Source organism: Spinacia oleracea, chromosome 4, assembly GCF_020520425.1.
Source record: "Spinacia oleracea cultivar Varoflay chromosome 4, BTI_SOV_V1, whole genome shotgun sequence".
In the NCBI taxonomy this organism is placed as follows: Eukaryota; Viridiplantae; Streptophyta; class Magnoliopsida; order Caryophyllales; family Amaranthaceae; genus Spinacia; species Spinacia oleracea.
Window position 1 is genome coordinate 104,791,197 of NC_079490.1, and position 72,089 is coordinate 104,863,285.

General features: G+C 38.8%; 1 long non-coding RNA gene across 1 annotated transcript; it reads left to right on the forward strand.

Moving 5' to 3' along the window:
* The first annotated feature begins 14,515 nt into the window (after positions 1–14,515).
* On the forward strand, positions 14,516–15,559 carry LOC130471258 (uncharacterized). The gene is made up of 2 exons (XR_008931911.1): positions 14,516–14,836; positions 15,209–15,559. It is a non-coding gene; the product is annotated as an uncharacterized lncRNA (long non-coding RNA).
* The last annotated feature ends 56,530 nt before the right edge of the window (positions 15,560–72,089 follow it).

The window sequence follows — 72,089 nt, forward strand, 5'->3', positions numbered from 1 at the left end:
TACCGGAATCGGAAAATAATTCCGGAAACGGAAATATTAAATATTTGTTCGAAACGGAAATTAATTCCGGAATCGGAAATATTAAATATTGTTCGTATCGGAAATGAATTCCGGAATCGGAAAATTTAATCGGAAGCGCATCGTACGAATAAGCATCGGACGAGGCCTGCCGGACGAGGCCCAGCACGAAGCCAGGCCATCGCCCAGCAAGCCAAGCGCGCCGCACAAACAGCCACGCCAGGCCCAGCGCAAGGCCAGGCCCAGCAGGCTGCGCAGCGCGCACAGCGCGCAGCGCGCGCGGGCGCTGCGTGGGCTGCTGCTCGCGCGCACGCATGGGGCCCATCGTGGCAGCCGTGCGTGTGTGTGCAAGTGTTTGTGTTCGTGCACGTTTCCTAAAACATGCAGAGTTCGGTTAATGATTAAATTCCTAATTCTATTTGATAAATTAATTAAAATTAGAGTTCTTGTAGGATTCTAGGTTTAATTAATTTGTATCTGAATAGGATTTCGATTCCCTTTCCATACCCCTATAAATATGAGGCTAGGGCTCACAATTTATAACAAGTTTCAAAGTATTCAAAGTGAGTTTTTTTTTGAGAGAAAAATTCAGCCACACATCTTGCTCAAAAGTGCCGAAAATTCTAGTACCTTAAGGGCGATTCTAGTTGGTCAATCTTAAGGCGGATCCGGACGTGCTGTGGACTATCTACGGAGGGACGACACTTGGAGTCCTAAAGACTTGTTCTTGTTCGGTTCGGGCGCAGCTAGGGAGGGCACGCAACAAAGAGTATGCATCTAAATTATGCTATATGATTATGTGTAAATAATATGTTGTCCTGGGTTAATGGTTGTTTCCGCATGATCTATGTAATGTCATATGTATCATAACCTAACATTTAGTAAGACTTGGAACATGGAAACATTCTTCCAGTTCCAAAACTAGCCCGGAGGGCAACGACAAATAGTAAGTTCCTATAGCTAATGCAGCAATCCGTGCTCCATTTCCCACTCGTAGGTCGACTTCACCCTTGCTTAACTTTCTACTTCTTCTTAGTCCCTGTGGATTGGAACATAAGTGTGAGCCACAACCTGTATCTAATACCCAAGAAGTTGAATTATCAAGTATACAATCTATAACGAAAATACCTGAAGATGGAACGACTGTTCCGTTCTTCTGATCTTCCTTTAGCTTTGGACATTCTCTTTTGTAATGGCCTATTCCATCACAATAAAGACAGCTTGATGTGGACTTGTCCTGCTTTGATTTAGCATTGCCCTTGGACTTTCCACCTTTCTTGAACGGTCTCCTTCTAGCCTTGAGTAAATCTTTGGCTTCACAGTCCAGTATTATTTCAGCCTTTCTGACAAGGTGAACAAATTCTGCAACTGTTTCTTCTCTTGGTTCACTTAGGTATAGTTGCTTGAAGCGACCAAACCCACTGTGTAGTGAATTGAGCAAGATAGAGACTGCCATTCTTTCGCTTATTGGTGTTCCTAGTAGACTTAGGCGATCAAAGTATGAACGCATGAGATCCACATGGAACCTCAGTGGGACGCCTACCCTCTGTTTAGTGCGAAGGAGCTGAACATGTGTTTCTTGGACCTCCATCCTATAACACCTGTTGGGAGAACTAACCTTTAGACCAGACATTGATTCAATCAACTCATGGACGTTCAGGTCCTTGTCCTCCGTGCTTCCACGACAGATATCCCTCAGATTCTTGATGAGCGTAAAAGGTTCATAGGCTACAAACCTTCTAGCCCAATCATCAGGGATATTGTTCAGCATGAGACTCATAACCTTTTTGAGATCCGCATCCCAGGCGTAAAATCTCTCAGGGGTCATGTCTCTGGCATAGTAGCTTGGCATGGGATGTGACAGTACATACTCAAGTCCATTGAGTTTGACTATTTCAACTAGCTTAGCTTCCCATTCAAGAAAATTTGCCAGGTTCAGCTTGACCATAAGCTCAGAACCTATGATGATGTTTTGATTGTTGTTTGCCATATTTAAAAACTACAATTGAAAAGAATAAACAAATAAATAACCATTCACAGTTTCTCTTAATAAACTTAAATTCTAGCATACATGCATAATTCAATGTTTATTAAGCATTTTATTCAAGTTATGTGTTCCGGCAGGTGTGAATAAAATGATTCCAAGATCCTAAAATCATTGAAGAACTAAGCACAGTTTGTCGACTTAATCCTAAAACATCTTAGGTAAGCAAAAGCCTTTTGCTAATAGTCTAGAAACTATTCTTGGTTGATAGGTACGTCTAAGAACTTATTAGGTAAACCTATCGATTTTGCCACGACATAAAAGGACTCCTTACTTATATCGTTGAGTTTCACCAAAACTAACATGTACTCACAATTATTTGTGTACCTTGCCCCTTTAGGACCAATAAGTAACACCTCGCTGAGCGAAAACTATTACTAGATTGATGTAAAGGATATCCAAGCAAGTGTATATTTTGGCATGCCACCTTTTAACTCAATTTTTAAGTTTGGAACTTAAGGCTCTTACTATGTTGGTTAGATTTTAAGTGAACTAAAATCCTTAATCATGCAACATAATCAAGCTTTTGATCTCATGCATTTTAAGACATATTTAAAAGCAATAAATAACTTAAAACATGCATAAGATAAATGTGATCTAGTATGGCCCGACTTCATCTTGAAGCTTTAACTTCAAAGTCCGTCTTGAAAATCTCCGTGGGAGGCACCATTTTCTTCAAATAGGATAAGCTATAATTAAAACTAATTACAACTATTTGATGGTACGCAGACCATATTTGAATTGAAAAACAACTTTGGTACTTTAGACCAATTACATTCAAATTAATGGTACGCAGACCATATTTTCTATCCTATTTGGGCCATACTAGTCACTTCATAACCTGCAAAACAGTACATATACAATATATACCATTCACCCATTCATTATCATAAATGGCCCACATAGCTGGTTAGTAAAACACATTATGCATCACGTAAACATTTGCAGCAATTAATCAAGGGCACCAATAATCTACCAATTATTCAGTCCTTATTAATTCTAATCAAGTTGTTTTAACCTTAAGGATTTGTAGACCTAATCAAGAGTTTATGACTAAAAGGGCTCCCACTTAAACCAATAAATTCATATGCTTTACTAATTTTAAACATAAAAATGTATTTCTAGTCTAACCGGAAACATACAAATTTAATTAAAATTTAAAGCTCATATAAATTTATAATTGAATCCAAAAGGTTTAATTTAATTTCAGTCGTATTTAAATTAATTCATGATTTTAATTTTAGTAAAATAATTAGAATAAATAAACTTTATTATAATTACAATATTCAAAATTAAAATCCAAGAAAATAATTTAAATTATTAATTTTAAAATTAATTAAAATTAATTAAAATTACGTAAACTGAAAATTTCAAATTAAAATTTCAAAACGATCTAATCGCAACGCAAACACCCTACGCAACGTACGCCCATGGGCCACACGCACACAGCCATCGCTGGCCATGTGCGTGCAGCCCATGCGCTGCGTCGCATCGCTGCTGCTGCTATCCTTCGCAAGGCACCACGCGAGCTGGTGCTCGCTGCGCGCGCGCTAGCGCTCGATGCACGCGAGCCATCGCTCGCTTCGTTCGCTCGCCAGCGCTCGCTTTATGCGAGCCAGCGCTCGCTGCGCGCGCTCGCCAGCGCTCGCTTTATGCGGGCCAGCGCTCGCTTTGTGCGAGCCAGCGCTCGCTGCGCGAGGCATCGACGCTGGGCGTAGCACTCGTGGCACGCGAGCTTGCGCTCGCTGCGCGCGAGGCTCCGCGCGCTTGTGCGAGGCAGTGCGCGTTGTGGCGCAGCTCGCTTGCTGCCCACACGCGACTGCTGTGCCTTGCATTCGCCCTCGCCCATTCGTCCATTGCTCATAGCCCACGACACAAGGCATGGCTGCTGCCTTGTGCTCGTGCACCATGGCCTTGCTCATTGCATTCGTGCCGCATGGGCGACGAGCTCCCTTGCTCGTCGTCACATGCCCGCACTATACAACACCCCTTAAGGGTAACACGTAGCGTCCATTGCTTTGTGCGTGCAAGTTATATGAACGAATCGCATAAAATTTAAAAAATTTATATTTAAAATTAATGACAAATTAATAAATAATATTAATTTCATAATTTTAGGGCGAAAAATCGAAAATTTATTATTCAATTGATTTCCGATTAACATGGATTCAAGTCTAGGTCATAAAAATTTAAAATTTATCATAAATTTACAATTTTTATGGTGGTTTTTAATCATAGGTATCTAACTAAATTATAATTAATTATGAAAATCAAATTAATTCTAAATTATTCTAATTTTCAACAAATTAATCATAATTACAAATTAGATTGCATAATTAACAAGGCTAGGCATTCAAACTTGTTAAACATATACAGTAGGTCAATAAAAAATTCAAGATTTATCAACAAGAATCGCAAATATTTAATTTAACATCTTAAATTTACGAAATTTTGCATTCGAAAAACTAAAACCTTCGAAAAGTCATAGTTAGACTTCGAATTTGAGAATTCTGGGTTCGGCCGAAAAATACTACTTTTGTCAAAATTTTAGAATGCCTTTTACATGCGGAATTGACACAAAAATCACTCGATTTGGATGAGTAACGAAGAAACTGCCGAAAAACTGCGTACGTATAATTAAATAAACGCAATTTGCAAATAATTAACAATTACGAAAATTAATCACCCCTTTTAATTCTTGCAAATTTGTAAAATTTAACCATGTTCATGCAATTTAGATTATGAAAATAATAAGAGGCTCGTGATACCACTGTTAGGTTATGATACATATGACAATTCATAAATCATGCGGAAAAACCATAAAGCCAGGAAAACATATTATTTACACATAATCATTTAGCATAGTTTAGATGCATACTCTTTGTTGCGTGCCTTCCCTAGCTGCGCCCGAACCGAACAAGAACAAGTCTTTAGGACTCCAAGTGTCGTCCCTCCGTAGATAGTCCACAGCACGTCCGGATCCGCCTTAAGATTGACCAACTAGGATCGCCCTTAAGGTACTATTATTTTCGGCACTTTATAGGCAAATGTGTGACTGAATTTTTCTCTCAAAAACTCACTTTGTATACTTGAATTAATCTCTGTAAATATGTGACCCTAGGCACCTATTTATAGAGTTATGGAAAAGGATTTGGAATCCTATTAGGATTCTAATTTATTTAATTATAACCCTACTAGGACTCTAATTAAATAATCATTATCTAATAGTTTTAGGATTTAATCATATTTCGAATCCCGATTGCTTTAGGATTCCCGCACAAGCGTTGCACGAGCACCGTACACCCGCGCAAGCCTTGCGGCCCACGCTAGGTGCACAGCGCTCGGCCCACTGCTGCTGTGCTCTAGCGCGCGCCCTAGGCCTTGGCTGGGCCTGGCCTTGCGCTGGGCCTGGTCGAGGCTTGGCATGCGATGGTGCGTTGTTGGCTCGCTGGGCGATGGCCTGGCTTCGTGCTGGGCCTTCGTCTAGCGGGCCTCGTCCGATGCTAATTCGTACGATACGCTTCCGATTAAATTCCCGATTCCAGAATTCATTTCCGATACGGACAATATTTAATATTTCCGATTCCGGAATCAATTTCCGTTTCGAACAAATATTTAATATTTCCGTTTCCGGAATTATTTTTCGATTCTGATAATATTTCCGATTCTGACAATATTTCCGTTTCCGGCAATATTTCCGATTCCGGCAATATTTCCATTTCCGATAATATTTTCCGATACGTACCATGTTTCCGTTTCCGGCAACATCTACGACTTGGATAATATTTATATTTCCGATACGATCCATATTTCCGTTTCCGGCAATATCATCGTTTCCGGAGTATTCATTTCTTGCCTGTGACGATCTTAGCTCCCACTGAAAACAAGATCCGTCGATTCTGAATATCCATAGATGGAGTATTTAATGCCATTAAATACTTGATCCGTTTACGTACTATTTGTGTGACCCTACGGGTTCAGTTAAGAGTAAGCTGTGGATTAATATCATTAATTCCACTTGAACTGAGGCGGCCTCTAGCTAGGCATTCAGCTCACTTGATCTCACTGAATTATTAACTTGTTAATTAATACTGAACCGCATTTATTAGACTTAACATTGAATGCATACTTGGACCAAGGGCATTATTTCCTTCATGAGCAGCCTCAACCAAGTGACGAGGTGGTAAGGGGTTCTTTCACCACACCAAGTAAAGCCAGGGATGTTATTTTTCCATCTGAATTCCAAAAAAAAAAACCAGCCAGAAAACCGAGGAGTAGTCCAAGGAGGGTTGCAAAGAGGGGTAACAAAGAGAAAAGAAAAAGAAAGTCTGGAGAGAAAGGAAGGGAGTGTGGTTTGGATTTTGATCCAGAAGAAGAAGGGTATGTATCTGATGTTCCGGTTCAGGAACATGATTTTGAAAACCTGATAAGTGATGATTTGTTTAGTGTTGGTCTTGATAAAGAGATTTTGGAGGGTGTTGATAGGGTGATAGTAGCTACGGATGAAGCTCAACAAAGGTATGCTAGGTTTAATCAAGATATCGAGGAGGAACCAATAATTGAAGATGAAGTTGAGTATGGCTCTGATGATAACAGAAGCATTCATGCTTCTGATGATGAGGGGATTGATGCCCCTGTATTCAACCCTGAAGTAGATTTCAAGACAGTAAAGTTGAGGGCAGGCTTGAAGTTTTCATCAGTGAAGGTGTTTAGGAAGGCGCTGAGGCATCACGTAGTGGACAACCATTATGACTTTTATTATCTTCACAACCAGAAGGCTAAGGTGAGTGTTTATTGTGTGAATAGATGTAAGTGCCCTTGGGATACAAAGAGGTCAAAGAGAGTGAAGTGTACTTGTGGGGAAATCCTTTGTAACTTTAAGATTTTAGCAACGAAGGTACGAGATGAAGACACTCTTCAGATTAGAACCACTAGGCTTAAGCATGACTGCTGCTATGCAAACTGGAATAGACAAGTCACTGGAGAGTATTTAGCACAGAGATACTTGCAAATGTTTAGAAATAACCCAACTTGGGCACTAGTGAAGGGTTTTGGAGGTAGGGTTTTGGGAGAAACGGGTGTTCTGTGTGGATACTACAAGTTGTGGACGGCTAGAGCAAGGGTGAAGTATTTGTTGTATGGGGATGGAGCCGAGCAGTATAAGAGAGTATGGGACTATGTGGAGAAAGTTAAGAAGCACATTGAAGGAAGCTACGCAATTTGGTGCACAGAAGCCATCGACAGACCTCCCCTCGTGTTTCAAAGAATGTCCATATGTCTAAAACCAGTTCTTGATGGTTTTGTGAGGGGACGATGCAGATCCATAATTGGTTTAGATGGTTTCCACTTGACCGGATTGTTCACTGGCATATGTTTGGTTGTTGTCGCTTCGGATGGAAACAACAACATCTATCCCCTAGCTTGGGCAGTGGTAGATACTGAGAGAACCGACACTTGGACTTGGTTCATTGATCTTCTTGGAGCCGCTTTGGGAACAACAGATGGTGAAGGTTGGACCTTTATGTCAGATAGGCAAAAGGTAAACACGTACTTAGTTCACTTCAGCTAATGGTAATATGTACTTAGTTGAATTTAATGACTACTGCGTCACTATTATATCATCTGCATCACTACTGCATCATCAATTGAAGAACCCTAATTTGGTTACAATTCAAGCCCTCCTCTTTTGACAGAACAGTAGAGAAAAACGGGAATGGAGGGAAGAATTGAAAATCCCACATTCAAGTTTGGTGGTTGAGGAGGCAATTATTGAGGAGAGGGAGTACGTTGAATCGAGAGAGGGGAGTTGAGAAGTATGAAGTAAGGAAATGATGTACGTAACTCTTGTTTTTTGTTTTACGTTATTACTCATTTTTTTGTTTTTTTTGTTTATTTTTTAAATAAAATTATGACATCATATTCCGGTGGTTTTTGCCGGAAAATGAATTTGGGTTGTAATTTAAAATGGAAGTATAAGTTTAAGGTTGTAACTGACAAAAGTAAAAGTTTGAGGTTGTAATTGACAAATAGGATACTTTATTAGGTTGTATTTGGCAAATTTTCCTTTAAAATATCAAAACCAAAAACGCAGACCTCCTTTCTTCGTTTTTTGTCTTTTTCGGTGCAGCCCTCATTCCCTTCCCTCTTCGATTTCGCAGCTCCGATCATATTCAATCATCATCGTCTATCATCTCGCCTTCCACCATCATCAACCGTCGATCATCAAGCATCATCAATCATCAGCACCGTCCATCATCTACCATCATCGATTATCAGCCGTTGACGGTGTACGGCGGAAATCCAAGCCACCAAGAACGAACCACCAAGGCAACAACCACGTGACAACCACGAGCTTTCATTAATTTCGTACTAATTTGAGAGCAAAATGGGTTCGGATGAACTAGTAGAAAGTCCGGCCGAACTTAATAGTAGTTTGGGCGAGCTTCATTCAGGAACTCTCAATTTTCGGTTCAGTCGAACTTAGTACGGGTTCGGTCGAGCTCAAATGCTCAGTTTTTTTCCTCTGTTTCTGGGATTTTATTGTTGTTTCTTTGTATTCCATTGACAAGGGGGATGAGGTAGGAGATGCGACATTGGTTGGTGTTCCGTTGCGTGAAGGTGGTGCTTGAGATGTTGGAGGTGGATGATATTGTTGGTGTTGTTGTTGCTGTGATCCTGGGCGAGAAAAGAGGAGGGAAATGAGGTGGTGAAGGATAAGGTAGTGGTGTGGTGTGGTGTAGGCTAAGAGGAGGTGGTGTGGAGGTGTTGGGCTTTAAGTTTGGGCCTTTGACTACACATAGTTCACAAATTCATGTTATGCTTCAAACTTCGGAAACGTTGACACCTACACACATAACCAAAACACGAGGGGAGAATAACATAATAATAACAAATAAAAGTAAATAAATAAATCAATAATAAATAATAATAATAATAATAATAATAGAGAATAATAGGAGTTAGAAACAACTAAATAGAAATTAATAGAAATAAAATAGAAAATTAAACCAAAAACTAAAATAATTAAACTATAAAATTATAAAACAAACCAAATAAACAAACTACGAAACTAAGACCTAAAACCTAACAAAAATAGCTAAAAACGCTAAACTAATCTATAATTAATTAAAATGAGAAATCGAGTAAAATAAAGACTAAAAATGCTAAAAATAGAATAAAACCGACTCAAATGATGCTTCAATCACTACCCTATGAGTGACATAAATGTCACTCATCAAAAACCTTATTTTATTTCCTAGTTGGTATGATCTAAGGGGAATCCGAACGTGGTATGGATTTTCTACAGAGAAACGACATTGAGCGTTCTAACTTGTTCTTGTTCGGTTCAGGAGCATCCATGTAAGGCACGCATCACAAAGTGAGTTCACTAAATTATATATGTTAAATAATTATGTGCATTTAATTTGGATTCTGGCATTTATGGTATATTCTGCATGACATTAGATTGTTCATAACCTAACATATAAGACTGAATGCCTTAGTTTTTTCCATAGAATAAGGACAAGCTAATTTACCTGTCGTGCTCCATCCCGAAAGAATGTCATATGCGGAAAAATCACTGATTGTCCAAAGCAATATAACCTTGATTTAAATTTTTTTGTTTCTTAGAGATGTCATAAGTCGAAAACTTTACCTCCAATAGTTGTTTTAATTCTTCAATAAGAGGTTTCAAGAACACATCCAAATTCCCTTTTGGGCTTTTTGGATATGGAATTATCAAACTTAGAAACATAAAAGGTCTCTTCATGCACAACTAGGGTGGAAGATTATACGGAGTCAAGATGACGGGCCAACAAGAATATTGCCTCCCAGTCTCCCCGAACGGTGAAAATCCGTCGGTACAAAGACCAAGTCGAAGATTTCGAGGCTCGGCGGCAAACGATTCATACTCTTTTTCTAGGTTCTTCCATGCATCTCCATCACTTGGATGAGACATTAGGCCATGAGCTCGAGGATTATCATTGTGCCACCTCATTTTCTACAACAGTAGATTTTGTTGCATATAGTCTCTGCAATCTCGGGCCGATTGGGAAATAAATCAGAACACTATAAGGAGAATTTTTTGTCATTTTCCCTTATCGTCTTATAACGACTTCCTTTACAAAAAAGAAATTCTTTGAGATCTTTTTGTTCCTTCCAAAATAACATGCAACCATTTGGACATACATGTATCCTTTGGTGAGGAAGCTTTAGCCCTACAAGTAGCTTCTTTGTCTTGGTAAAACTATCAGACATCTTGCTTTCATCCTGCAACATGTCTCTCATCAAGGAAGCAATGTCGTCTACGGCTTTGTGAGGAATATTATACTTACACTTGATGTTATCTATCCTTGCAGCAACTACTAACAAAGATAACTTAGAACCATCATATAATGGCTCCTGAGTTGCCTTCAACATGTTAAAGTAATTCTTGAAACTAGGATGTGGTTCCTCTTCAATATCTTCTAAATGACCTTCTTGTGCAAAAGCATCTTGCACCATACTTATATAAGGGTTAAATGAATCCTCGGTGGATGTGGAGCCACAAATTTGAGAGTTTTTCTGGAAGTGTAATTCCCCGTGATAAACCCGCTGGGAATAGTTAGGCTAAAAACAAGATTTATAGATATGCTCCTTTACAATGTCTATATCTTGATATGGAATATTTTGACACTTTGCAAATGACATTTCATCATACCATCTAAAACAACATTATCTTTGGTGGTAGCAAACACAATAAATTCACCGACCTTGTTAGCAAAAGGTTGGGTTAAGAAATTTTCCCTTTAACCTATTATTCATCCATTCTCGATTGTCCCTCGTAATAGAAACTACACAATATTTAAACATGAATGCGGAGTAATTGTTTGAAACATCAAGGAAAATATAATAGTTCATGCACCTTTGTATTTAACCGTATAATTGTCGATTATATTTTATACCTATTAGATACCTAATTTGAAGGAAATGTCAATTGTACTAGTAGACTAATATGAAAATATAATAGGTTTTTGCCCAATAAGAAAATTTATATAGATTGAGCAAATTCTTTTAGAGGAATTGGACTAAGACGACCAACAAGAACTTTAGAAATGAATTCAAGCAAACTACAGGAAACATTTTACAACTAGATTAAACATATTTTTCAGGACAAAAGCAAGTGTTTCCCTAAACTAATTAAAAGACTTGACATAATTTAGAGCCATGGCAACAGTTAGTGTCTAGGGTGTTCCAAATACTTTTAATAGTGAGAGACATTCATTTGATCCCTTTAGAATGCTTGTTTAATTTTCTAACTACAAATAACGTAGCACTGAATCAGATTCTCATACGAAGTCTGAAACAGAAAGCGTTCTTCCTTTTTTGGTAAATAGAAAATTATATTAACCAAAATGGGTAGGTTTATACACAAACAAAACGAACAAGCGCCTAAGCCAACAGGCAGGCAACACAACAACAAATAGTAAAGCCAAAACAAAATACATCCAAGCCACAAAAGAATCAAACACCCCTAACTGGTGTACATTATAATCTGAATGTTATGTAGGTAGTCTCCAAGCTTGAAAGCGTCTTTTAAGAATTATGAAAAAGTTAGTTGTAGAAGATTTTAAGTTTTGCATTCAACTGATCAGTGGAACTCTTGTAACTGATTATGTAACTTAATAGAAAGTTGTTGATTCGTTTTGGTTTAGTCTATCATAATCCAAAGTTGAAAGATTGTTTGGTAATAAATAAATGTTATAAAATATGAAAGCAAGAAACCAACAGTAATAGAAACTTAACTGACTAGCCTATAATGTCTTAGCTAAGCCCAAAGTTAAAGTGGGGAAAATTTAACTAAGGACCCTAAACATCAAATAGAAGAAACAAAGCTAAGTAGCCTCCTGTACAATCCCGGAAACTATTAGAGAATGCAACTGATTAGTTTAAATAAAGTAAACTATCAACAAATGCAACCACTAACTTCGAATAAAGTAAACTATCAGATAATGCAACTAATTAGTTCTCAAAAACAATCCTATAACGAACACAAGCTTGCTAATAAATATCATGGCCTTCTGTACCGAACCCCAGCCTCATGTACCGAACCTCAGCCTTCTGTACCAAACCCAGCCTCTTGTACCAAACCCCGGTAACAAAGCTGCCCCCATAGACCTTTTCAACAAGGCCTAAAGCTTGGAACCTACTCAGATGAAGGGTAGTGATATCATCATGTTTCTTCTTAAAGGTCTCTACACTTTTGTCTAAAATATTCCATTTGGCAGTACACTTTCATCTTAACTGCAAGGACAAAACTACCGAAGCGATGTATCAACTATGGCCTGGCTGTAACTATTTGTGAATCAAAGCGTTGCATTCAACTGTGTTTATTGTTTGTGGCTGCTGAATCTCAGTTAACATATTAAGTGCATAATGTCATGGAAATAATATTGTTGTACCATTATACTCTTACTTTCAGAGACTTATCCTTACAAGATAAGAAAGATTAGTCACACACTATAATTTTATATTCTTCCCTACAACAAACCCTTGAACCACAAAACATATATACTGGTAAATTAATGAGGTTGCTCAATGTGGAGGGAAGCAATCAACTGCAGGGGCGATAAGGAGGATGAGGTGCAGCCAATTCAGAGCAAGGGGTTTCATGGACCTCCAGAGCTACACCTTGTAGCGTGAAATTAGTTTCTCCATCCTTATATTGTACTCTTTGTTTTTCATGCAGAATCTGCACAACAGGTTAGCAGAGGCTAGACACTGGAATGAGGAGTTGATGAGACTTGGTAGGCAGGTCGTGGATTTTCATGGAGAAATGGTTCTGGTGGAAAATTACAGTGCACTTAACTATACATGTGTTAATTCATCTTTTCTTTGGTCATATTGTTGTATTTCATGTCTGATATAAGATCTCTTTGGTCATGATTGTTCTATTTAACGATCTCCTTTCTTCAATACGGTTTCAAAGTATGTTAAACTTTCTTCTATTTGTGACTGCATATAAATTAGAATTTGGTCAAATTTCAAATATTAGTGTGTTAAACTTTATTATATTTGTGATTCCATCCAGATCTATCAGCATCAACACAACAAACAGATGAGTTGCCTTGCTATGGCTCACCTCTTTACAATGCTTCTTCCCTTACTATGCTTTCAATGTATTTGGTGGACTTGATAATGAAGGTAGCTTGCAGAATTCTTAAAATATTTTTTTTCTTTTGCTCCTTTATGTGCCTTTTAGGTTTAGCTACTGAAACAGAAGAAAGGTCAAACAACTATGTGCATTTTATGTTTACTGCTTCAGGTAAGGGGTGTGTATTTAAGTATGTTTCGGTGGGGTCATATGAGAAGGTTGGATACAGTTCCCAGGGTTCTGGTGCAAAGCTTATCATGCCTTTCTTGGGCAACCAATTAAAGTCACCTAGTCCCCTCTTAATACCTGCACAGGTATGTCATTGGTTTTTCTGGATATCTAGAGAAAGTTGTCTCTCTATTCTCTCCTCTTCTATCCCCTTATCTAGCAACCTTTTAGTTCACTAGACATACTGGCGTATGCAGGATGCTGTCACATTGCTGTCACACCCCAGCCTCCTACCTAACCCCAACCAGTTACAAAGCTGCCCCCATAGACCACTTCAGGCAGGCCTAAATCTTGGAACCTACTAAAATTAAGGGTAGTGATATCATCAGGTTCCCAGCAACTCCCAGAATTGCTTCCTTAACCTTCTCATCTGGGCATACTAAACCCGGGCATACTGATAACACTTCTGAAGGAAATATGTCCTTCACCCAAGGTGCATTTGTCCAATACCAAGGTTTAGATTAATTACGAACAATTAATTCAGTGATATCAAGTGATCGGAACAGCTAGCTGGAGCAATGCTTCTGATCAGTGAGTTCTAATCCTAATTAGGCTCACAACTTACTCTTGACTGAACCTATAAGGTCACACCATTGGCATGTAACAGATCATCAGATTAAATGAATAGGAAATTCATTTAATAGCTTTTCGGGAAATTAGATCGGAAAACAAAATTATACGATTTAACATTGGATCGTGAAATCGTATATCGTATTGCGTATGTTCGTAAGCTAGGCTAGAAAAATAATCGTATTGTACGACATTAGATCGTCAAGTACGAAAGGATTTAATCGCAATACAAAAGCAACCCACAAGCCAGAGCGCAAAAGCGCAAGGCCCATGGGCGCAGCGTGCATGGCAATGCAGCGCTGGCCCATAGGCTTCGCTGCTGTGTGGCGCGCGAGGACAAAGCACAATGCAAGCAACAGCAGCTAGTGGCCCGCGACCCAGCTTGCTGTCACTACTAGAAATGATACCTACAACGATAAATGAATAATGACCAACCAAATAAAGTTATCGTTAAAATGTAAATTTGCTCAAAGTTGAGCACGGGTCATTTAATAATTTAAAATAAAAAATTGAACCACATTTTCTCAAAAACAAATCGTCGATAATGCTCAAACTAAGGTTCTGATGGCAGCCGATTCCAAAACCTAGGTCAGACCTTAAAACCCCTAAAAATATTTCAATTTTCTCTCCTCTTAAATTCCAGTTATTAATCAGTCGGTTGTTGTCAGCCGTTACCAATTTACCATAGACAGTTTTCATAAACCTTAGTATTAATCAGTCGGTTGTTGTCTTGTAAGGATTTGGCGACTCAACGACGATGGCAATAAGCCACTACGATAGCGGCACCAACACCACCATAGCGACGACACAACTATTTGATACTCTTGCAATAAGGACCAACATAAGTAACTCTAATTTTTACACTATCATCCTTATTTATATTTATTTGAATCACGTTTTTTATTCTTTGAAATTTCAATTAATATATCTACTTATGTTAATGTTATGGATAATTGGTGAATTACAATTCAATTACTCTTTCCAATAGTTTGATTATCTATGAAAGAAATTGTGATACTTTTTGTTAACGTAAATGAAGCACGGAGTATTAATCTGTCTATAATTTATTTTGTTTCAATTTCATAATTCGTGGTCGTGTGTGTAGATTGCTATAGCATATTCGTACTAGTTAAGTTGTTGGATGATCAATATGCGTAGTACCTTTGAGTTTTGTCATCACACAAAGCCTCAATCCTAATATAGTTTCATGTTTTCAGGTTGGTGAGTGAGCATGTGTGGTATGTGTACAAGATAGGCAGAGGCATGCCGATGTGTGTACAAGATACTATGACGGCAAGAAACTTAATGGGTGTGTGTATGTGTGAGGCTTGCAGGGGCAGCAGAAACAACCATCAGTTGTTCGACTAACCATGTGTGCGCGGGCAGAGGTACCATTATGCGAGATTGTGCGGGTCTATAAGGGTGTGAGTGAAAGACTAATATAGGTTGTGCTCACAGAGCATGCCAGAGTCAGATCTCTTTCCGCATCCGTAAAGATTAATATGTCAAAGTAAATTTATACCCTTTTATATTTTCCCTGTTAATAATTTTATTTAGGGATTGATTGATCGTGCTATTGTTAGGTTATGATACATATGAATAAACATAAATCATGCGGAAAAAACCATAAAGCCAGGAAACATATTATTAACACATAATCATTTAGCATAATTCAGATGCATACACTTTGTAGCGTGCCCTCCCTAGCTGCGCCCGAACCGAACAAGAACAAGTCTTTAGGACTCCAAGTGTCGTCCCTCCGTAGATATTCCACGACACGTCCGGATCCGCCTTAAGCTTGACCAACTAGAATCGCCCTTAAGGTACTATAAATTTCGGCTAATAGGGCAAGAGTGTATGGCTGATTTTTGTGAAAATCTTACCTTTGAATACTTGAATCTTACGTGTATAAATTTGTGACCCTAGGAACATATTTATAGAGTTATGGAAAAGGACTTCGAATCCTATTAGAATACCAATTTAGTTTAATTAGAATCCTATTAGGACTCTTATTAAATAAAATCTATCTACTAGGATTAGGATTTAATCATAAAACAAATTCTAATAGCTTTAGGATTTGTATTGCACACAACCGTACACGAGCACGAGCACGAGCACCACCCGCGCAAGCCTTGCGCCCCACGCGAGTCTGCACTCGCTCGCAGCCCAATGTCGCAACCCACTTGATTGCTCCGCGCGCGCCAAGCCTTGGGCTGGGCCTGGCGAGGCTTGGCTGTGTGTGATGTGTGTGGCTTTGCTGGGCGATGGCCCGGCTTCGTGCTGGGCCTTCGTCTGGCAGGCCTCGTCTGATGCTAATTCGTACGATACGCTTCCGATTAAATTCTCGATTCCGGAATTCATTTCCGATACGAACAATATTTAATATTTTCGATTCCGGAATTAATTTCCTTTTCGAACAAATATTTAATATTTCCGTTTCCAGAATTATTTTCCGATTTCGATAATATTTCCGATTCTGACAATATTTCCGTTTCCGGCAATATTTTCGATTCCGGCAATGTTTCCATTTCCGATAATATTTTCCGATACGTACCATGTTTCCGTTTCCGGCAACATCTACGACTTGGGTAATATTTATATTTCCGATACGATCCATATTTCCGTTTCCGGCAATATCATCGTTTCCGGAGTATTCATTTGCCTTTGACGATCTCAGCTCCCACTGAAACCAAGATCCGTCGATTCCGAATATCCATAGATGGAGTATTTAATGCCATTAAATACTTGATCCGTTTACGTACTATTTGTGTGACCCTACGGGTTCAGTCAAGAGTAAGATGTGGATTAATATCATTAATTCCACTTGAACTGAAGCGGCCTCTAGCTAGGCATTCAGCTCACTTGATCTCACTGAATTATTAACTTGTTAATTAATACTGAACCGCATTTATTAGACTTATCATTAAATGCATACTTGGACCAAGGGCATTATTTCCTTCAGTCTCCCACTTTTCCTTAGGGACAAGTGTGCATTTCCTAATTCCTTTGCCGCTCGATGCTTGCTCTTGAACATAAGGTAAGAGTTGTCATCCTTATTATGTCCAGAGGTGTTTCTCGGTTTCAGAATTCAACTGATCAAATAAACAGATAATCATAGCCTATGATTCATCTGAGCACGGCCACGCATTTTACAGTTTCTAGCTCTCCGAGTGGCCTTGTACAACTTTTAAGCATCACATCCCGATTTATGGGAGGACAATCCCAATCTTGCGATCTTGAGATTAGACTTCGTTTGATAGGTGATTACCTGAGCGTTGCCTTTATAGCCTCCTTTTACGGTGCGACGGTTGGTCAACGTCAAAGTAAGCAGTTCTCAAACAAGTAATCTCAAATCACTCAGGTATTGAGGATTTAGTGTCTAATAATTTTAATGAAATTTACTTATGACAGATTTTCATCTCTTATAGTAAAGTTTCATAGGTCTGTCCGATACTAGTCTTCCCAAAGTAAGTATCTATGCAAATGATTACGACATTGCCATGTCCACATAGTTCAAGAAACAGAACTACTAGTCATCTTGCATTCTAGTCGTCTAATGTTTTCTATGCGTCCATCTTTATAGAAAACTCCGACCAGGGACCATTTTCAACTTTTGACATTCAAGTTCACTTGATAGACATTTCTTAGTCACAGGACTGGTCCTGACAGTCTATCTTGAATATATCGTCAAATTGAAGGGACTCATCATTTAATAAACCACAAATTAAATGGAAAAATGAATTCTATTCATTTATTGTGAATGATTAACCAATAATGTTTTACAAAGTATTAAACTCTAAAACTTTAAAACATTAAACAAGGACATCAAAGCCATTCTCCAATATGCTTGATTCCCATAGTTGCAGTGTGCGAGTTGTGCTTCGCCTGCGGCAGAGGTTTAGTCAATGGATCTGATATGTTGTCATCAGTTCCAGTCTTGCTTATCTCGACTTCTTTTCTTTCAACGAACTCTTGTAGAAGGTGAAATCTACGAAGTACATGCTTGACTCTTTGGTGGTGTCTAGGCTCCTTTGCCTGTGCAATAGCTCCGTTATTATCACAATATAGGGCTATTGGTCCTTTAATGGAGGGGACTACACCAAGTTCACCTATGAACTGAAGGAAATAATGCCCTTGGTCCAAGTATGCATTCTATGTTAAGTCTAATAAATGCGGTTCAGTATTAATTAACAAGTTAATAATTCAGTGAGATCAAGTGAGCTGAATGCCTAGCTAGAGGCCGCTTCAGTTCAAGTGGAATTAATGATATTAATCCACAGCTTACTCTTGACTGAACCCGTAGGGTCACACAAATAGTACGTAAACGGATCAAGTATTTAATGGCATTAGATACTCCATCTATGGATATTCGGAATCGACGGATCTTGGTTTCAGTGGGAGCTGAGATCGTCACAGGCAAGAAATGAATACTCCGGAAACGATGATATTGCCGGAAACGGAAATATGGATCGTATCGAAAATATAAATATTATCCAAGTCGTAGATGTTGCCGGAAACGGAAACATGGTACGTATCGGAAAATATTATCGGAAATGGAAATATTGCCAGAATCGGAAATATTGCCGGAAACAGAAATATTGTCAGAATCGGAAATATTATCGGAATCGGAAAATAATTCCGGAAACGGAAATATTAATTCGAAACGGAAATTAATTCCGGAATTGGAAATATTAAATATTGTTCGTATCGGAAATGAATTCCGGAATCGGGAATTTAATCGGAAGCGTATCGTACGAATTAGCATCGGACGAGGCCCGCTAGACGAAGGCCCAGCACGAAGCCAGGCCGTCGCCCAGCGAGCCAACGCACACCAGCGCACGCCAAAGCCTCGACCAGGCCCAGCGCAAGGCCAGGCCCAGCCAAGGCCTTGGGCGCGCGCGCGGAGCATTGCAGTGGGCCGAGCGCTGTGCGCCTAGCGTGGGCCGCAAGGCTTGCGCGGGTGTACGGTGCTCGTGCATTGCTTGTACGGGAATCCTGAAGCAATCAGAATTCGAAGTGTGATTAAATCCTAAAACTATTAGATAATGATTATTTAATTAGAGTCCTAGTAGGGTTATAATTAAATAAATTAGTATCCTAATAGGATTCCAAAACCCTTTCCATAACTCTATAAATAAGTGCCTAGGGTCACATATTTTAATAGATTATTCAAGTATTCAAAGTGAGTTTTTGAGAGAAAATTCAGACACATTTCTTACCTAAGAGTGCCGAAAATCTTTAGTACCTTAAGGGCGATTCTAGTTGGTCAATCTTAAGGCGGATCCGGACGTGCTGTGGACTATCTACGGAGGGACGACACTTGGAGTCCTAAAGACTTGTTCTTGTTCGGTTCGGGCGCAGCTAGGGAAGGCACGCAACAAAGAGTATGCATCTAAACTATGCTATATGATTATGTGTAAATAATATGTATTCCTGGCTAAATGGTTTTTCCGCATGATTTATGAATTGTCATATGTATCATAACCTAACAGTGGTATCACGAGCCTCTTATTATTTTCATAATCTAAATTGCATGAACATGGTTAAATATTACAAATTTGCAAGAATTAAAAGGGGTGATTAATTTTCGTAATTGTTAATTAATTGCAAATTGCGTTTATTTAATTATACGTACGAAGTTTTTCGGCAGTTTCTTCGTTACTCATCCAAATCAAGTGATTTTTGTGTCAATTCCGCATGTAAAAGGCATTCTAAAATTTTGACAAAAATAGTGTTTTTCTGCCGAACCCAGAATTCTCAAATTCGAAGCCTAACTATGACTTTTCGAAGGTTTTAGTTTTTCGAATGCAAAATTTCGTAAATTTAAGATGTTAAATTAAATATTTGCGATTCTTGTTGATAAATCTTGAATTTTTGATTGACCTACTGTATATGTTTAACAAGTTTGAATGCCTAGCCTTGTTAATTATGCAATCTAATTTGTAATTATGATTAATTTGTTGAAAATTAGAATAATTTAGAATTAATTTGATTTTCATAATTAATTATAATTTAATTAGAAAGCTATGATTAAAAACCACCATAAAAATTGTAAATTTATGATAAATTTTAAATTTTTATTACGTAGGCTTGAATCCATAATAATCGGAAATCAATTGAATAATAAATTTTCGATTTTTCGCCCTAAAATTATGAAATTAATATTATTTATTAATTTGTCATTAATTTTAAATATAAATTTTAAATTTTTATGCGATTCGTTCATATAACTTGCACGCACAAAGCAATGGACGCTTCGTGTTACCCTTAAGGGGTGTTGTATAGTGCGGGCATGCGACGACGAGCAAGGGAGCTCGTCGCCCGTGCGGCACGAATGCAATGAGCAGGGGCATGGTGCACGAGCACAAGGCAGCAGCCCTGCCTTGTGTCGTGGGCCACGAGCTATGAATGAATGGGCATGGGCGAAGGCAAGGCATGGCAGTCGGGTGTGGGCAGCAAGCGAGCTGCGCCACAACACGCACTGCCTCGCGCAAGCGCGCGCAGCCTCGCGCGCAGCGAGCGCAAGCTCGCGTGCCACGAGCGCTGCGCCCAGCGTTGATCACGCGCAATTGCTCGCGCACAGAGAGCGATGGCTCGCGTGCATCAAGCGCTGGAGCGCGCGCAGCAAGCGCTGGCGAGCGCGCACAGCGAGCGATGGCTCGCGTGCGTCGAGCGCTGGCGCGCGCGCAGCGAGCACCTCTTGTGCGATGGCTTGCGATGGAAGATGCAGCAGCTATGCGACAAGCGCATGGGCTGCGCGCACATGGCCAGCGATGGCTGTGTGCGTGTGGCCCATGGGCGTGCGATGCGTAGGGTGTTTGCGTTGCGATTAGATCGTTTTGAATGTTTAATTTGAAAATTTTTCAGTTTACGTAATTTTAATTAATTTTAAAATTAATAATTTAAATTATTTTCTTGGATTTTAATTTTGAATATTGTAATTATAATAAATTTTATTTATTCTAATTATTTTACTAAAATTAAAATCATGAATTAATTTAAATACGACTGAAATTAAATTAAACTTTTTGGATTCAATTTTAAATTCATATGAGCTTTAAATTTTAATTAAATTTGTATGTTTCCGGTTAGACTAGAAATACATTTTATGTTTAAAATTAGTAAAGCATACGAATTTATTGGTTTAAGTGGGAGTCATTTTAGTCATAAACTCTTGATTAGGTCTACAAATCCTTAAGGTTAAAACAACTTGATTAGAATTAATAAGGACTGAATAATTGGTAGATTATTGGTGCCCTTGATTAATTGCTGCAAATGTTTACGTGATGCATAATGTGTTTTACTAACCAGCTATGTGGGCCATTCATGATAATGAATGGGTGAATGGTATATATTGTATATGTACTGTTTTGCAGGTTATGAAGTGACTAGTATGGCCCAAATAGGATAGAAAATATGGTCTGCGCACCATTAATTTGAATGTAATTGGTCTAAAGTACCAAAGTTATTTTTCAATTCAAATATGGTCTGCGTACCATCAAATAGTTGTAATTAGTTATAGCTTATCCTATTTGAAGAAAATGGTGCCTCCCACGGAGATTTTCAAGACGGACTTTGAAGTCAAAGCTTCAAGATGAAGTCGGGCCATACTAGATCACATTTATCTTATGCATGCTTTAAGTTATTTATTGCTTTAAATATGTCCTAATTATGCATAAGATTGTGGCTTGATTATGTTGCATGATTAAGGATTTTAGTTCACTTAAAATCTAACCAACATAGTAAGAGCCTTAAGTTCCAAACTTAAAAATTGAGTTAAAAGGTGCCATGCCAAAATATACACTTGCTTGGATATCCTTTACATCAATCTAGTAATAGTTTTCGCTCAGCGAGGTGTTACTTATTGGTCCTAAAGGGGCAAGGTACACAAATAATTGTGAGTACATGTTAGTTTTGGTGAAACTCAACGATATAAGTAAGGAGTCCTTTTATGTCGTGGCAAAATCGATAGGTTTACCTAATAAGTTCTTAGACGTACCTATCAACCAAGAATAGTTTCTAGACTATTAGCAAAAGGCTTTTGCTTACCTAAGATGTTCTAGGATTAAGTCGACAAACTGTGCTTAGTTCTTCAATGATTTTAGGATCTTGGAATCATTTTATTCACACCTGCCGGAACACATAACTTGAATAAAATGCTTAATAAACATTGAATTATGCATGTATGCTAGAATTTAAGTTTATTAAGAGAAACTGTGAATGGTTATTTATTTGTTTATTCTTTTCAATTGTAGTTTTTAATATGGCAAACAACAATCAAAACATCATCATAGGTTCTGAGCTTATGGTCAAGCTGAACCTGGCAAATTTTCTTGAATGGGAAGCTAAGCTAGTTGAAATAGTCAAACTCAATGGACTTGAGTATATACTGTCACATCCCATGCCAAGCTACTATGCCAGAGACATGACCCCTGAGAGATTTTACGCCTGGGATGCGGATCTCAAAAAGGTTATGAGTCTCATGCTGAACAATATCCCTGATGATTGGGCTAAAAGGTTTGTAGCTTATGAACCTTTTACGCTCATCAAGAATCTGAGGGATATCTGTCGTGGAAGCACGGAGGACAGGGACCTGAACGTCCATGAGTTGATTGAATCAATGTCTGGTCTAAAGGTTAGTTCTCCCAACAGGTGTTATAGGATGGAGGTCCAAGAAACACATGTTCAGCTCCTTCGCACTAAACAGAGGGTAGGCGTCCCACTGAGGTTCCATGTGGATCTTATGCGTTCATACTTTGATCGCCTAAGTCTATTAGGAACACCAATAAGCGAAAGGATGGCAGTCTCTATCTTGCTCAATTCACTACACAGTGGGTTTGGTCGCTTCAAGCAACTATACCTAAGTGAACCAAGAGAAGAAACAGTTGCAGAATTTGTTCACCTTGTCAGAAAGGCTGAAATAATACTGGACTGTGAAGCCAAAGATTTACTCAAGGCTAGAAGGAGACCGTTCAAGAAAGGTGGAAAGTCCAAGGGCAATGCTAAATCAAAGCAGGACAAGTCCACATCAAGCTGTCTTTATTGTGATGGAATAGGCCATTACAAAAGAGAATGTCCAAAGCTAAAGGAAGATCAGAAGAACGGAACAGTCGTTCCATCTTCAGGTATTTTCGTTATAGACTGTATACTTACTAATTCAACTTCTTGGGTATTAGATACAGGTTGTGGCTCACACTTATGTTCCAATCCACAGGGACTAAGAAGAAGTAGAAAGTTAAGCAAGGGTGAAGTCGACCTACGAGTAGGAAATGGAGCACGGATTGCTGCATTAGCTGTAGGAACTTACTATTTGTCGTTGCCCTCTGGGCTAGTTTTGGAACTGGAAGAATGTTTCCATGTTCCAAGTCTTACTAAAAACATCATTTCAGTTTCTTGCTTAGATGCTAAGGGATTTTCTTTTTTAATAAAAGACAATAGTTGTTCGTTTTATTTTAAAGAGATGTTTTATGGATCTGCTAGATTAGTCAATGGACTTTATTTATTAGATCACGACAAACAAGTATATAACATAAATACCAAAAAGGCCAAAAAGGATGATTCAGATCTCACCTATCTGTGGCATTGTCGATTAGGCCATATAAACTTGAAACGCTTAGAAAGACTTCAAAAGGAAGGAATTCTAGAACCATTTGACTTAGAGGATTATGGTAAATGCGAATCATGTTTACTTGGAAAAATGACAAAGCAACCTTTCTCTAAAGTTGGAGAAAGAGCAAATGAACTATTGGGTTTAATCCATACAGATGTATGTGGACCAATGAGTACAAATGCTAGAGGTGGTTTCAGCTACTTTATCACTTTCACTGATGACTTCAGTAGATATGGTTATGTCTACCTAATGAAGCATAAGTCTGAATCCTTTGACAAATTCAAGGAATTTCAGAGTGAAGTAGAGAATCAATTAGGCAAGAAGATTGAGGCACTGCGGTCTGATAGAGGCGGTGAATATCTGAGCTATGAATTTGATGACCATCTGAAAGAATGTGGAATTCTATCAGAATTGACTCCTCCTGGAACACCACAATGGAACGGTGTGTCGGAACGGAGGAACAGAACCTTGCTAGACATGGTCAGGTCAATGATGGGTCAGGCCGAACTTCCATTAGAATTTTGGGGACATGCACTAAATACAGCTGCACTCACTATAAATAGAGCTCCGTCTAAAGCTGTCGAAAAGACTCCATACGAATTATGGTTTGGAAAGCCTCCAAATGTGTCTTTTCTTAAGATTTGGGGATGTGAAGTATACGTCAAACGATTAATTTCAGACAAAATTCATCCAAAATCTGACAAATGTATCCTTGTGGGCTATCCAAAGGAAACAAAGGGGTATTACTTCTACAATACATCTGAGAAGAAGGTGTTTGTTGCTCGAGATGGTGTCTTTTTGGAGAAAAATCACATTTCCAAAATGACAAGTGGGAGAAAAGTAGACCTCGAAGAAATTCGAGTCGAACAACAAACTCTAGAGAATGCTCAAGATGACATTCAGGATGAAACTCAGAGATCTTTAGAAGAATCTGGTGAGAATCATGGTCAATCTAGAAATGTTACCCCGCGTAGATCGCAAAGATATAGATCTCAACCGGAAAGGTACTTAGGTATTTTGACGAACGAGAGCTATGATGTTCTATTACTTGAAAGTGATGAACCTGCGACTTACAAACAAGCTATGACGAGCCCTAGCTCCAAGCAATGGCAAGAAGCCATGCAATCTGAATTAGACTCCATGTCTGAAAACCAAGTATGGGATTTGGTTGATTTCCCAGATGGCTACCAAGCCATTGGAAGCAAATGGGTTTTCAAACTGAAAAAGGACAAGGATGGGAAACTTGAAGTTTTCAAAGCTAGATTGGTTGCAAAAGGTTACAGGTAAGTCCACGGTGTGGATTACGATGAAATCTTTTCACCAGTTGCAATGCTAAAGTCTATTCGGATAATGTTAGCAATCGCTGCATATTACGATTACGAAATATGGCAGATGGATGTCAAAACTACTTTCTTAAACGGCGTTTTAACAGAAACTGTGTTTATGACACAACCTGAAGGTTTTGAGGATCCAAAGAATGCTAAAAAGGTATGCAAGCTAAAGAAGTCAATCTACGGATTGAAGCAGGCATCCAGGAGCTGGAATATACGTTTTGATGAAGCAGTCAGTGACTTTGGTTTCATCAAGAACGCAGACGAATCTTGTGTATACAAGAAGGTCAGTGGGAGCGAAATTGCTTTCCTAGTATTATATGTCGACGACATATTACTTATCGGAAATGACATTCCTATGTTAAACTCTGTCAAGATTTGGCTTGGGAAATTTTTTTCGATGAAGGATCTAGGAGAAGCACAGTACATATTGGGCATCAAGATTTACAGAGATAGATCTAAAAGGATGATTGGACTTAGTCAAAGCACTTATATCAATAAGGTGCTTGATAGGTTCAAGATGGCAGACTCCAAGCGAGGCTACCTACCCATGTCTCATGGAATGACTCTAAGCAAGACTCAGTGCCCAAAAACACTTGATGAGCGTAGACGAATGAATGGGATTCCATATGCATCATTGATTGGTTCAATAATGTATGCTATGATATGTACACGCCCGGATGTTGCGTACGCACTCAGTGCTACGAGCAGATACCAGTCAGACCCAGGAGAGGCGCATTGGACTGCTGCCAAGAACATTCTGAAGTACCTGAAAAGGCACAAAGATGACTTCCTGGTCTATGGTGGAGATGATGAATTAATTGTTAAAGGCTATACGGACGCAAGTTTCCAAACCGACAAAGATGATTTCAGATCACAGTCTGGGTTTGTCTTCTGCCTCAACGGAGGAGCAGTAAGCTGGAAAAGTGCTAAGCAAAGCACCATTGCGGATTCTACAACTGAAGCGGAGTACATTGCTGCACATGAAGCAGCAAAAGAAGCTATATGGCTAAGGAAGTTCATAGGAGAACTTGGTGTAGTCCCCTCCATTAAAGGACCAATAGCCCTGTATTGTGACAATAACGGAGCTATTGCACAGGCAAAGGAGCCTAGACACCATCAGAGAGTCAAGCATGTACTTCGTAGATTTCACCTTCTACGAGAGTTCGTTGAAAGAAAAGAAGTCGAGATAAGCAAAATTGGAACTGATGACAACATATCAGATCCATTGACTAAACCTCTGCCGCAGGCGAAGCACAACTCGCACACTGCAGCTATGGGAATCAAGCATATTGGAGAATAACTTTGATGTCTCTGTTTAATGTTTTAAAGTTTTAGAGTTTAAATCTTTGTAAAACATTATTGGTTAATCATTCACAATAAATGAAAAGAATTCATTTTTCCATTTAATTTGTGGTTTATTAAATGATGAGTCCCTTCAATTTGAGGATATATTCAAGATAGACTGTCAGGACCAGTCCTGTGACTAAGAAATGTCTATCAAGTGAACTTGAATGTCAAAGGTTGAAAATGGTCCCTAGTCGGAGTTTTCTATAAAATTGGACGCATAGAAAACGTTAGACGATTAGAATGCAAGATGACTAGTAGTTCTGTTTCTTGAACTATGTGGACATGGCAATGTCATAATCATTTGCGTAGATACTTACTTTGGGAAGACTAGTATCGGACAAGACCTATGAGACTTTACTGTAAGAGATGAAAATCTGTCATAAGTAAATTTCATTAAAATTATTAGACACTAAATCCTCAATACCTGAGTGATTTGAGATTACTTGTTTGAGAACTGGTTGCTTTGACGTTGACCAACCGTCGCACCGTAAAAGGAGGCTATAAAGGCAACGCTCAGGTAATCACCTATCAAACGAAGTCTAATCTCAAGATCGCAAGATTGGGATTGTCCTCCCATAAATCGGGATGAGATGCTTAAAAGTTGTACAAGGCCACTCGGAGAGCTAGAAACTGTGAAATGCATGGCCGTGCTCGGATGAATCATAGGCTATGATTATCTGTTTAATTGATCAGTTGAACTCTGAAACCGAGAAACACCTCTGGACATAATAAGGATGACAACTCTTACCTTATGTTCAAGAGCAAGCATCGAGCGACAAAGGAATTAGGAAATGCACACTTGTCCCTAAGGACAAGTGGGAGACTGAAGGAAATAATGCCCTTGGTCCAAGTATGCATTCTATGTTAAGTCTAATAAATGCGGTTCAGTATTAATTAACAAGTTAATAATTCAGTGAGATCAAGTGAGCTGAATGCCTAGCTAGAGGTCGCTTCAGTTCAAGTGGAATTAATGATATTAATCCACAGCTTACTCTTGACTGAACCTGTAGGGTCACACAAATAGTACGTAAACGGATCAAGTATTTAATGGCATTAGATACTCCATCTATGGATATTCGGAATCGACGGATCTTGGTTTCAGTGGGAGCTGAGATCGTCACAGGCAAGAAATGAATACTCCGGAAACGATGATATTGCCGAAAACGGAAATATGGATCGTATCGGAAATATAAATATTATCCAAGTCGTAGATGTTGCCGGAAACGGAAACATGGTACGTATCGGAAAATATTATCGGAAATGGAAATATTGCCAGAATCGGAAATATTGCCGGAAACGGAAATAATGTCAGAATCGGAAATATTATCGGAATCGGAAAATAATTCCGGAAACAGAAATATTAATTCGAAACGGAAATTAATTCCGGAATCGGAAATATTAAATATTGTTCGTATCGGAAATGAATTCCGGAATCGGGAATTTAATCGGAAGCGTATCGTACGAATTAGCATCGGACGAGGCCCGCTAGACGAAGGCCCAACACGAAGCCAGGCCGTCGCCCAGCGAGCCAACGCACACCAGCGCACGCCAAAGCCTCGACCAGGCCCAGCGCAAGGCCAGGCCCAGCCAAGGCCTTGGGCGCGCGCGCGGAGCACAGCAGTGGGCCGAGCGTTGTGCGCCTAGCGTGGGCCGCAAGGCTTGCGCGGGTGTACGGTGCTCGTGCATTGCTTGTACGGGAATCCTGAAGCAATCAGAATTCGAAGTGTGATTAAATCCTAAAACTATTAGATAATGATTATTTAATTAGAGTCCTAGTAGGGTTATAATTAAATAAATTAGTATCCTAATAGGATTCCAAAACCCTTTCCATAACTCTATAAATAAGTGCCTAGGGTCACATATTTTAATAGATTATTCAAGTATTCAAAGTGAGTTTTTGAGAGAAAATTCAGACACATTTCTTACCTAAGAGTGCCGAAAATCTTTAGTACCTTAAGGGCGATTCTAGTTGGTCAATCTTAAGGCGGATCCGGACGTGCTGTGGACTATCTACGGAGGGACGACACTTGGAGTCCTAAAGACTTGTTCTTGTTCGGTTCGGGCGCAGCTAGGGAAGGCACGCAACAAAGAGTATGCATCTAAACTATGCTATATGATTATGTGTAAATAATATGTATTCCTGGCTAAATGGTTTTTCCGCATGATTTATGAATTGTCATATGTATCATAACCTAACATGAACTTCCTTAGCTATATAGCTTCCTTTGCTGCTTCATGTGCAACAATGTACTCCGCTTCAATTGTAGAATCCGCAATGGTGCTTTGCTTAGCACTTTTCCAGCTTACTGCACCTCCGTTGAGGTAGAAGACAAACCCAGACTGTGATCTGAAATCATCTTTGTCGGTTTGGAAACTTGCGTCCGTATAGCCTTTAACAATTTCATCATCTCCACCATAGACCAGGAATTCATCTTTGTGCCTTTTCAGGTACTTCAGAATATTCTTGGCAGCAGTCCAATGTGCTCTCCTGGGTCTGACTGGTATCTGCTCGTAGCATTGAGTGCGTACGCAACATCCGGGCGTGTACATATCATAACATACATTATTGAACTAATCAATGATGCATATGGAATCCCACTCATTCGTCTACGCTCATCAAGTGTTTTTGGGCACTGAGTCTTGCTTAGAGTCATTCCATGAGACATGGGTAGGTAGCCTCGCTTGGAGTCTGCCATCTTGAACCTTTTAAGCACCTTATTGATATAAGTGCTTTGACTAAGTCCAGTCATCTTTTTAGATCTATCTCTGTAAATCTTGATGTCCAATATGTACTGTGGTTCTCCTAGATTCTTCATCGAAAAACATTTCCCAAGCCAAATCTTGACAGAGTTCAACATAGGAATGTCATTTCCGATAAGTAATATGTCGTCGACATATAGTACTAGAAAAGCAATTTTGCTCCCACTGACCTTCTTGTATACACAAGATTCGTCTGCGTTCTTGATGAAACCAAAGTCACTGACTGCTTCATCAAAATGTATATTCCAGCTCCTTGATGCCTGCTTCAATCCGTAGATTGATTTCTTTAGCTTGCATACCTTTTCAGCATTCTTTGGATCCTCAAAACCCTCAGGCTGTGTCAAAAACACAGTTTCTGTTAAAACGCCGTTTAAGAAAGCGGTTTTGACATCCATCTGCCATATTTCGTAATCGTAATATGCAGCGATTGCTAACATTATCCGAATAGACTTTAGCATTGCAACTGGTGAAAAGGTTTCATCGTAATCCACACCGTGGACTTGCCTGTAACCTTTTGCAACCAATCTAGCTTTGAAAACTTCAAGTTTCCCATCCTTGTCCTTTTTCAGTTTGAAAACCCATTTGCTTCCTATGGCTTGGTAGCCATCTGGCAAATCGACCAAATCCCATACTTGGTTTTCAGACATGGAGTTTAATTCAGATTGCATGGCTTCATGCCATTTCTTAGAGCTAGGGCTCGTCATAGCTTGTTTGTAAGTCGCAGGTTCATCACTTTCAAGTAATAGAACGTCATAGCTCTCGTTCGTCAAAATACCTAAGTACCTTTCCGGTTGAGATCTATATCTCTGCGATCTACGCGGGGTTACATTTCTAGATTGACCATGATTCTCACCAGATACTTCTAAAGATCTCTGAGTTTCATCCTGAATGTCATCTTGAGCATTCTCTAGAGTTTGTTGTTCGACTCGAATTTCTTCGAGGTCTACTTTTCTCCCACTTGTCATTTTGGAAATGTGATTCTTTTCCAAAAAGATACCATCTCGAGCAACAAACACCTTGTTCTCAGATGTATTGTAGAAGTAATACCCCTTTGTTTCCTTTGGTTAGCCCACAAGGATACATTTGTCAGATTTTGGATGAAGTTTGTCTGAAATTAATCGTTTAGCGTATACTTCACATCCCCAAATCTTAAGAAAAGACACATTTGGAGGCTTTCCAAACCATAACTCATATGGAGTCTTTTCAACAGCTTTAGACGGAGCTCTATTTATAGTGAGTGCAGCTGTATTTAGTGCATGTCCCCAAAATTCTATTGGAAGTTCGGCCTGACCCATCATTGATCTAACCATGTCTAGCAAGGTTTTGTTCCTCCGTTCCGACACACCGTTCCATTGTGGTGTTCCAGGAGGAGTCAATTCTGATAGAATTCCACATTCTTTCAGATGGTCATCAAATTCATAGCTCAGTTATTCACCGCCTCTATCAGACCGCAATGCCTTAATCTTCTTGCCTAATTGATTCTGTACTTCACTCTGAAATTCCTTGAATTTGTCAAAGGATTCAGACTTATGCTTCATTAGGTAGACATAACCATATCTACTGAAGTCATCAGTGAAAGTGATAAAGTAGCTGAAACCACCCCTAGCATTTGTACTCATTGGTCCACATACATCTGTATGGATTAAACCCAATAGTTTAGTTGCTCTTTCTCCAACTTTAGAGAAAGGTTGCTTTGTCATTTTGCCAAGTAAACATGATTCGCACTTACCATAATCCTCTAAGTTAAATGGTTCTAGAATTCCTTCCTTTTGAAGTCTTTCCATGAGTTTCAAGTTAATATGGCCTAATCGACAATGCCACAGATAGGTGAGATCTGAATCATCCTTTTTGGCCTTTTTGGTATTTATGTTATAAACTTGTTTGTCGTGATCTAATAAATAAAGTCCATTGACTAATCTAGCAGATCCATAAAACATCTCTTTAAAATAAAACGAACCATTATTGTCTTTTATTAAAAAGGAAAATCCCTTAGCATCAAAGCAAGAAACAGAAATGATGTTTTTAGTAAGACTTGGAACATGGAAACACTCTTCCAGTTCCAATACTAGCCCAGAGGGCAACGACAAATAATAAGTTCCTACAGCTAATGCAGCAATCCGTGCTCCATTTCCCACTCGTAGGTCGACTTCACCCTTGCTTAAACTTCTACTCCTTCTTAGTCCCTGTGGATTGGACATAAGTGTGAGCCACAACCTGTATCTAATACCCAAGAAGTTGAATTAGCAAGTATACAGTCTATAACGAAAATACCTGAAGATGGAACGACTGTTCCGTTCTTCTGATCTTCCTTTAGCTTCAAGCAATCTCTCTTCCAATGCCCCTTCTTCTTGCAATAGAAGCATTCAGATTCAGAAGTGGGTTGACTGACCTTCCTCTTTTTAGACTTGGCGCCAGTTTGCTTAGTTGGGCTGGCCTTCTGGCCACCTTTCTTAGCATTCCTCTTCTTTCCAGATTTCTTGAACTTGCCCCCACGCACCATAAGCACATCTTGCTTATCACTTTTGAGCGCCTTTTCAGCGGTCTTCAGCATTTCGTGAAGCTCAATGAGCGTTTTGTCCAGACTATTCATACTGTAGTTCAGCTTGAACTGATCATACCCGTTATGAAGAGAATGGAGGATGGTGTCTACATCCATTTCCTGAGAGAATTGCTGATCCAGCCAACTTATATTCTTAATGAGTCCAATCATTTTGAGAACATGTGGACTTACGGGCTCGCCTTTCTTAAGCTTGGTCTCAAGAATTTGCCTATGAGTCTCGAATCTTTCGACACGAGCCAGATCTTGAAACATGTTCTTTAACTCACTGATGATCGTGAAAGCATCTGAGTTGATGAACGTTTTCTGTAGATCTGAACTCATGGTTGCAAGCATTAGACATTTCACATCCTTGTTGGCATCAATCCAACGATTGAGGGCTGCCTGAGTGACCCCTTCGCCTCCGGCTTCGGGCATCGCCTCCTCCAGGACATACTCCTTTTCTTCCTGCATAAGAACTATTTGCAAGTTCCTTTGCCAGTCAAGGAAGTTTTTCCCGTTCAACTTCTCCTTTTCGAGAATTGATCGAATGTTGAATGAATTGTTGTTTGCCATAATTAAAACTACAATTGAAAAAGAATAAACAAATAAATAATCATTCACAGTTTCTCTTAATAAACTTAAATTCTAGCATACATGCATAATTTAATGTTCATGAAGCATTTTATTCAAGTTATGTGTTCCGGAAGGTGTGAATAAAATGATTCCAAGATCCTTAAACCCGTTGAAGAATTAAGCACATTATGTATTTAGACTCAATTCTAAAATATTTTAGGTAAACAAAAGCCTTTTGCTAATAGTCTAGAAACTACTCTTGGTTGATAGGTACGTCTAAGAACTTATTAGGTAAACCTATCGATTTTGCCACGACATAAAAGGACTCCTTACTTATATCGTTGAGTTTCACCAAAACTAACATGTACTCACAATTATTTGTGTACATTACCCCTTTATGATCAATAAGTAACACCTCGCTGAGCATAATCTATTACTAGATTGATGTAAAGGTTATCCAAGTAAGTGTTATTTTGGCATGGCACATTTTAACTCAATTTTTAAGTTTGGAACTTAAGGCTCTTACTATGTTGGTTAGATTTTAAGTGAACTAAAATCCTTAATCATGCAACATAATCAAGCTTCAATCTCATGCATATTTAAGACATATTTAAAAGCAATAAATAACTTAAAGCATGCATAAGATAAATGTGATCTAGTATGGCCCGACTTCATCTTGAAGCTTCAACTTCAAAGTCCGTCTTGAAAATGGTTGGAAACTTCGTCTTGAATTTCACCGTGGGAGGCGCCATTTTCTTCAAAAAGGATCAGCTATGATTAAACTAATTACAACTATTTGATGGTAAGCATACCATATTTGAATTGAAAAACAAATTTGGTGCGTTAGACCAATTACATTCAAATTAATGGTACGCAGACCACATTTTCTATCCTATTTGGGCCATACTAGTCACTTCATAACCTGCAAAACAGTACATATACAATATATACCATTCACCCATTCATTATCATGAATGGCCCACATAGACTTTGTTAGTAAAAACACATTGTATGCATCACATAAATATTTGCAGCAATTAATCAAGGGCACCAATAATCTACCAATTATTCAGTCCTTATTAATTCTAATCAAGTTGTTTAACCTTAAAGGATTTGTAGACCTAATCAAGAGTTTATGACTACAATTTCTCCCACTTAAACCAATAACTTTATATACTTTACTAATATTAAACATAAAAATGTATTTCTAGTCTAACCGAAAACATACAAGTTTAATTAAAATTTAAATCTCATATAAAATTATAATTGAATCCATTTATTTAATTTATTTTTCAGTAGAATTAAATGAATTTAAATTAATTCAAGGTTTAATTTTAGTAAAATAATTAGTATAAATAAAAATTTATAATAATTATAATATTCAAAATTAAAATCCGACAAAACAATTTAAATTATTAATTTTAAAATTATTTTAAAATTATTTCCGAACTGAAAATCTCAAATTAAAATTCAAAACGATTCAATCGTAACACGACGAGCACTTGAGCTTGCGCCCAAGTCCCATCGTGTGCACGACTGGTCGCTACACAAGGCACGCATAGCTCCACGCAACACGCAGCCACAGGCCACACGCACACGCAGCCATCGCTGGCCACGCTGCGCGCAGCCTCGTGTTGTGTCGCGTCTGCTGCTGCTTTCCCTCGCGAGGCCTCGCTCGCTGCACGCGATCCAGCGCTCGCTGGCGCGAGGTAGTGCGCGTTGTGGCGCAGCTCGCTTGCTGCCCACACGCGACTGCTCGCTTGCCTTGCCCCTTGCCCACGCCCATCGCATAGCACACACGGCCAGCTCCTTATTTTGCTTCGCGCGCGCCATGCTATGCTGCTCGTTGCATTCGTACCGCACGGGAGACGAGCTCCCTTGCTCGTCGTCGCGTGCCCGCACTATACAACACCCCTTAAGGGTAACACGTAGATTCCTTTGCTTTGTGCGTGCAACATTTATGAGCGTTTTCATAAAAATTTAAAATTTTTTAATTTAAAATTAACGACAAATTAATAAATCATATTAATTTCATAATTTTAGGGCGAAAAATCGAAAATTTATTAATCAATTAATTTCCGATTAACATGGATTCAAATCTAGGTCATAAAAATTTAAATTTAACATAAATTAACAATTTTTATGGTGGATTTTAATGATGGATACCTAATTAAATTATTAATTAATTATGAAAAACAAATCAATTCAAAATTATTCGAATTTCAACAAATTAATCATAATTACAAATTAGGTTGTATAATTAACAAGTCTAGGTATTCATAATTGTTAAACATATACTGTAGGTCAATCAAAAACTCAAGAATTATCAACAAGAATCGCAAATATTCAATTTAACATCTTAAATTTACAAACTTTTGCGTTCGAAAAAACTTAAACCTCCGAAAAGTCATAGTTAGGCTTCGAATTTGGGAATTCTAGGTTCGGCCGAAATATACTAGTTTTGTCAAAATTTTAGAATGCCTTTTACATACGAATATTCTGCCGAAAAACTGCGTACATATAATTAAATAAACACAATTTGCAATTAATTACGAAAACTAATCACCCCTTTAATTCCTTGCAAATTTGTAAAATTTAACCATGTTCATGCAATTTAGAATATGAAAATAATAAGAGGCTCGTGATACCACTGTTAGGTTATGATACATATGAATAAACATAAATCATGCGGAAAAAACCATAAAGCCAGGAAATATATTATTAACACATAATCATTTAGCATAATTCAGATGCATACACTTTGTAGCGTGCCCTCCCTAGCTGCGCCCGAACCGAACAAGAACAAGTCTTTAGGACTCCAAGTGTCGTCCCTCCGTAGATAGTCCACGGCACGTCCAGATCCGCCTTAAGCTTGACCAACTAGAATCGCCCTTAAGGTACTATAAATTTCGGCTAATAGGGCAAGAGTGTATGGCTGATTTTTACGAAAATCTTACCTTTAAATACTTGAATCTTACGTGTATAAATTTGTGACCCTAGGCACATATTTATAGAGTTATGGAAAAGGACTTAGAATCCTATTAGAATACCAATTTAGTTTAATTAGAATCCTATTAGGACTCTTATTAAATAAAATCTATCTACTAGGATTAGGATTTAATCATAGAACAAATTCTAATAGCTTTAGGATTGGTATTGCACACAACCGTACACGAGCACGAGCACGAGCACCACCCGCGAAAGCCTTGCGGCCCACGCGAGTCTGCACTCGCTCGCAGCCCAATGTCGCAGCCCACTTGATTGCTCCGCGCGCGCCAAGGCCTTGCTGGGCCTGGCCTTGCGCTGGGCCTGGCGAGGCTTGGCTTTGTGTGATGCGTGTGGCTTTGCTGGGCGATGGCCCGGCTTCATGCTGGGCCTTCGTCTGGCAGGCCTCGTCCGATGCAAATTCGTACGATACACTTCCGATTAAATTCTCGATTCCGGAATTCATTTCCGATACGAACAATATTTAATATTTTCGATTCCGGATTAATTTCTGTTTCGAACAAATATTTAATATTTCCGTTTCCGGAATTATTTTCTGATTTCGATAATATTTCCGATTCTGACAATATTTCCGTTTCCGGCAATATTTCCGATTCCGGAAATATTTCCATTTCCGATAATATTTTCCGATACGTACCATGTTTCCGTTTCCGGCAACATCTACGACTTGGATAATATTTATATTTCCGATACGATCCATATTTTCGTTTCCGGCAATATCATCGTTTCCGGAGTATTCATTTACTTGCCTTTGACGATCTCAGCTCCCACTGAAACCAAGATCCGTCGATTCCCAATATCCATAGATGGAGTATTTAATGCCATTAAATACTTGATCCGTTTAAGTATTATTTGTGTGACCCTACGGGATCAGTCAAGAGTAAGTTGTGGATTAATATCATTAATTCCACTTGAACTGAAGCGGCCTCTAGCTAGGCATTCAGCTCACTTGATCTCACTGAATTATTAACTTGTTAATTAATACTGAACTGCATTTATTAGACTTATCATTAAATGCATACTTGGACCAAGGTCATTGTTTCCTTCAGCTATGTGCCGAATTTGCGAGGTGTTTTATTTTCCAGTCTACTCAGGTTTAAGTTGTTTGAATGCTTAGTCGTTGCATGCTACTTAAATTGAGGTTCTTGAACAGTTCCTTATAATCCCAAATAAGAGTTTCGATTTTTATCTGACACTTCCTTCATTATCCCAAATAATAGAGTTATTAGGAGTTTGCTGATCGCACATTTAGTTTTGATCAATTTTATCCTTGCTAAATCACTATGTGCAAGACTGAAAACTATCCAATACATAAGAATAATTATATTTGAACAACATAGTGCAAAGTATTTGTCGAGTATGTTGATTATCTCTCACCCAACCATATAAATCCTTCATAGAAATTATTAAATTTCCTCAAACTCATATTGCCAGAGGCCAAAGGGCACGCCTTAGAAAGTTAGTACACTTATTAGTGTATGTCTGCACCCTATGGAGTTTAAGTGGTATAATCAATAGTCATTCAGAATTTCAGATGGTCTACTCTCAACAAGTAATCTACTCATTAATCAAGGTAATAAACTTTGTTCATACTATCTTGAATTCTTAATCATGATCTAGCTGGATACCCCTCCCTCGTTGAGCCTTCAAAAATTGTATTTGTGTGCCTGCTGAAAGCTAACTTTCCAACGACTTGGTTCGATTTTTCCTTTTTTACTGGATTAATCCTAATAGGTTGATGTTTTCAGGTTGGTGAGTGAGCGTGTGTGGTATGTGTATAAAATTGCATCATGGTCTAGCTATGATACTGGCTTGTGCAAGATTATTTGTGGGAACTTGAAATCCTAGGTACATACCAACTTTAACTACTGTTACTCGGTAATTATATATCATAAATTATGGTGGCTACTTATTTAAAATCATCTTTGTTTTAATTGTCATTGCAGCAAACAAAAATCTCTGGTTAATATTTCATGATGACTGAAAATGAGAGGTGAGCTAAAAATTATGATACACTACGAAGAGTATCTCTGACTTGAGAGTAATGGAAGACTACTATGGTTTTTTGACTGGTTTGGTTGTTTTTTGAGTTCGATTTTTCATTTTTTACTGCAGTGCTGATGCAGTGTTACATCAGCTAGTCTGGGGGTTCAGAGCTGAGGTGGGCTTGTTCTGGTCAGCAGTAGAGAGGTTGATTTGGTGCTACTTATGGAAATTTCGGGTTTAGCTGAAACTTGTCTTAATCTCATTTGCAACCCTACCAGAAGAAAAAGGTTCTTTAAAAACAAGGTGACATTTTACATTTATCTTTGGTTGATGTGTTCTGAATCGATTTTACTCACAAGAAAGGGACTAAGCTCCCTCTGAGATGCCTGATGACACAAAAGTAGGTATGTTCATAGAATACATGATTTTATAATTTCTTTAATGATAATAAATTAGTTATTGTTTATCTTCCCTGACCCTTTTTTACATGCCAAACTGTAGTTATGTTGTTGATGAACCTTTATTCTTATGGCCTTTTATCTTATTTCCTTAACCAACTTTCAATTTCAAAATCTATCTGATATGTTGGTTTGGTTGTCTAGAAGAATCGGAGTCGCTTTCGCTTTATAATATGGGGCAATCACTGTTCTAAACACCTTAAGAACTTGCTAACTACTAGACAAACCCCCTAAAAACTTGTTAGGTGCTAGTTAAACCTGTTGACTACACTACCAGCTTATTGTTAAATAAGGTATTAGGTGTTTAAACAAGCTAGAGGTATCATTAATGCCCGGCTACTGCTGCTCATGTTGTCAGGTAATGGTAGCGGCTCATGTGCTCTGCCACTGCTACTTTGCTACTTTGGCTCATAGAAACGTATATATGTCAAACCATTCGCAAATGTATTTTTCATGTTACTAATGTAATTTATTTTTGTTTTTCTAGGTAGTACAACAGGTTTTTAAATCAAAATCTCGAGATCAGGTTGTAGTTTTTGGAGGAGGAATAAAGCTTAAAGATTTAAAGGGACCACAACCTAGTAGAGTAGAACTTCAAACTAAATTGAATGTTGCCAACCAATGAAGTTCTTGCAAATCGCATGGAGGAAGTACAAGCTGAGAACAATGAAATGAAGGAACGTGTCAACTTGGTTGAGTTTAAAAAGAAAATGTTTCAAGATGTATTGGTTCAACTTAATGTTACTACTCCAATTTCACAAGCTGGATCAGAAATGCAAAAATAGGTCGAAGCTGCTACACATCAGTTTTAGATATTCGGAGGAAATTTTCTTAATTTTTGTTTAAAAACAAGGAATTATTGAGATTTAACTCTTAGTATAGAACAAGTTTGGTTGGTTGGTTTGGTTGTTTTGAGACTCATATTGAAATTGTTTATTATAAAACTTTTCTTATTGATTATGTTTATTATAAATTTAGTGTATTATTCTATATAATTTTTTATGATTTTGAATAAATTGCAGGTTATAAATATTGTTTATATTAGCAACAAAATATATTTATTTTATAGTAACATTAACGTCGAAATATTTTGTCGTCGTTGGACAATAATTAAAATTATTGGGTCAATTTGATTCTCTTTTTACGTCAACTTTGTTGGTTGTTATTTGTTGTTTGTTCGACGTTATTGAATACATAATAACGATGAACAATCATTTTGTTGTTAATAAATAACGACGAACAATCATTTTGTCGTAGATAAATAACGACGAACAATACCATTCCTCGTGTAAAATTCACGACGAACGTTGACGTTAATCCTAATAACGTCGGAAGCTATTACGACAAAACTGGCGACGAACTTTGTTCGTCGTTAAAGGTTTTAACGACGACCTTTTGGACTTGTAACGACGACAAAGTTTGTCGTTATAAACCATTTTTCTAGTAGTATGTGTGCGCGTCTAATGCCCTTCGTGGGCTTGCTGGCCGGCCAATGGCCTTAGGCCTTGGTCGGTTGGCCTGATTATTGTCTAGATTATTTTAATAACCTAAGTACATGTTTTTCCAATATACAATTAAGATTTTACACACAACCCTTGGAGGAAAGAGAAACCATAAGTCTCTCTTTGCCTCCATGAATGTGTTCTTCCCAAAAGCAAAAACATCTTGAGTGACTTCTAAGCCATCGATCTCAAGACAGATTTGAACGTGTCGGTGAACCAAGTAGAGGAATGACATCTGGAGTTCTTGTTCGTGTTCGTGATTCGTTGAACTAGGGAAAACACGCTACAAACATAAGTATTGCTTAATCTGTACTTTATACATGCTTATGTCTTTGGGGTTATTCCGCTATCATGTTATGTATTTCACTGTAAACCCCTACAGTGGTATCATGAGCAACATGTATTTAAAGTAATTATTGGCATGTTATTATGTTTGTGATGATTGTCGTATTTTTCTGATTTTTTCGTGAATTTTTCGAATTTCTCTGGATTATTGGATAAGTCGTAGAAAGTATTATGAATTCGTAAAATGTCAGAAATTCGATTTTTCTGACCCTAATTTGATTGAAAACGGAATTTTATGATCAACACATGAGAACAGAATCGCAAAAGCAGGCCCAGAAGTTCGAGTTTTTGGGCGTTTTTGTTAATTAATGATTTAAATCGTTAAATTTGAAAACTTTTTCAATTAATTGCTCGATCTAATGCACTCGGAATTAATTGAAAATTTTCCCTACTGTTCTTGGGAATATTTTGGACTTATGGTAAATTTTCCGTCCATGAATATTAAGTATGAACCCTAATTTTATTTTTTCCTAATTTGTTGAAATTTAAATCGAAAATTATTTTTAATAATTGGTTAGATCTGAAAGTTTATTTAGTTGAGAAGGGGAATATGATTTCATGTTTAAATGGAAGATTCAAAATTTCATGGATTAAAATTTTGATTGGATTCGTTAATTTTAATCATCACCTAAACCAAATTTGATAAAAATATAATTTTTAAATGTTTAGAACGATTTAAAGTTTTGGATTTGATTATCAAAATCATTCAAATTTGATTTTCATCGTACGTTATATTTGAATTATTTTTATCCAAGATTTATTAATTTCTCAAATTGGATTGTTTGAAATTTAATAAAATCACTCAAAACGTTATTTTTCGTAATTAAGACGATTAATTTTGTCAAATTTATAAAAAATAACATCATGCAAAATAATGTTTCGTGAAATTAAATATATTTTTTGTAGTTGGCTCGTATTGCACGAGCCAAAGGCACGGGGCAAGGGGTGTGCAGCGTGTGTGGCTCGGCTTTGCCCATGCATGCTGCACTCCGCAGCTTGGCGCAACGGCGCGAGGCACCCAGCGAGCGAGCTGGCGAGCCAGCGCGCATTGGCCACAACAGCAAGCAAGGCAGCAGTAGCAGTTCACGCTGCATGGCTGTGCGGGGAGAGGGGCACTGCTCCTCGGCCTCGTGTGGCACACAATGCACAAGCTAGCATTGGGCTGGGTGCAAGCCTCGCCCGTGTTGCACAAACTTTTGCTAATTTGCTTCAGGTTTTAGTCAAGGCCTAATTTAGGGCTTTGGGCTTAATTTTGCATGAAGGGGCTAACGGTGGACTTTTTATTTATTTTATTTTATTTAACTTGGGTTGGGCCGTGAGTTTAAATATTTCAAATTAAAGGTTCAAAATTAAATATTGGTTTAAGTGGGAGCCGTTTAAATGAAATTATTTAAAATAATTAATTCTAATTATTTTTCGTAGGGCACCATTATTTTAATTAAATTAATTTTTGTAGAATGATTTTAAGGGTTAATAATTTGGAATTGATTAATCTTTTAGGACGCGGTTACATGAACGTGATTTTTTTATTAAATCATGTAAATACTTGCATATTTACTTGGGCCATTTTTTTTAGGACACGAATGGGTGAATGCATAGATATTATTTTGTGTATTGCAGGTATTGAAAGTGACTAGTATGGCCAATCTAGGATAGTTAAATACGGTCTGCGTACCGTTCTATCTTAAAATGTAAAGTTTTAAATATGCTCTGCTTACCATTGAAGTTTTGAAGTAATAATTAGGTTATTATTATTTCAAGTTCTTCTAGATTATTTAAAATTTTAAGTTAGCTTTTGAATGGAGTTCAACACGATGCCAAGCTAACAAGGTGAAGGGAAGATTGGATGTTTCAAGACCAAGTTTTTGGGCCATACTAGTTCACCAAAGTTATTTATGCTTCTATATATATTGTTGAATGTATATTATGCATGAATGGTTGTTTGTATATTGATTATGATTTAGTTCACTAAGTAATCAAACCAACATAGAAACAACTAGGTCCAAAGTAATATTGAGTTTATAATTGCCTTCCAAATCAAGCACTTACAAAATCTAAGGACCTGAGATAGTAAGTTCCCGCCAAAGCGAGGTTCTATTTTAGTATACATAGATGGCAAGGCATCCGAAAGGAGCACGTTGATTGTGGTTGCAACTCAAGCAATATTGGTACATATTGTGGCAAAGGAATAAATTATGGTATTAGTTTATTAACCAAGAGTAATGTGGAATTACTAGCATAGGTTTGCTTACCTAAAATCTTAAAAGACTTAAGACAAGCCAAAGCATGCTTAAGGATTTAAGACTTTTGGGGTCTTGGATTTGTTTCATTCATTATGGACCATGTTTTATTGCATGAATGAAATGTTTAATAGCTTAATGATTTCATGAATGCTTTTATTTCAAGTTATTTAAGTATGATAAATGTTGTATTTTCTAGTTCATTTTGTAGAATTGTAAATCTTCAACCTTATTGTGTTCGGATAATAGAACTGTAATATTTCCTCGATCGGTTGGTAACTAATTTTGAGAGCAATTCTCAAAGGAAAGGAGACTAGGAGCGTATTTTGGATGCTATTTTTCTTATAGTGATCTTCATGGTTGTTTTCAAGATAAAACTTGAATGGTAGACCAATTGGACCTCATATATTCAAAATACTGGGTAGTTTTGGAATAATGAAGTATTGAGTTAAAGGCTCATGTATAACCAATGGTTAACAACCAATTGTCTTTTGATTCAATAATGAACTAGACTCGTTGGATATGGTCATTCAAAGTGAACAAAAGAAAGGGAATTTGTAGACATAACAAAGTAAGAAGATCAAGCAAAGAGTAAAATCTTTTGGGCTACAAGAAAACGTGCTAGAAAGGATAAGAAACGGGAACAAAAGAAATGAATTCAGAAATTCTATTTCTACCTTGAAGTTTATATTAAAGATAAACGACTTAGCAAATAAACTGATATGGTATTAGATTACCTCTTGAGGTTCTCAATTTCATTAGGAACTCAAATTGCGGGAGCTAAGTCTGGTTATTGACCTACAAGTGGGAAATGAAGAAAAGTCGTGCTACATTAGCTGTAGGGTCATCATGTTTGTTTTAAAGTCCTTCTAAAGGCTGGAACATAATGGCATTATGTTCCATTAATCATCATAAATAAATTTATGCTTGGACACATAAAGACTCACATTATATTCAAAGTAAAAAAAACAATTGTTGAACGTTTGTTTAAATGAAATGGTCATTTATGGGTTGAGTCATATGATTGATGAATAAACAAACAAATCTCTTCACATTCGAAATTCGGAAGGATCAAATCAAAAAATTTTGATTTGTGTTCCACATATATTTGGCAATGTCATACGACCATATCAACAAGAAAACATTCTAAGATTCCATGGCATGGATTTTTGAAAGTTGGTTAATTTTAGACACATGGGTCTTGCTTGTTGAACATGACATCGAAATGGACTATTGTTAGAAGAGTCTAGAAAATTATGTTCATGGGCCAAAGATGAATTTTATGACTTACCTATTTCACAAGTTTTTGAGAAAATATGGCTATATTTACTCAAAGTGAAATATGTGAAATGCTTTAATGTAATTCATAAAAGGGTATAGAATCAACTTGGCAAGAATTTCGGAACATCTACGCTGGTTCAAGGTGATGTTTGCATGAGCCAAGAATGATTATCAAGATTGTTTATATGGCAATCAAAGCTCCATAAGAATATGGTATGTCCAAATGGAGGAATCGAAATCTATTCGATCAATGATAATCACGACTACTTTCCTTTATAGTTTCTAATTACACTCTCAAGTGACTATCACACTAAACAAATTTGTGAATTAAAGCTAAAGATGAGATGTCATAAGGATTGAACTTCGGTTCAGTACATCTATTCAGAATTTATATCTAAGGTTGTCAAACTAAGTGGGAATTAGTGTTTACATCAAAAAACTCAAGAATAGATATATGTTTCTTTATGAGCAACTCATAGAAACAAAGGTATTGATTCTACCACAAATCTGAGAACATATGGTTGTTTCTCTAGATAATGTCTTTTAGGAAACCATCATATTCCCAAAAAGGAAACTGGGAGAAAAATGACCTCGAAGTGACCTCAAAAGAACTTCGAGTCAAGCAACAAAAAAATTTCGGGTACTTAGGAGTCTTTGGGAAAGATTTGTACTTAGAAGCCTTTGGAAGAGCTTCAGGAAGACTTTGGAAGTGCTTCAAGAGAATCCTAATACTCAAAGGACTTGAGTAATGTCTTTACAGACACTAACTTTTTATGTTCAATACCTAGGTAAATCGTATAAGGAATAGAATTTAACCAAGATAGATACATAGATATCTTGAGGAATAAAGACTTTGGAAAATCTTCAAGTACATACGACTTACAGGTTAGCCACGACGAAACATTATAAAATGGTTTGAGGCCATCAGAAACATTATTATGGTTCGAGGCCATATAAAATGGTTTGAGGCCATTTTATCCGAAATATATTCATCTTAAAGAATCAAATCTATGATTTGGTTGATTTGCATAAAGGGTTCACACCCTTGGTGGCAAACATGTTTTCAAAACATACAAAGATAATATTGTATACACATACAAAATAAAATCTAGATTGGTGGTTAAAGATTATAAACAACTTCACGGAGTTTATAATGTTGAAATCTTTTCACCAAGTCAGAAAGCTTGAACTATTCTGGATAAATCTAGCAATCATTGCATATGGCAATATTGCAATTTAAAAATGAAAAACCTTCCTCAATTGGACTTGTAGAAAGGAATTATGTATATCACACAATGTAAAAGTTTTGGATGCTAGATAAAAGAGCAAGCTTAAGAAATCTATTCGTAGATTAAAGCATGCAAGTGAGAATCGCACCATATTTTTCAACAAAGCTATTGAGAAATCATAGCTTTACGAAAATATGGATCATCTTGTAGATGAGGAGTTTAGTGGAGCTAAGTCAAGTGCATTGGTTATATATATATGAGATACATATCTCTCTATTGAAAATGACATTAAAATTCTAAATGGTTAGATTTGAAAGTATTTGTCAATATTAGAACCATGGCGAAGCTTAGAACATACTGGGTTAAAGATCTATTGGATAGGATCTAAAGCGTAGTTTGGATTTTGTAAAAGTAATTACTAAATCAAACACAATTGAAGACTCAAAAGAGACTCCTAGCCCATATGAGTAAATCTAAGTAATGAATGTTATAACTAAAGTGTAAAGCTAGGCTGTTATTACTAAAGTTAAGCATGAAGGACTTGAAGAAGGACCTTCACTTTATATCACATGGCAATGCCAAGATTTCAGCAAAATTCGGTATCTCGTGAAACTGAATAAGCTAAAGTTAAATGGATAGATTTTAAAATGCGAATGGTTTTTGCATTACAATCAATCATATACGTTGTGATATATAGATCGCCAAGATAACTCATAAATGTTGGATTATGACGAGTTTATACCAATCTCTATTGATCTATATCAAAGATCATTAGAATAATATCAAGAACATCCATCACATTTGGACATGTAGGATGACCACTTGATAAGAGGAAGTGAAGATGAACTAAAGTTTTGATGCTACATGCATAGCCTAAACAAAAGTTGGATCTTGTTGTTAGGAAAACCACAAACATACAGGGGCAATTAGGCATCGTGATTAATAGGTGGTAACATAGGTTCAAAACCCTATGTGGTGCATGGGAAACTGAATCAATGATTAGTTTCCAAGTCCTCAGTTAAAATATGTATCTCCCACATCTCTGTGAACTGGTTGGAGTATTCCAAGAGGGAAGCATCATTTGCAATTCTACATAACTGAAATGAATTCATTATTGCCTAAGAAGCAATAAAAGAGAATTGTTTCTAGTTGGAATTCTTCAATGAACTCAGGTTGATCACAAGTCTTCTCTCGGGATGATTTTCTATTTTGAATATGAGAATCATTCTAAAAGTAATGAAAGACTAGATCATTCTATAAACATATTCAAAGATCTTTTCATCTTACATCGAAAGGCTTTCAATAGAAAGGATGCTAATGTAGGGGGTTTGTTTTTTGCGTATGTATTGCAATTCCCTACAAGGGGGGCGGTTTTTAGAAACCATCGTATTTTTGTACCTCGAAGGAGTCGCCACCAAACATTGCTTAGGGTCTTGTTTGGAAAGACCGCAAATGACTCTATTAGGATAAGACTTGAATCTTCGAAACAGATGGGTGAGATCCGGGCACGAGAACGAGATGCTTATTCCGCGAGCTTTATAAATTATTCGAGTACGTGACATAGCATTTTCGAAAATACCCCAGTTTAGACTATGTGGGTTTGAAATTTAGAGCAAATAGAATCTCTACTTTGTATGGTGGTCACTTTGATTTAAAGGTAATTTAAGGGAACCTAAGATCGGTTTGTCCAAGAAATTATCTTTGTTAAGCGTGATGTAACCTTGTATTTTGTTGTATTTAGCATGTATGGTGATAAAAGCAATAAAGCAAATAAAGCAACATCACAATAGTAAATAAGTGCGGAATTAGTAAATACAATACCCCCTAGAGATGGACTAGGGAGTAGGTCCACATTGCCTATAAGGACTAGGAAAGTAAAGATGCGGAATTGAAAGTGCGATATTAAAATTGCGGAATTGAAGGTGCGATATTGAAATTGCAGAATTGAAAGGTGCATAATTGAAATTGCAATATTGAAAGGTGCATAATTGAAATTGAGATATTGAAATTTGTACTTGGGCACATGAGATTCGAACGCCAAGCGGCTCCTTAAAAATAAGTGCGCCCGACACGACTTCAAAGCCAAAAATCTCAACTTGGGAGAAGTTTCTCATCCCAAAGTATCCTAGATTTTGCATATAGAACTTGAACTTGAAAGTTTGAATCTTGAAATATTGAACTTGAAGTATTTGAACTTGAACTTGAAATATTGAAACTTAAGAGACATGAATCTCAAAGATCGGGCCTTTTAATGTTGAAAAGGTTAGATTTTTGATGTGCTCTTACTTTCAAAGGATCCTAGTTTAGGGAAGTAGTCACGAGCAACCCTAAACATTGTGGGATCTTGAAATTTGAAAACTTGAACTTATGTTGGAGTCTTGAATCTCAAAAGACTCAACCTTTAATAGTTAAAAAGGTGTCATCTTTGATTACTCCATACTTGAAAGTGATTCTAATTCAAAGAAGTGACTGCAAACAACTTTGAACGTCCTTGAATCTTGAAACTTGCATTTTTGTATTTTGAAAAGTTTGGATTTTGAAAAGATGTATGATTGTTGCAAGTGACATTTTTAGTAATAAAAATGCCAACTTGCTAATCATTTTTGAAGTAGGAAAATCAAAGAAACATGATTGAATATGGTGGGATTCGGAATTACCTATTTAGGTTTAGGCAAGAATTCCTTTTAGAGCTCCCAATTGCTTAGAACTTGAAGTTTGTATGTGTTTTTGAAGGATTTTTTGATTTGGATTTGAGGCGTAATTTTGGTATTACGACGTTGTATGTTGAATCTCCCCTCCTAAATGATGGAAATTAAGGGGTTTTTATAGGAAAAATGGCTGCAAAACGCCAGCCATTGCCAGCGCAGCACGCCAAACCAGCGCCCAGCGCTGGTGACATTGCATGAGTGCTGCCAAAACAAGGACGCGGGCTCTGTCCTTGATTTGTCTTGTATTGATGTACCTTCGCACGAATAGTACGATGCTTGGCACATAGTGTTTGCTTGGAGGTTAAGACTTGATTTTGCGTCTAAAAACAAGCCGTTTCGGGTTTTGAATTCCGGTTGAACGGGACGGGGCCCGGCTTGCTCAGTTTTGTGGGTCGGCGCCCGAATTTGACTTGCCTTATATGATTTTGAGTGGAAAAGGCTTAGTAAAACCAATGAAATGGTATGCTAGATGAGATTGTACTTGGATTTTGAAACTGGTTTTTTGAAAATTTTATTTTGTACCAAGTTCCGGGAGGGGAACGGCCTCGGGGATTGGATTTTGGATCTTGTATTTTGGAGATGTTCTTAGCAATTGGGATTTCCGCAAGGAGTTGCTCCAACCGCCTAGTAAGGATAATGGTATCGTCATCATCCTAGAGGGGAGACACAAATTAGGTGTCTACAGAAGCCCCCACTTGGACTGAGCGTTCGATTAAGAAAGCGCAAGTCAAAGTGTTTCGAAAGGGACGGAGAATGATCAAGATGTTCTGCAATCAAGAACACTCTTTGTACGTCGGTACCAGCACAAAACAGGCGTTAGAAAAAAAAAAGATAGAGTCTACCTCCGTTCGGTTGTGACGACTCCGGTCCGTATTTATACTGCACTTTCGTCTTTGAGTTGGGACGGAGCTTGGCATCTAAAATTTTGAATCTTGAAATTTTGAATTTTCGAATCTTAAATTTTTGAATTTTGAATACCCGGAGTTGATCCGTTGGGGATGTGCTTTGTTGGGGAGAAGAGCTTTTTACTGGCCCTTAAGATTTTGAAATTTCGGCTGACTTTCCTGGAGCTTGGGTCCGTTGGGAGTCGAAACCTTGAGTCATTGTATTTTTTGGACTTTGTATTCTTGAAATATTCATTTGTTTGTACTTGGAGATACGGGTGTATACCCGCATTTTCGAAAGATGGTCTGATGCGACATTTGATGCTTGGTGCGGAAGACCGTAGCAGTAAAGGACGTGCAATCAGCACGAGAGACCGCGCGCGGCAGATTCTGCGCATGCAGCAGGCAGCGCCCAGCGCGAGCCTCGGCGTTTGGCGCGGGGTTGAGCAATAAAAGCTCCCCTTGCCGTGCCATTATGAGGCACACTCTCTTGAATTCTTTGCTTTTCTCTCTCAAAGGTCGATTAGCCTCTCCCCTTGATTTTGTTCTTGCCTTGTCCATGTAAGTATTTCATGTTTTTTTTGCTTATGAAATAAACTCTAGGATTGCATGTAGATTTGAATTTTCTTGTACTTTGGAATGATGCTTGTATGCTTAAGCTTCTTGAATTTTGTTGAGAATTGTTTGATAGCCACTTGAACTGGAACTGTTGGAACTTGTAGATTTGAATTTTTGAAAATCTTCTTGAATCTTGTACCTGGTATTTGTAGATAGTAGTCTCACTGGTGACCTTGCGGGTGTGAGGGGGTCGAAAAAGCACGAGGCTAATGCGTGACCTCGTCCCTCGTGGGTGTGACGCTTCTTTTTGTCAAATCAAGTGTAATTGGATTTCCTGTGAGTTTACACCCAATTGACTAGTAATATAGGAGTCGTCATTCAGTTTTTAACGACAATGAGAAAAACTAACAAAACCCGGTTATCGTGACATAAAGGGAGTGCAATTATGTTTGACCACGACGACCATAGGTTCCCTTGTGATCCCTGGTGTGGGGATCTCTCAACATACACCCGCAAGGTAGAGATTGAGGGTTCGGGGGACTGTAACTACTGAGAGGAGTACTCGCTCGTCGATAACTCCAGAGGCAGGATATCCTTACTAGCTCAGCATAAATAATTGAAGGGACATGCGTTAACTATTAAACTAATCTGAGTTGATTTTAACAATATGTAACATATAATACTAGATCGAGCGCGATTATCTGATTTAGATTGTATTAAGGGACCTAGCATGATAATCCAATTTCCCAAAAATATTATCTTTATTAGGCGTGATAGAACAATCAGATTTAATTAGTTTAACAGTTCATAAAAGGGCAAGGAAAGCAATTAAATCATGCGAAGGGGCACATTACGACGCACCCTTGAGAGGTGTGTCACGGTTCTCAGAAAACTAACCACTTTGACTTTGCTATTTCTCCTTTTATTTAACGAATCTCAAATTACGGGACAGGATACGTTCTGTTCGATTTTTGGATCAATTGCGACAGAACGCGTGATCAATTTCGCAGCGTGAGGCTTAGGCTTAGGGGTTAGAGTCAATACTCAGAATAATGAATTGTGTGTGTGTCCTTTTCACGTCGAACTTGGGGCCATATTTATAGAAAAGAGTTCGTGGAAAGATAGAATTGTAGAACTCTAATCCACGAGGAATTAGGAAAGAACACGTCCCAGGTAATTTCAGCGCCCAGAGCCAGACGTTGAAAATAGGGTCTGGGCCGTTTCTTTGTCAGATTCGGACTCTTAGAATCCGGAGTGTATGAGACTTAATCGAGTCTTGTAGTGCGTATTAATTTTATGACGGAATGCGTCTGGGCCCGTTACGAGCTCTAGGCTCGTTAGGATTTTAATTAATACGTAACTCTTATTTTCGAATCGTATTAGGAATAGGATTCTCTCGCAATTTCTATCTCATTTAGGATTTATGTTGGAGTGCAACACCTAATTCTGACAGGTTTCTATCTTTTATGACTTGCCACTTTTAACAACTACCCATTACGGCAGTTACTATTTTTAGCGGGTTTCCATAAATAGCAGGTTTGTATAAATAGCAGGTTTCGGGTGAAATGAAAAGGGTGATTGAGATTCGTTATTTTATAGGAGATGCGTTGCCAAGTGGAGATTTATGTTCTCATCATCGAACCTTCCCTTTCGGGAATAGGGACAAAAGTAGGTGTCTACAGTTAGCCCCCACTTTGACTGAGTCTTGGAGTAAGACGATGGTCAAAGTATTAGACGGAGTGCGTCACACAAGCCATGGTGACCTATTTTGCGAGGGTCTCACGAGCCCCCGAGTGATAACATTTGACTTAAGGGTCATCACTTGAAGTGTCGACATATCCCTCACGTGTCATTGGGATTTGTCAACAGATAGCGTAGAAAACTCCCTCACTTTGTCATTGGGAGTAGCTACAGATGTTTTCGAAATCAAAGCTATAAAGTGTAATTGGGCCTGGCCAAGCCCAATCACGAGGTAAAAATATTTTTAAAGATTCTCATTTTCAGGGTTAGCTAAACGAGAAAACCCCCTTGTTTTTATGGGACGTAAAACGAAGGAAAATCCAGCACATCGTTCTTTTTTGGAAAAACGGAAAACCAATCCTTTAATTTTTGAAAAAAGGGAAAACTACACACATCGCTTTTTTTTGGAAAAAACGGAAAACCAATCCTTTAATTTTTGAAAAAAGGAAAACCACTCACATCGCTTTTTTGGAAAAACGGAAAACCAATCCTTTAATTTTTGGAAAAAAGGAAAACTACTCACATCGTTCTTTTTTGGAAAAACGGAAAAGTTATCGCTGCAGCGACTAAGGACCTGCGCGGTTAGTGGCGCAGACCCCGCCGGCTAAAGATGGCGAGCCTGTCCGCTAAGGGTGGACGCCCCGTCCGATAGAAGTGGACGAATCTGTTTTGAAGTTTGTTTTTTTTCTTTTGAAAATAAGGACCTACGCGGTTTGTGACGTAGACCCCGCCGGCTAAAGATGGCGAGCCTATTTTGAATTTGAATATTTTATTTTTCGAAAACTGAGGACCTGCGCGGCTAGTGACGCAGACCCCGCCCGGTGAAGGTGGGCGAGCCCTGTCCGCTGAGGGTGGACGTCTCTGAATTCGTTTTTTCGATTTGGAACTCGCGTGGTTCGTGGCGCGATCTTGCCCGATTGAGGTGGGCAAGTTCCTATTTCTTTTGTTCATCGTGATTTCTTTTGAGAATTTCCTTTTTTATTCATTCTCGCAGGAGCGAATTCTTTCGAGGGATGCTCGGACTTAGTTGCAACCGGAATGTGGGTTGACAACGGGCTTAGACGGACCATTGTCTTGTGGTCATCATCTTTCATGGTTTTAAGCTAGTCTTTACGGCTCAATTTTGCCACTACTTGGGTCCTTGATTAGGGGACTATGTATAAGTATCAACGGCAACCTTTGTCTTGAGGTCGTAATCCGGTTTTATCTTTTGAGGTTATCCAAACACGGGACTTCGTACAGCGTAGTCTGGGAATATTGTTTTAACTTTGCATACTCTCTTTTGAAATATATTTTTTCTTTCGAGCCCCCAAGCATTCGTGTTTGATGGTCATTTCTTGTCAAAGAGATTCCTTGGGGATACGCATTTTGTGATGTCCTTGATCATGTTTGGGATTGTGCTCGTAAGTGCGAGCGATCTTTGTAGTGGTGTGCTACTCTTAACAAAGCCGTGAGGTGCGACTTTAAGTAAAGAAATCGGCAATTTCCGGGTCGAATGGATACGGCATGACCCTATAGAAATCCGGGGCCTTTTTTGGGTATGGGATAATTTTCGGCGCCCGTGTCTGGGCGTTAAAGATTTCGGCGCCCAGCTCTGGGCGCTGAAAATGATTTCTGGCGAGGTTTCTTGATGACACAGTTGGCCTCTTGTTCGTTCGTTCGTTTACTTCACTTGGAAATTCTACGTATTCTCTTCTTTTTTGTTTTTTCTTTATTTTTTTTTGGAACGTAGAATTTTATTAGAGATCACAATGAGTTGAGTGATCGTGATGATTTCTCGAAAAGCTGTAGCCGATTGGTGGACTACGGTGTTTGTCGCTTTGGGGCGATTATTTAAAGGAACTGTTGCTCTTAAGGCGTACAATTATTGCAATAGTCGGGCGAGTCTATATGGCCTAAGGAACATACCTTGATGCGTAAGACTTTGAGCGCGTATATATTTTTTCTTTTGAACGCGTTCGTGAATGTTCGATACTTAGAATGATGATATGTATGTGCGAACGAGCGTTCATAGAATGGCCGTTGTGTGCGGTCCATTAATCAGTTTGCTTGAATCATTTTTTTTTTGGAGCAATGACTGATTTTGAATAGTTTGCTTAGAAGCTTGATAGGGTTCAGGCCCATTCATGAAGTGGGCTCAAACATCGTGCCCTTTCGATTGTTCAAACATTTGCTTCGAGATTTTTATTTTGCTATGGTCGTTTCGTAGCTTGGAGCCCCCAAGTATGCACGTTGGGATGCTTCCTTTTGGCGTACGATCTTTGTAGGTTCTTTCGAGAAAGATGCCTTGGTGTTCCGCTCATGTAGGTGCGAGCTATCCCTTCCGTGGTAGGTAATATTTTGCTACCTTTAATCCTTAATGTAGGAGTCATGTGGCTTGCATTTTGAATTTGGGCGATAAGTAGTCTTTACCTCTTTTACACATGCTCTTTGGTCGTGCTCGCATTAGTGCAATATGCCTTACTCTCTTTTTTTAGACTTGTACCGTGGGATGGTTGAACTTATGGTGCGACGTAGGCTTGTGTGGCCTAACCGCATGTATTAGAACATTTCTCCAGGTGTTGGGATATCATTATTATTTTTTGCATTGGAGTACTTCATCACGCCTCGTTCAGGTGCTCGAACAAGTGTAGCACCTTCTGTGTGGGCGCGCACGGTTTATTACTTCGTTCGATGCGAAGATTCATAGATGTTTCTTTCTTTTTATTTTCTTATATATCCTTGAGCGTTATGTGCAGTAGTTTGATCGGAGTTTTGGTGACTCGCGATTTTCAGTTACCCTTGTTAGTGGGGTGACTTTATATACTCTAAGTAGTGCTTAGAATTTGGGAGGGGTTGTAGCCATTCTAAGGTTTGTTTTACACGATTAAAGCTTAGGATTGTGCCCCTATGACATATGTATAGCATTAGCGTTGAGAATTTGCGATGAAATCGTCATTTCAAGCATTTTTAGAGTGTTTTTCTCAAGCCCCCAATTGTAGCTACGGGATTGGCTTGGTGCTATAATGCTTGGCATACGTTTTTATGCATTCATGGTGACATGGATCATGAATAGTTTGAACTAGACTCGTTTAGTGCGAGTTACGTTCGAGTAGTGATTTGCTACTTCTCTTGTAAATGTCGTATTGTGCGACATTGCCATGGTCAAGGTATTCACATGTTGAAGTGTGCCTTGACCAAAAGCTAGGTGCCTTTCTTTACCATAATCATATTTAGAAATCTTTTGACTCACTTGCAACATCGAGATAAACGTATACTTAGCTTAAACCAACAACACTTTATTATGTTCGAAGAAGTCTTTGAAAATTATTTGAAATCCGAGTCCTACTGTGTACAATCCGAGGTGTCCTAAGTAAGTTGACTTATAGAAGGGTTCGTACAGGATTACATGAGTGAATCAAAATACTGTTGCGTTTTTTGGAATGCTGTCTAAGGATTTGCTGGAAGCCAGGGTGCAGGAGTTAAGATATTACTTGTGCCCGTGTGGCACATGCTTTGGGCTTTTAGGGCCATCTTTTCCAGAATTGCGGGAATATAAACCGTTTTCAAATTGACTTAGATTTACTTGGCGTATGTCTGCACAAAAGGTCAAGGTATACTTAGTTCTTTCTCTAGCTCTTTCATTTCAATTTTTTTAGCCCCCAGTTGCTATTATGTCTTCCCATTAACGATGCTTTTAGATTTCGATTTTAGATGCCCGTGTCATATGTCTGAGTAGGGTGAGCCTTGGTTAAGTGTCAGGTCCTATTGACAATGTCTGGTTTTTTTCAAAGGAGATTCGCAAGCATTTGAATTACCATGAACGGGTGCCCTGAGTTCGAAGGAACGATGGGGCGATGCCGTAGAACAATCCTCTTTATTGCAAGCTTACTGCCTTTACTACTTGTTGGCGATTTTGACTGTGTCTAGTGGTGAAAGAAGGTCTTTAAGCGAACGACTATGTCTAGTGGTGAAAGAAGGTCTTTAAGTGAGTTAGTTCGCTTTAGGGAGGGTCAAGTCGAGTACTTTAGAGGTCATGGACGCTTGCGCTAGCCCCCATTCAATTGAGGCAAAGCGATCTTTTGAGTCTTGGCTAAGTGCCTAGGAGTGTGAGTGCTCCTTCTGGCAAGGGTACGTGCCCTTATTATTTTTCGATGTGTGCTCATTAATTTTGGAATCTTGATGACTTGGATTCTTCCTTTGACTTAAATTGAAAAGGGTTAACCGTGCGGCCCATGATGTATGGCCGACTTTCATTGGACGAGTGGCGAAGCGCACTCTCTGGGATTCAATCTTGTATAATGTGGGTAGTTCCTTGGTGGGGAATTGCTACCATGAGACATGCCCCTGATTCTACTGCTTTGAGGGTGCCAAGCCTCACAATGCTGGTCTTCTACTCGCCTGCTCGAGTGATGAGACAGTATGGCTTGAAACAGGAGATCCCGGACTGTGCTGGAGAGAACCCGAAACCTGTTGCGCTGAATGTCAATCGACTTGAAGTTTGGAGGCGGTATTGGGTCGCAAAACCATTCCTGAGTATTCAGTTCCCACCTGAGTCAGTTACTCTGTCTGCGAGGTACATTGTATGGAAGAGAGGCCTAAGCCAGAGGGACATTTCTCTCTCCGGACCAGCTAGAGTCTGAGGTTCTAGAGCTAGACGTCCTGCATCAACTGACTATGAGGAAGGTGACGGGAGTGTGGCCCATCCGGTGCTTGACCTTCGGAGTTCAAAGGAGGTTCGTCGTCCTCCCGTCTTGGAAGGCTAGCAAGTTCCTTCTCCCGCCGCTTGGACAAGGGGGAGATTGATGATTGATTGCGGGAGGAGCCAGGGGATAGTACTCAAGGTGCCAAGACTCGAGAGCATAGTCGCCCGACCCTAGATCTTTGTAGGCCAAATGTGTTTGAAATTGTATTGGAAGGAATTGTGTTTAGAATGTGTTTGGAAGATGTGTTTAGAAAATGTGTTTAGGAAGTGAAAAGGCTTTGAACTTTGCTTCACTTGATCCTAACTTTGTAATTGAATTAGCTTTGAAGGCCTTAGAGCCAAATAAAGAGTTATTGTGTTAAATTCCGCTTGAACATGCTTTTCTTTGAATTGGCACATTTGGAATAAAGACAAGAACAATTGAGTTTTGAAATTTGATTTGATTTTTAGGATGCCCTTAATTGAGGAAATTTTGAATTTTTTTGTATTAAAGTGGCCGGGCCTCGAAATGAGGTTGCCCACGTGTCCCGTTAGGGAATCAGGCCGGACGTAGTCCTGACTACCTTACAGAACTTTGAATTGGATTGTTGAATTTGAACATGGAACTTAGACATAGAACTTCTTCAGTTGATCGAGGTTTGTCAGAGATCTGAATTCTATTCCTTCGACGTCTGTTAGTTCGACTGCTCCCCCTGAGAGGATCTTCTTGACAATGTATGGACCTTCCCAGTTGGGTTTAAATTTTCCCCTTGGGTCCATGGTGCTTTTGCGAAGGGATTTCAGGACAAGCTCGCCTTCTTTGATGTTTCGGGTTCTGACCCTTTTGTTGAAATGTCTGGCCACTCGGCGCTGATAGACTTGTACATGGTGAGCGGCTTGAAGCCGACGCTCATTGAACATGACTAGCTCATCATATCTTGCTTGTACCCATGCAGCTTCTGGGATTTCGCTTTCGAGGACTATCCTTAGAGAAGGTATCTCCAGCTAGATAGGTTGTACTGCCTCCATTCCATAGACCAATGAAAATGGAGTTGCACCAGTTGAAGTGCGAACTAAAGTTCAATACCCCCACAATGCGAAATGCAGCTTCTGGGGCCAGTCCTCGTAATTGGTAGTCATTTTCATGGTGATGGTCTTGACATTCTTATTGGCTGCTTCGACTGCCCCATTGGTTTGTGGGCGATAAGGCGAAGAGCGATGATGTTGAATCTTTTACTCGATGAATATATCTTCACACTCTCCTTGAAAATGGGTTCCCTGGTCACTGATGAACTCGTGAGGAACGCCGTATATGCATATGATGTTTTCTTGTATGAACTGGGCCACTTGCTTGGAACACAACACTTTGAATGATCTGGCCTCGACCCATTTGGTGAAGTAGTCGATAGCAACCAGTATGAACTCATGACCCCCTGTGCCTGTTGGAGTGACTTTGCCAATGACGTCGATACCCCAGGCTGAGAATGGCCACGGTGATGATTGAGAGTATAGCAATGATGAAGGAATGTGCTTCAGATTCGCACACTTTTGGCAGGTAGGATATTTCTTGACAAAGAAGTGGCAATCCTGCTCGAGGGTAGTCCAGTAGTATCGAGCCCTGATGATCTTTAGGGCTAGCATCTTCCCGTTCATGTGGGTGCCACAGACTCCAGCATGTATGTTGTCCATGACTCTTTGAGCTTCGTGCTTGTCAACACATCAGAGGTTAGTGTTAGGTTATGATACATATGACAATTCATAAATCATGCGGAAAAACCATAAACCCAGGAAAACATATTATTTACACATAATCATTTAGCATAGATTAGATGCATACTCTTTGTTGCGTGCCTTCCCTAGCTGCGCCCGAACCGAACAAGAACAAGTCTTTAGGACTCCAAGTGTCGTCCCTCCGTAGATAGTCCACAGCACGTCCGGATCCGCCTTAAGATTGACCAACTAGAATCGCCCTTAAGGTACTATTATTTTCGGCACTTTATAGGCAAATGTGTGACTGAATTTTTCTCTCAAAAACTCACTTTGAATACTTTGAAACTTGTGTTATAAATTATGAGCCCTAGCCTCATATTTATAGCGGTATGGAAAGGGAATCGAAATCCTATTCAGATACAAATTAATCAAACCTAGAATCCTACAAGAACTCTAATTTAATTAATTTATCAAATAGAATTAGGAATTTAATCATTAACCGAACTCTGCATGTTTTAGGAAACGTGCACGAACACAAACACTTGCACACACACGCACGGCAGCCACGATGGGCCCCATGCGTGCGCGCGAGCAGCAGCCCACTCAGCGCCCGCGCGCGCTGCGCGCTGCGCGTGCTGTGCGCGCTGTGCGCGCTGCGCGCTGCGCGCAGCCTGCTGGGCCTGGCCTTGCGCTGGGCCTGGCGTGGCTGTTTGTGCGGCGCGCTTGGCTTGCTGGGCGATGGCCTGGCTTCGTGCTGGGCCTCGTCCGGCAGGCCTCGTCCGATGCTTATTCGTACGATGCGCTTCCGATTAAATTTTCCGATTCCGGAATTCATTTCCGATACGAACAATATTTAATATTTCCGATTCCGGAATTAATTTCCGTTTCGAACAAATATTTAATATTTCCGTTTCCGGAATTATTTTCCGATTCCGGTAATATTTCCGATTCTGACAATATTTCCGTTTCCGGCAATATTTCCGATTCTGGCAATATTTCCATTTCCGATAATATTTTCCGACACGTACCATGTTTCCGTTTCCGGCAACATCTACGACTTGGATAATATTTATATTTCCGATACGATCCATATTTCCGTTTCCGGCAATATCATCGTTTCCGGAGTATTCATTCCTTGCCTGTGACGATCTTATCTCCCACTGAAACCAAGATCCGTCGGTTCCGAATATTCATAGATGGAGTATTTAATGCTATTAAATACTTGATCCGTTTACGTACTATTTGTGTGACCCTACGGGTTCAGTCAAGAGTAAGCTGTGGATTAATATCATTAATTCCACTTGAACTGAAGCGGCCTCTAGCTAGGCATTCAGCTCACTTGATCTCACTGAATTATTAACTTGTTAATTAATACTGAACCGCATTTATTAGACTTAACATAGAATGCATACTTGGACCAAGGGCATTATTTCCTTCAGTCTCCCACTTGTCCTTAGGGACAAGTGTGCATTTCCTAATTCCTTTGTCGCTCGATGCTTGCTCTTGAACATAAGGTAAGAGTTGTCATCCTTATTATGTCCAGAGGTGTTCCTCGGTTTCAGAGTTCAACTGATCAAATAAACAGATAATCATAGCCTATGATTCATCCGAGCACGGCCATGCATTTCACAGTTTCTAGCTCTCCGAGTGGCCTTGTACAACTTTTAAGCATCTCATCCCGATTTATGGGAGGACAATCCCAATCTTGCGATCTTGAGATTAGACTTCGTTTGATAGGTGATTACCTGAGCGTTGCCTTTATAGCCTCCTTTTACGGTGCGACGGTTGGTCAACGTCAAAGCAACCAGTTCTCAAACAAGTAATCTCAAATCACTCAGGTATTGAGGATTTAGTGTCTAATAATTTAATGAAATTTACTCATGACAGATTTTCATCTCTTACAGTAAAGTTTCATAGGTCTTGTCCGATACTAGTCTTCCCAAAGTAAGTATCTATGCAAATGATTATGACATTGCCATGTCCACATAGTTCAAGAAACAGAACTACTAGTCATCTTGCATTCTAGTCGTCTAACGTTTTCTATGCGTCCGATTTTATAGAAAACTCCGACTAGGGACCATTTTCAACCTTTGACATTCAAGTTCACTTGATAGACATTTCTTATTCACAGGACTGGTCCTGACAGTCTATCTTGAATATATCGTCAAATTGAAGGGACTCATCATTTAATACTAAAACAAGATTAAATGGAATATGAAAATACATTTCATATATGATAAATGTTCAACCCCAATGTTTTACAACCATGGGCCTCAAACCCATCTTCTAAAACAGTTCATGGAATTTCAAAGCTATGCTTGATTTCCAGTGCTACAATGTAAGTGTTGCTTCTCACTTGTTGCATAGGTTTAGTTATCATGCTTTGCCAATCTTAATATCCTTTTCATCGAATGTTCTTCGAGATAGATGATAAGATCTTTTGAGTATGTTTATTTTGTGATCTAGTCTTTCTCGCTACAATGGTGGTTCTACGCATTTCTCAATGAAGAACCATCAAGTTAGCAGACCTTTTTCTTGCTTCAAGAGTGGTTCTACGCATTTTTCAATGAAGAACCATCAAGCCAGCAGATAGGTGATCTTCCCAAGTTCAGTGAAGAACTCTTTAAACAACCCTGTTTTATTGCTTCTTAGGCAATAATTACTTTTACTTCAACTGTATAGGTTGCTAGTGATGCTTTGTTTGGTTTTACCTATCCAAGCAGTTCATAGATATGTGGAAGACTCTCCAACTATATCTTAGAACATAGAAATTATTATTTTAATTTCCCACGCAACAACTCATGGTCTCCAATCCATGTTGCCATTTCAAAACACGATGCTTTATAGCTCGTCCTTATCAATGGTTAACTCCAAAGGGTCTTGCTTGATCCTTTGCCAGTGTTTATGCGTGTAGCATCAATATTTAGCATATCTTTATTTCCTTGAATTCAAGAACTATTCCTATGTACCTTTTCAAGTACCATAAGTATTCTTGATCTCAAACTAGTTGATCTTTACTTAGATCAATAGAGATTGGTATATGTTCGTCATGGCTAAAGTCATACAATACGTTTTTGGAGATCCTCATATTATATCATACATGATAAGTTCTTTTGCAGAATAATTCCCAATTGAATTCTATTCATGTAACTTTAGCTCATCTAGTTTCAGTAGATACTAAATCCAGCTAAATTCTTTGACATATAATATAGGTTTAAGAATCTTACTTAGATTCTTTGATGTTTAACTTAGTAAATGCTTATACATAGTTCAAACATCCTTTACTTAGATTTATTCATATGGGTCGAATATCTCCAATGGAGTCTTTCGTGTTTGATTTAGTAAATGCCATTACTTAATCCAAAACAATATCATAAGATCTTTGTAAATAGATCTTAATATCCAGTATGTACTAAGTTTCGCCATGGTCCATCATTGATGAATAATTTCAAATCTAAGTCATTAGCATTTGAATGTTGTTTCACAATAGAGAGATATGTGTGTGATACACATAGGACCAAATAAGTTTTTATGTACTCCCACTAAACTTCTTATATATCTATAAGAATCATGTATATTTTATGAAACTAAAATACTTATTAGCTTCACTAAAATACAGTTTCAATTCCCAATTGCTTGCTTTAAATCTGTACTTAGATTTTATAAACTAGCTTTCTCTTTCAAGCATTTATTTGGATCCACAAATCCTATGACATACCATGTACATAGTTTCTTCCAACATTTGATTGAGGAATACGTTTTGTCATCCAATTGCTATATGTACCAATATGCAATCATTGCTTGAATTATAGACTTGAGCATTACGATTATGCATGAGGTTTCAACACAATTCACACCATGAATTTGCTTGTAACCTTTAGCAACTAATCTAGCTTTGTGTGTGAACACAATTCCATGTTTGATGGTTTTTATCCTTAAAACAAACTTGCAACCAATAGGTGTGAACCTATTCTTGCAAATCAACAAAATTTCAATTTTGTCATCAAAACATTGAGTATGTTTTATGGCCTTTAACCAATTAAACATATAGTCTATATATGGCCTCTAACCATTTTAGGGAATCTGGGTTTCGTCATAGCTTTCTTACAAGTCACTTCTTTTAGTTTGACTGCAAGTTGTAGGTTTCTTTACTATCTAATAGAAGAATTGCATAGTTTCAGTGACCTGAACTCCATGTTTCTTCACTATCTAATAGAAGAATCTCATAGTTCCAGTGACTTGAACTCTATGCCTACTTGGGTATAGAACATCAAACATTAGAATATCAATAGCCACTTAAAGTCCTTTGAATATTCTGTTCTCCTTGAAGCACTTGTCAAGTCTTCTAAGAGATGTCTATTTTTTTAAAGCCACTTCTAAAGTCCTTAAAGAATAAGTTCGGATTTTCTGAAGCACTTCGAAAAGCCTCCAGAATTTCCGTTTATGTTTGTTGTTCGCCTCGAAGACTTTCGAGGTCTATTTTCTCCCACTTGTCATTTTGGAAACGAATCTCCAAAAGGACATTATTCCGAGCAAACAAACATTATGTTCTCAAAAATTCGTGGTAGAAACAATACCCTTGTGTCTCATTAGAATAAATCACAATGAAACATATATCTAGACTTGGGCCTTAGTTTGTCGAATGACAAACACTAAGCTCCCACTGAGTTTTGCAACTCTCTAGATATTTTATGAAAAGTTATTTTGAAATTACTTTTCAAAAGCTTTGACGAATTTGGTTTAGTTTGGTGGTAGTTGAGCATTTTATTTTAGAAATTATAGGAAAAGTCTTTATGATTCATCATTGATCGAATCAAGTACTAATCGACTTCGATCATTCCAACTTAGATATGCCATATCTTATGGACCTAGATTGTGAAATTACAACACACAATCATTGATGATCATATTTGGTCTCAAGTAATCATCAACATGATCTAACCTAGATCTTTATGATTTCTTGCCAAGTGGATTTTATACTTCTGAATCTTTGAACTAGCCAAACAGATTCAACTTATATCACATTTGAGTAAATAAACCTATATTCACTCAAATCCATGTGAAATAATAAAGTCATAAAATCTTTCTTTAGCTTTGAACTCTATTGTCTAGGCGTTCTAACAATAGTTCATATCTTTTGTTACTTTCAACAAGTAAGACTAGTCGTCTTAAATTGATCTAGAAATCAATGAACTTTCAAAAGTCCATCAAAATAGAGCTTTTGAAGTTTAACTTATTGATATGGTCTAAGCAACAATGCCAAAGATTAGTGGAACTCAAATCAAGGGTTTGATTTGAACCTTAGTAAAGTTCTTTAAAGAGTTGTTTGTTTTAATCAAGCATATTGACTCAACCTGTAATTGACCATTTCATTCAAATAAACAAACAAACATTGTTTTTGTTCTTCTGAATGTGAGTCTTTCTGTGTTTGAAACAGAAATTTAGGTATGCTGATTATGGAACAAAGTAGCCATTAAGTTCCAGCCTTTGAAAGGACTTAAAACAAACTAGATGACCCTACAATTAATGTAGCAATGCCATGCTTCATTTCCCACTTGTAGGTCATTAGTGTATCCTAGCTTCCATTGTTTGAGTTATTACCGAAGTAAGAACCTCAAGCGGTATATGATACCAAGGAAGTTTGATTGCTAGGTCACTTCTCTTTAAACATAAACTTATAGGTAGAAACGGAATCGTAAATTCCTTTCATTTGTTCCTCGTTTTCCTATTTCTTGTACCCTTTCTTATAGTCTTAAGAATTGAATTCTTTAGTGTTGACTTTTATACTTTGTTAGACATGTCCAATGTCACCAACAAGGTTCTTTACCATTTTAATTTATGTTGAATATTTTGTTTCAACTAGATGATCTTACCAGAAGCTTCTAAAGTTCTCTAAGCATCGATCTATTCGAATGTCTAGGGACTAGACTCATTCGAGAATTAAATGGACAACGATATTAGGTTGTTAACCATTGGTAAGGCTGAGCGTTTAAACTCAATGCTTTACGATCTCAAAACTACATTGTATTTGAATTCACAAGCACCAATTGGTTTGCCATTCGATTTTGATATTCGAAAACAACCATAAAAGTCGCTATAAGAAACGTACACTTTAAATTGCTCACTTTCTCTCATTTCCGTGAATCGTTCTTGGATTCACTACCAATCGAGGAAATTTACTGTTACCTTTCTAAAAGGATTTATTGCAGTGCAAGATATTTAATTATAAACAATAATTAAAACATTCATTGAAGCATGCAAAGTCTAAACATTTATCATGAGTAATAACTTGAAAATGAAAGCAATCATGCAATCTAAGCAAGTCATTAGCATTTTATTCGAATTATGTGTTCCGGCAGGTGTGAATAAAATGATTCCAAGATCCTAAAATCATTGAAGAACTAAGCACAGTTTGTCGACTTAATCCTAGAATATCTTAGGTAAGCAAAAGCCTTTTGCTAATAGTCTAGAAACTATTCTTGGTTGATAGGTACGTCTAAGAACTTATTAGGTAAACCTATCGAATTTGCCACGACATAAAAGGACTCCTTACTTATATCGTTGAGTTTCACCAAAACTAACATGTACTCACAATTATTTGTGTACCTTGCCCCTTTAGGACCAATAAGTAACACCTCGCTGAGCGAAAACTATTACTAGATTGATGTAAAGGATATCCAAGCAAGTGTATATTTTGGCATGGCACCTTTTAACTCAATTTTTAAGTTTGGAACTTAAGGCTCTTACTATGTTGGTTAGATTTTAAGTGAACTAAAATCCTTAATCATGCAACATAATCAAGCTTTTGATCTCATGCATTTTAAGACATATTTAAAACAATAAATAACTTAAAACATGCATAAGATATTTGTGATCTAGTATGGCCCGACTTCATCTTGAAGCTTTGACTTCAAAGTCCGTCTTGAAAATCTCCGTGGGAGGCACCATTTTCTTCAAATAGGATAAGCTATAACTAATTACAACTATTTGATGGTTCGCAGACCATATTTGAATTGAAAAATAACTTTGGTACTTTAGACCAATTACATTCAAATTAATGGTACGCAGACCATATTTTCTATCCTATTTGGGCCATACTAGTCACTTCATAACCTGCAAAACAGTACATATACAATATATACCATTCACCCATTCATTATCATGAATGGCCCACATAGCTGGTTAGTAAAACACATTATGCATCACGTAAACATTTGCAGCAATTAATCAAGGGCACCAATAATCTACCAATTATTCAGTCCTTATTAATTCTAATCAAGTTGTTTTAACCTTAAGGATTTGTAGACCTAATCAAGAGTTTATGACTAAAAAGCGCTCCCACTTAAACCAATAAATTCATATGCTTTACCAATTTTAAACATAAAAATGTATTTCTAGTCTAACCGGAAACATACAAATTTAATTAAAATTTAAAGCTCATATAAATTTATAATTGAATCCAAAAAGTTTAATTTAATTTCAGTCGCATTTAAATTAATTCATGATTTTAATTTTAGTAAAATAATTAGAATAAATAACATTTATTATAATTATAATATTCAAAATTAAAATCCAAGAAAATAATTTAAATTATTAATTTTAAAATTAATTAAAATTACGTGAACTGAAATTTTCAAATTAAACATTCAAAACGATCTAATCGTAACGCAAACTCCCTACGCGTTGCACGCCCATGGGCCGCACGCACACAGCCATTGCTGGCCATGTGCGCGCAGCCCATGCGCTCGTCGCATAGCTGCTGCATCCCTATCGCAAGCCTCCGCACGCATTGGTGCTCGCTGCGCGCGCCAGCGCTCATCGCACGCGGGCTATCGCTCGCAGTGCGCGCGCGACATCGCTCGCTGGGCGCGCGACATCGCTCGCTGGGCGCGCGAGCCATCGCTCGCTGGGCGCGCGACATCGCTCGCTGGGCGGGCGACATCGCTCGCTGTGCGCGCGAGCAATGCTAGGCGCAGCGCTCGTGGCACGCGAGCTTGCGCTCGCTGCGCGCGAGGCTGCGCGCTCTTGTGCGAGGCAGCGCGCGTTGTGGCGCAGCTCGCTTGCTGCCCACACGCGACTGCCTTGGCTCGCCCTACGTCCATGCCCATTCGTCCATTGGTCGTGGCACACGACACAAGGCAGGGCTGCTGCCTTGTGCTCGTGCACTACGCCCTTGCTCATTGCATTCGTGCCGCACGGGCGACGAGCTCCCTTGCTCGTCGTCGCATGCCCGCATTATACAACACCCCTTAAGGGTAACACGAAGCGTCCATTGCTTCGTGCGTGCAAGTTATATGAACGAATCGCATAAAAATTTAAAATTTATATTTAAAATTAATGACAAATTAATAAATAATATTAATTTCATAATTTTAGGGCGAAAAAATCGAAAATTTATTATCCAATTGATTTCCGATTGTTATGGATTCAAGTCTAGGTCATAAAAATTTAAAATTTATCGTAAATTTACAATTTTTATGGTGGTTTTTAATCATAGGTTTCTAATTAAATTACAATTAATTATGAAAATCAAATTAATTCTAAATTATTCTAATTTTCAACAAATTAATCATAATTACAAATTAGATTGCATAATTAACAAGACTAGGCATTCAAACTTGTTAAACATATGCAGTAGGTCAATCAAAAATTCAAGATTTATCAACAAGAATCGCAAATATTTAATTTAACATCTTAAATTTACGAAATTTTGCATTCGAAAAACTAAAACCTTCGAAAAGTCATAGTTAGGCTTCGAATTTGAGAATTCTGGGTTCGGCAGAAAAATACACTTTTTGTCAAAATTTTAGAATGCCTTTTACATGCGGAATTGACACAAAAATCACTCAATTCGGATGAGTAACGAAGAAACTGCCGAAAAACTGCGTACGTATAATTAAATAAACGCAATTTGCAATTAATTAATAATTACGAAAATTAATCACCCCTTTTAATTCTTGCAAATTTGTAATATTTAACCATGTTCATGCAATTTAGATTATGAAAATAATAAGGGGCTCGTGATACCACTGTTAGGTTATGATACATATGACAATTCATAAATCATGCGGAAAAACCATAAACCCAGGAAAACATATTATTTACACATAATCATTTAGCATAGATTAGATGCATACTCTTTGTTGCGTGCCTTCCCTAGCTGCGCCCGAACCGAACAAGAACAAGTCTTTAGGACTCCAAGTGTCGTCCCTCCGTAGATAGTCCACAGCACGTCCGGATCCGCCTTAAGATTGACCAACTAGAATCACCCTTAAGGTACTATTATTTTCGGCACTTTATAGGCAAATGTGTGACTGAATTTTTCTCTCAAAAACTCACTTTGAATACTTTGAAACTTGTGTTATAAATTATGAGCCCTAGCCTCATATTTATAGCGGTATGGAAAGGGAATCGAAATCCTATTCAGATACAAATTAATCAAACCTAGAATCCTACAAGAACTCTAATTTAATTAATTTATCAAATAGAATTAGGAATTTAATCATTAACCGAACTCTGCATGTTTTAGGAAACGTGCACGAACACAAACACTTGCACACACACGCACGGCAGCCACGATGGGCCCCATGCGTGCGCGCGAGCAGCAGCCCACTCAGCGCCCGCGCGCGCTGCGCGCTGCGCGTGCTGCGCGCTGCGCGTGCTGTGCGCGCTGTGCGCGCTGCGCGCGCTGCGCGCTGCGCGCAGCCTGCTGGGCCTGGCCTTGCGCTGGGCCTGGCGTGGCTGTTTGTGCGGCGCGCTTGGCTTGCTGGGCGATGGCCTGGCTTCGTGCTGGGCCTCGTCCGGCAGGCCTCGTCCGATGCTTATTCGTACGATGCGCTTCCGATTAAATTTTCCGATTCCGGAATTCATTTCCGATACGAACAATATTTAATATTTCCGATTCCGGAATTAATTTCCGTTTCGAACAAATATTTAATATTTCCGTTTCCGGAATTATTTTCCGATTCCGGTAATATTTCCGATTCTGACAATATTTCCGTTTCCGGCAATATTTCCGATTCTGGCAATATTTCCATTTCCGATAATATTTTCCGACACGTACCATGTTTCCGTTTCCGGCAACATCTACGACTTGGATAATATTTATATTTCCGATACGATCCATATTTCCGTTTCCGGCAATATCATCGTTTCCGGAGTATTCATTCCTTGCCTGTGACGATCTTAGCTCCCACTGAAACCAAGATCCGTCGGTTCCGAATATTCATAGATGGAGTATTTAATGCTATTAAATACTTGATCCGTTTACGTACTATTTGTGTGACCCTACGGGTTCAGTCAAGAGTAAGCTGTGGATTAATATCATTAATTCCACTTGAACTGAAGCGGCCTCTAGCTAGGCATTCAGCTCACTTGATCTCACTGAATTATTAACTTGTTAATTAATACTGAACCGCATTTATTAGACTTAACATAGAATGCATACTTGGACCAAGGGCATTATTTCCTTCAGTTAGGACAGCCAAGGGACCTTTTGTATAGAATGATGTAGACACCTACTTTTGTCCCCATTCCCGAAAGGTAAGGTTCGATGATGAGAATCTCGATCACCCTTTTCATTTCACCCGAAACCTGCTATTTATAGAAACCTGCTATTTATGGAAACCTGCTAAAAATAGTAACTGTCGTAATGGGTAGTTGTTAAAAGTGGCAAGTCATAAAAGATAGAAACCTGTCAGAATTAGGTGTTACACTCCAACATAAATCCTAAACAAGATAGAATTTGCAAGAGGAATCCTATTCCTAATATGATTCGAAAATAAGAGTTACGTATTAATTAAAATCCTAACGAACCTAGAGTTCGTAACGGGCCCGAACGCATTTCGTCATAAAGTTAATACGCGCAAAAAGACTCGGATAAGTCTCAAAGACTCCGTACTCCACGAGTCCAAATCTGACAAGGAAATACGGCCCAGATCCTATTTTCAACGCCTGGCTCTGGGCGCCAAAATATTCGGCGCCCAGCCCTGGGCGCTGAAAGTACCTGGGTACGTGTTCTTTCCTAATTCTTCGTGGATTAGAGCTCTAAAAATCTATCTTTCCACGAACTCTTTTCTATAAATATAGCCCCAAATTCGACGTGAAAACACACACAATTCATATTCTGAGTATTGACTCCAACCCCTAAGCCTAAGCCTCACGCTGCGAAATTGATCCCGCGTTCTGTCGCAATCGATCCAAAAATCGAACAGAACGTATCATGTCCCTTGTAGCTGAAGAATTAAGCCTGGAAACTTGAGATTCGTTAAATAAAAGGAGAAATAGCAAAGCCAAAGTGGTTAGTTTTCTGAGAACCGTGACGCACCTCTCAAGGGTGCGTTGTAATGTGTCCCTTCGCATGATTTAATTGCTTTCCTCGCCCTTTTATAAACTGTTAAACTATTAAATCTGATTGTTCTATCACGCTTAATAAAGATAATATTTTGGGAAATTGAACTATCATGCTAGGTCCCTTAAAGCAATCTAAATCAGATAATCGCGATCGATCTAGTATTATGTGTTGCATATTGCTAAAATCAATTCAGATTAGTTTAATAGTTAACGCATGTCCCTTCAATTATTTATTCTGAGCTAGTAAGGATATCCTGTCTCTGGAGTTATCGAAGAGCGGGTACTCCTCTCGGTAGTTACAGTCCCCCGAACCCTCAATCTCTACCCTGCGGGTGTACGTTGAGCGATCCCCACACCAGGGATCACAAGGGAACCTATGGCCGTCGTGGTCAAACATAATTGCACTCCCTTTATGTCACGATAACCGGGTTTTGTCAGTTTTTCTCATTTTCGTTAAAAACTGAATGGCGACTCCTATATTACTAGTCAATTGGGTATAAACTCACAGGAAATCCAATTACACTTGATTTGACAAAAAGAAACGTCACACCCACGAGGGACGAGGTCACGCATTAGCCTCGTGCTTTTTCGAACCCCTCACAGTGGCGACTCCACTGGCGAAAGTGAAGGAAATACTCGTGCTCGTAGGTAATCAAAATAGCCGAAGGGTGAAACGATCCTACCCCGCGTTTATTTCCCCATCAAGTTGGGACGACCTGAAAATCAGCATATTAATGTGAACGGGCAGAACCGCATAACGAATCTTGGCTCCCTTAGGGAGTTAGGACTAAGGATACCCATCGCCAACCGGGGGGTGCATACGCTTCGAATGTTGTCCACTTCGCACTTTCGCTAGTAGTACACCCGTCCCAAACCCAATCGCCCGCCCACTAGGTCCCTCTCATTGGTGCATGCCCCCTTGGCTTACATCATGATTGGCCTCTTGGGCGAAATTCGTCTGTTGAAGGCATTACCTCGACCGGGGCATGTGTTGGATCTGCGATAGAAAAGCCGGCGCAAATACTACCCATAGAAGCCTATCATAAACTACATGACATGTTATTATTGCCTCATGATGTAATGTTAGTTATGTGTAGCGAAATGTATGATTGTGTGTGACAAATAATGCTAGAAAACCAACGACCTTAAAAATTTCCCAAACGTTCATAAACCAATTGGCCAAAGAGTTATACCAAAATACGTGTTTCGCAAACCCGAACGATCGCCACAAAAATAAGCGACGCTCGGGATGGCTCGTAACGAATCCCACAAAATGCTGTAACGCGTAAAGGACGTTATTAGGCAAGCACGCAAAATCAAAGTTGCATAAACAAAAAATATACGCAAACAAGAAAACGAGCACCAGCCAGGGACGCATTTTCAACGCCCCTGGTTGGGCGCCAATATTTCTCACGCCCTTCGCTGGGCACTGAAGTTGCTGCCTGGCCTTTTCGTCAGGCACATCAGCCTCGGTGCCCGCGCGTAAAAAGATACGTAACAAAAAAAAAGAAAAAAAAACTTTTCGTAAAAATTGCTGCAAGGGCGTATGAAAAGGCACTCGATTCTAAAAGAGACTAAAAAATAAAAATAAATAACTCTTTGTGTCGTTGTTAGGCCTCCTACGACGACAATGCTCGGCACCAAAACCGAACATGCTAATAACTATGAATGTCACACGGGCAAGTGTTTCGAAAATCCAAAGAATGACCAAAAGAAAAACCAAAAAGTGTACCAACAAAAGAAAGAGCGAAAAACCAATAGAGAGAGTCAAAAGTCTAGACTAAGTAATGCTTGAAACTTTGGGGCCTGAACTTTAGCTTATCTTATGCATAGGGCTGGTCCTGCAACTTGGTGGCGATCTGAAAATCAAAGGTTAGTGCGTCTCGAAGATACATAACCAACACCAGGTTTAGTGACTCCAAGCTCCGTCCGTCATTCCTCATTGCAAGGATCTCCGCTTCCCCAACCTCGATTCGCACCCTCAAACATGTCCATCGAAGAATTGCAAGACAAGATGGTCCAAATGACCCAACTTATGAGCCAACTGAAAATGGAAAACGAATCCTTAGCAGCTGCGCAAGCCAAAAACGACCTCGATAACGAGAAGAGGATTGAAAAAATGGTTCTACAGCAAACCATGGGGAGCAAGTACTTCTCCCTCGATCCTGAACCTTTTCCTGGCAAACTACCAGGAAAGTTTAGTTCATCTGACTTACCAAAGTTCAAAGCCACGGACAATCCCCGTGATCATCTATTGAGCTTCGTGAATGCCATGAACTTGAAAGGCATGGACAAGTCCATGTATTTGCCTGCCTTTCCTTTGTCCTTGGAACCTATGCCGCTCAAATGGTACTACCACCAGGACCCTAAGATCTTCCCCACTTGGGAGGACTTTGTCAATGTCTTCATCAAGCAATACTCGTCGAACATGGATTTTCAAGTCACCATGCGCGAGCTGGAAGTCCTCTTCCAAAAGAAAAATGAAGGTTTCACAACCTATTTTTCTAGATGGAGGGACCAGGCGGCCCAACTAATCAATAGGCCTCCCGAAACAGAATTGGTCCAAAAATTCATTGACAACCTGGACCCGGCTTACAGACAACACCTTAGGTACCTGGGCCTTGACACTTTCAAAAGAGTTTATGACGTGGGAATAAAGATCGAGGATGATCTCGCAAAAATAATACAAAGCAAGCCCGCATAAAAAAGTAACATCTACAACAGGGGCAACACATCCCAAGCCCAAGAAGTCCATGCCGTAAAGGAGACTCCCGCCCGAAAAAGCCCTGGAAGATGGGTCCGAGATCGAAAGTTTGCCCCACTCGGGTCAACTTTGGTACAAGCCTTCAAAAGACTAACCAATCAAGGAAAGTTGAGGCTTATAGGCCCCACCCGTGACCCTCCTGTCAATAGTAAATATTGGGTCGAAGGTAATTACTGCAAATTCCATCAAGGAAATGGGCATGACACTGAAAACTGCTGGAATCTAAAAAACACGATCCAAGACATGATAGAGGATGAAGTAATACCTCTCCCTAACGTTGGCAAACCCAACAACAACAAGAGCCCACTCGGCTCTTGTCACATCTCTCTCGACCAACCAGAAAATGAGAACTTCGACCCTACGGTGTACATTACACCTCAAGGTGCACCACTCGCTGTGGTCCCTATGGATCGAATCGAGAGAGAAGTGTGCGGTGTGTGGGATGATGATGCTGAAGATATCTACCTATCTCAAGTATCGGGCCAGGACCTCTTTACTGAAACTTGGCCCGGGTATGCTCTCATTAACACCACCCCTCAGGAACCCGAAGTCGACAATCTCACCCGATCCAGAAGGATATACCAACCGGATATTCGCCCACCTCCCATGGACGATATCCCAGTCAGACAAACTCCTGAGAATGGACGGCATACCACCATCGCAGAAGTCATTGAAAATCCTCTCTTGAAGCAACTAAAAAGAACTAAGGCCGAGATTACCATCTGGGATCTCATGTGTACTTCGAAGGAGCATCGCGAAAAACTTATTCGCTCACTTGACCTCATCTCACTGCCTACGGATATCACACCTGACTCATTGGTTAACCACGTCACAAGAGATGCTGGAGAAAAAGCAATAGTTTTTACTGACAAAGACTTGCCCAAAGAGGGAGGTGCCCACAATAAGGCCCTCTATCTAGTGGTTGGATGCAAGGGACAAAACATCCCCCTAGCGCTCGTAGATAACGGTTCGGCAGTTAATGTTTGCCCATTGCGAACCGCCCATTTCTTGGGGCTAGGAAACGATGACTTCCAAACCTCCACGCAAGGAGTACGGGCTTATGATAACTCTCGAAGGCCTGTGTTGGGAAAAATCAACCTTAAAATACAAACCGGGCCTGTGGCACGCACCACGGAGTTTCAAATAATCGACATCAAGCCCACTTTCAACCCCTCTTGGGGCGCCCTTGGCTCCATGACTTAGGAGGTGTGGCTTCTACCTTGCACCAAATGGTTAAACTTAACCATAACGGGGTAATTCTAAAAATCCGCGCCCCTCCTCTCGACATCAGTTGTACTATGGTTGGAACGGCCGAAACTGCAGACGACCTTTACGGTTTTCAAATGGATGAAGCCATCCAGTTCATCGAAGACTATAATCCTGCATTCCTAGACCCGCACGCATCCCGAGTTATCCCTAAAATGTTGTTAGCTCAAGGTTATTTCCCAGGAACCCCATTGGGCATAAGGAAGAAGGAATACACATTCCATCCTTTACCCAACAAATCTA